Source organism: Sinohyriopsis cumingii, chromosome 18 (assembly GCF_028554795.1).
Source record: "Sinohyriopsis cumingii isolate HCF-2022 chromosome 18, ASM2855479v2, whole genome shotgun sequence".
Lineage (NCBI taxonomy): Eukaryota > Metazoa > Mollusca > Bivalvia > Unionida > Unionidae > Sinohyriopsis > Sinohyriopsis cumingii.
Window position 1 is genome coordinate 71,282,643 of NC_142978.1, and position 72,089 is coordinate 71,354,731.

At 35.5% G+C, this 72,089-nt stretch overlaps 1 protein-coding gene across 1 annotated transcript; it reads left to right on the plus strand.

The window, feature by feature from the left end:
• The first annotated feature begins 7,674 nt into the window (after window positions 1–7,674).
• Window positions 7,675–55,178, plus strand: LOC149776940 (uncharacterized). Its single transcript, XM_089942686.1, has 13 exons — window positions 7,675–7,785; window positions 10,125–10,353; window positions 16,674–16,730; window positions 18,734–18,816; window positions 26,181–26,332; window positions 26,963–27,085; window positions 32,194–32,353; window positions 33,643–34,227; window positions 35,960–36,066; window positions 39,655–39,773; window positions 42,891–42,964; window positions 48,981–49,142; window positions 54,947–55,178. Exons 2-13 carry the CDS (start codon window positions 10,168–10,170, stop codon window positions 55,143–55,145), a joined length of 2,007 nt encoding a protein of 668 aa, XP_089798812.1. The 5' UTR covers window positions 7,675–7,785; window positions 10,125–10,167; the 3' UTR covers window positions 55,146–55,178.
• The last annotated feature ends 16,911 nt before the right edge of the window (window positions 55,179–72,089 follow it).

Genomic DNA, 72,089 nt, shown 5'->3' on the forward strand with positions numbered 1-72,089 from the left:
AGGATAATTGCAGCTAATTTTTTGACTGATTGGCCTCTATGGCATTTCTAATCCCTATTCCATCAACAAATTATGTTGTACGGTTGTATGACTCTTTCTCTATACACTCCATTTCCATTTTAGTAATCTATCTCAGAATTAACCACTTTTTTTTGTTGCTGACAGATTCATGCAGATCATCCTCAGCTGTATTTTAATTTGTATGGTTATGCCTGTAACAGCCAGTTTTGTCTGAAAATAATGAAGTGTGGAGAACAAATTGTTGGCCTGTAATCAGGAGCAAGTGGTACACCTACAGCTGTGAATGTCTTTGTTACATGAATAAAAATCAAATGTAAGTCAAGCCAATACATATGATTAATTTTTTTGTAAAATCTGCTTGTAAGATATTGGTTGACACATTTGCATGTCAGCCATCCCATTATTTGCCAGCTCAGAAACTTTCTGTTTCTACAAATTTTAACATTCTAGCTATATCACTGTTTTACATTGTTTTTTAATATTGTTACATTGCCTTAACCTTCTACTTTAAAATTTGATCTAGTTACTTCAGCCGAAAATGAGAGAGGTACATGGGCATTCTTTATTTATGCAGATGTGGATACAATTTGACATAAAGAAACTTGTTTAGTGTCATTTGTAGTGAAGATGGAAACTGATTGTTAGCATGGATTTTTGAAGTACAGGAGAGCAAATCAAGTGTTTTGAATAATGCAGAGCTGTGTCATATTTCTGAAAGAAAACTTTTGAGACAAGATTCTTTAAGCTGGGGATCCTTCAGTTAAACATATTTTTGATTTGTTGACCCCAGTGATATACTTCAAATTTTATCCTACCGAGTAAATCCAGTAAATTCCCAGTAGGTAGATGGTATAACACAATATGGCCAACAAAGGTGTTCTTGATTTTTGCTATAAGCAATTAACTGTAACCAGCATTGTTTAAAGAAGCCCAAAGTTGTCAGCTAGATTGAGTTATCTGCTGTGCCAAGAGTCAAGAGAATTCAGTGTCCATTCTGTGGGTAAACAAAAACTATTGACCAGAGTCACAAACAATTAGTTGAAAATGCTCTATTTAGCTGATCAGTTAAAGTTCAGGGTCAGAGCTGGGGACAGTTTCAGGTGAAATATTCACCCTAGGTCCTGTTAATTCCCTCCAGTAAAATGAAAATTCCAGATCTGATTTAAAATATTACTGTGCTTAAAGTCTGCATCCACTCCTGTGTTTCAGTGTTACTCTGCCATAGGATTTTTCTGGTATACCCCTTATAACATCATAGTCACCCCTGTGCAGCTTAGAGACTGCAATTCATGAGCCACTATGCATTTCAGTGGAATGACATTTTTGTGCCTAGGTCCAGTTTGATGTCATCCCATGTAGCTCTATATCGTCAATATATAGAGATTAATTAGCGATAATTTTTAAGGGGCCCTTGGCAGCTGAGTCGTATAGAACACTCAGACATCTCACCTCTGTCCACCTGAGTTCAAGTCTTGGTTTGAACAACTTGGGAATATGAGAAAACTTGTCATTAGATTCCCATGGGTCAGTGGATCTACCCTGGTTCTTCCAAATATACAGGTTGACATGAATAGCCTAGTATGTGCTGACATATGTTATATGGCACAAAACCATACCAGTAATTAATCTTCATGGTGGACAGTTAGGCAAAGCTAAGGTCATGTGTGCAATTAGTATGTAAATATTAATCTGGAATGTTTGTTAGATAAATATCTTGTACTAAATTCATATTGGATTTAAGGAAGAGAAGAGTCAAGAATGAAGTTTTGACAGTGAGTTAATTTACGTCGTTCATGGAGTGTGCTTCTTTAAGAAAAGCATACCTTTTTTTGGTGAAAAATGTGCCGTTGCTGCAACTAGTATTTTTTTCATAAGAGATTTCTTTCCTCATTAAAATTTGTTTGCTAATACTGTCAAAATACTGAGGAAAAAGTTATCACTTTTTCAAATAAATAATAAGATAGTATGTACACTGGGTGAATGTTTGAAAAATTAAGGATTTTACATAAAGAAACTTATTTAACAAGTCCAGTTTCTTTATTAAGGAAGTCATTTTTTCATGAAGAAAGTTTTCAAAATTTAGAAAAGAATGCTTTGTCTAATATATTTGTGTATAATTTAACAATGTCAAGAGAATTCTCTGAATTTTTTAAAAAATTATTGCCTTTCAAAGAACACCAAAAAAAACATTTAATTATATTGCATTTACAAATTTTCTCTACCACTCCGATGGCCTAATGGTTAGAGCATCCGCCTCGGATGCAAGAGGTTATGGGTTCGATCCCCGGTTGAGTCATACCAAAGGCTTACAAAAATGGTACTAACAGCTGCTCTGCCTGGTGTCAGGATAATGTTACTGGGTGGGACATCATGCTACATGTCTGCGGCATGATGCCCCAGTGCTAGGCATCACTAGAAACTGTCACACTGCAGACATCGTAGCGATATGACTGAAAAATTGTTAAAGCTATGTTAAAAATCCAAATCACACACACACACACACACAAATTTTCTTGTGTTTCAGGTCTACTTAATACAGCAGTTTATTGATAAACATTGAATATAAATTAATATATATAAAGAGGTCTGCAAGTAATCAACCTAAATGTTCAACACATCCTCCCTAAACTGAATCAGATAAAGTTAATATTACAGCAAACTAGATCAGTTGATATTCTAGGTGAGTGTGATACCTTTCCTTATGATGATACTGATGATTTGGTTCTCCAGATACAGGGGTTAAACTTTGAAAGAAACAACATGGAATCCATTGGGGTGGGGTATTCTTCTCTATGTAGACAGTTCCATTAGTTATAACAGCGGTATTCATATAGAGACTATTGGGGTAGAGTGTATCTGGATTGAAGTAACCCTTGCCCAATCAAAGCCAATACTCTTATGTTCAGTTTACAGGCCACCTACTTCCACAGCTGATTGGATTGATAGATTTGAGGTGCATATTCAAAAAGCATTACTAAAGGAAGATTTAGAAACTATTATATTAGGTGATTTTAACATTGACTACATGAAAACTCCACCATTAACATGGATAAGTAACTTTGAAACTTACAACTTTACTGAATTTATTAACACCCCAACTAGAGTAATAGATAAAAGTGCTATTATCATTGATCATGTCTATACTAACAAACCTGAAAACATAAGTGAAATTAATGTGCCAGTATATGCACTGAGTGATCACTACCCAGTCTGTATAACTAGACATGTTCCTAAATCATCTAAAAATGGTCAACACATTGAAATACACTACAGGGACTTTAAACAGTTTGATGAGGAAATGTTCTTAATTGATTTAGTTTGCAAACCCTTCCAATCAGTCTGCAATATAACTGATGTCAACACTTAGAGAAATGATATCCAATGTTCAGTGCAGCCATAGACAAACATGCCCCAATTAAAACAAAAAGGGTTAAACACTAAATTACACCCAGGTGGATTACCCCTGAGATCAATAAGGCTAGGCACCTAAGAGATAATTTGCACAAGAAAAATGACATGAAAAGCTATAGCAAGTGGAGGAATAAAACAAAGCACCTGATAGATAAGGCAAAAGAGAACTACTATAAACAGGCTATTAATGAAAGTAAGAGTACCAAGACATTGTAGAAGCATCTAAAAGAGCTGAACCCACCAATGAACAGTTGTCTTTCCCCTAGACTTAAGCAAAATGATGATAGCAACATCTGTACAAGACATTGTGGAAATGTTCAACAATTTCTTCATAAGCATCTCCAGTAACAGTATTCAGAACCAGACTAACATCCCACTTGAACTTGATGTTGTTCTGTTATTTATAAGAGCTAAAATTCCTGATGATAATTATTTTTCAATAGCTAATGTTAGTGAAGCTGATGTTTTTGATATGCTAATTAAGGTGAATATTAATAAATCCTCTGGATTGGATGGGATTGGTCCATGAATTCTTAAAATTGCTGCACCAGTAATAAAGTCACTAATGCATATCATAAACTGAAGTATAATGAGTGGTAATTTTCCAGAAACACTGAAATGTGCAAAGGTTACACCTGTTTTTAAGAAAGGAGAAAAGGAGGATCCAGGGAATTACAGACCAATATCAATTCTACCTGTATTGTCAAAATTATTTGAAAATCATGTAGCCATTCAGGTCTACAAATTTGTTGAAACATGCCCTCTATTTCATAAAGTGCAATCAGGATTTAGAATGTATCACTCTTGCCAAACAACTTAACAAATTAATTGATCTTTGGCGGAAGGAAATGGATAATGGACATATAGCTGTGATTGTTTTCCTTGACTTCAAGAAAGCCTTTGATCTTGTTGATTATGAAATTCTGCTGCAAAAGTTGAACTGTTATAGGTTTGACAGTATTTCTTTAAACTGGTTTAGATCATACCTAAACCAAAGGTCTCAACAAGTAAGCATTGGCAATATTAGCTCTCAAATGCGCACTTTTTATTCAGGGGTTTCTCAAGGCTCAGTTTTGGGCCCTCTCCTCTTCCTTATCTATATCAATGATCTACCATTAAATAATGAATCCACAAATAAAGGTTTGTTTGCAGATAATGCAACCTTGTATACATCTAGTTCTGATACTGAAGTTATCCAAACGAGATTAAACTCAGACGTTATTAGAGTCCAAAACTGGGCACAATAAAATAGGATGGTAATTAATGCAGGTAAAACAAAATGTATGATTTTGGGGAAATCACAAAAGCTACAGAAGTCAGGGAACCCAGAACTATCTCTTGCAATAAAAAATCATCCATTAGAAAATGTCAAACATGAAAAACTTGTAGGTGTGGCTGTAGATAATAATTTATTATGGAGTGACCATATTGATAAGCTTTGTAAAACACTCATCCAAAAAAATTGCCCTACTCAGCAGAATCAAGAAATATTTACCTATGGAAACTCAAAATCTATACTACAAGTCACATATTCTTCCAACAATGGATTATTGTTCAAATGTATGGGGAAACTGTGCTTAACAATGGATTATTGTTCAAATGTATGGGGAAACTGTGCTTAACAATGGATTATTGTTCAAATGTATGGGGAAACTGCTTAACAATGGATTATTGTTCAAAATGTATGGGGAAACTGTGCTAAATCTGAGCTTGATAGGATTTATAAACTTCAGAATGGAGCAGCATGCATAATTTTAGATGCCTCTATTGATCATCCCTCAAAAGTATTATGTACAGAACTCAGATGGTTCACAATATATGACAGGATAGATTTTCACAAGGCAGTTCTTTTATATAAATGTCTTCATGGAATGGCACCAGAGTATTTTTCAGGACTTATTCAGGCCTTTTTCAACACGATACCAGTTGAGATCAATATCACATGGAAACCTTCTAGCACCAAAACCAAGAACAGAGCAATTTAAAAAGCTTCCAATACTCTGGTACAGTTCTGAGGAACAAGCTTCCACTACATGTAAAATCTGTTAAAACTATTAGAGTATTTAAGAAGAAATATCATGAGCATGTATGTGCTTCTAATAGACAATGGAATTTAGTATTTTAATACTAAACATGCTAGAATAAACAGTAATTATTGTTATCTTCATATAATGCGCAATGTTATACTCTTCTTAGGAGGGCCTCAAGGGAGAATAGTCCTTGACTAATGAGTTACCCTCTATAAATAAAGCATTAATATTATTATTATTATTATTATTATTATTATTATTATTTGAAGGACTTTTAAATGAAAATGGTATCATTACCATAGCAAGAAGGAAAAATAATTTAGAAAAGATAGCTTATCCAATTTTTTGTAATTTAATTTAAAATTACACCAAACTAAAAATTTCCATGTAAAATATTTACAAAATTACACCTTTTTCTGGTGGTTAAGACCTACTTTATCGATAAACACTGAATATAAATTAAGATTTTGACTTAATGAGATAGGTGTACAATTAATGAATCTGCTAATTTAGGATCATAACAAGTTACATAGGAAATGCCCTTGCTAGTCAGTCCTTCCATAGTATTGTCACATACATCATTACTTATTATTACTGTGTATGCTAGATTACAAGGTCTATTTACTGTATATGCTTGTATATAAATCCATTGTAACTGCAAGCAACATAGACCTAATCTGATATCACATATTGTGCCAGCAGATCAGGGTCCATGATGTTTGTTCTACTGATAAATCTTAACTCCATATACTCAGATCTGCAAGTGCATTATGGGATGACAGATCTGGGTTTGTGCATTTTACACATGGGCTTGACTTACAAGCAAGTACAGATGGTACTTTATTCATCATAAAACTTGTTAAGTTTCTCACCATTGCCAGCACAACATTGTACAGTTGGTTTATACTTCTTGCATAAAATTAGTGAGGTTTTAATTTGTGTGTACAGTATTCAACGGTTGCATTAGTGCCTGTCTTGGCAGAGCTGAGAATGTATGTATTGTATTTACCTTTAATAAATAGCTACATGGTACAAAGTAAAGGTAAATTTCTAAAAGTGTAACAATGAAGATATGAAGTATTATAAGAGTAAACATAAAAGGTAAAGATGTTAAAAATCCATAAGATGTATATAAAAATAAAATATAAGGAATAAATGTATACAATCCTGTAAGTATATGGTCAGAAATTAGGTGTTTCATGATCATAAAGTTACCTAATAGAATTCACAGAAAGAAAACATGGATGAATTTGATCCATTCAGTATGAATAGGTTCAATGTCAGTCGACATTGATATGGTATGCTCCCTTGGGTTTACTGTTCAGGTGGTATGTACAAGTCAGGTATATATATGTATATATATATGTATGTATGCATATATATATATATATATATATATATATATATATATATATATATATATATATATATATATATATATATATATATATATATATAGACATATATATATATATATATATATATATATATATATATATATATATATATATATATATATATATATATATATATATATATATATATATATATATATAGACATATACATATATATATGGCATGGTATGCAATCTGGGATTTACAGCTCAGTATGTACAAGTCGGTAGGTATGAACTGGGTGTATGTTATCCTATATGTGATCAATACAGTATTGCCACATCTTAGCAGCATGTTCTATTTAAGTGTTTCTAGTGACAGGCTTGATGTTATGAAGCCTTGCTTGTGGAGATTTCATTCAGCTTGCTTTGCAAGGTATTGTTATGTATAATTAATTTGTATTGTGTGCTTGACCTTTGTCCCTAATTGAGTGTAGGAGTTTGGGCCTACCTGACTAATTTCATTTTTTTCAAAATATGTTTACTTGTATTTGAATTCAGGACTTTGGTTTTTCCCTTGGAAATTCTTTTGTGTATCTGATTTTTGTCATGATGTTTACTTGAATTAAAGTTCAAGGCCTGATCTTAATTACCAGTTTGGTATTTTCTTGAAATGAATTTTATTTATGAATTTGATGGAAAAATGACCTTCATCCTGGCCATTTTGTGGTATCTTAGGGACTGTGTGAGCAATTATTTATTCCAATTTTAATATCAGTTTGAGGAATCACTTATAATTGTGTTCAGATATTAATTAAGAATTATTATTTATTTAAATTCATTGTAATTAAAAGTGCTCATTCATTTTTCAGACTAAAACACTGCTTTGGGATTATTGAGGACTTGTTCAGAAACATTCAGGATTACATCATTGTGATACATCGAGACCATAGGTACATCAGCACAGTCAAGATTCTTGGAATTTGTATGTAAGAGTCTGCACTTTTAGAGTTGTGATAGAACATAGAGGATTATTTGACCTTTAATTAACAATACTGTATGTTCCTTTTAAAGTTTCACTTTGTATTAAAGGGAAATAAATTGTTTGTTGAATTTTACAAAACTTGAGAGTAATTGTTATAAAAGCATTTTCTTCTAATGAAGTTATTTGTTTTTATGTAAAAATGACCATTATTTTCAAGATACCCAACCACTGAGAGATTATTTACATTATTCCAGCTGGTTTCAACAACCTTTTAGTAAAAAAAATTGATCCACAACTGACCCTGCATTTTAAGCAGGTTTGTGAGTTTTCAGGGCACAAGTTATTGAGAGAGTGGTATCTAGAACATAATGATTTATATATTTTTGAAGCCAGTCTATTGAATCATTCAGCCGGGTGATTGCAGGGCAGCTCTGGCTTCTTTGTCAGCCCTTTCACTACCCATAATACCAATGTGACTAGGCAGCCAGCAGAACAGAATCCTTTTTCTAGATTGTAGGAGCAAATCATGTTTCAGGTACATTTGGGATCTTAATGGAAGAGACTGTGTATGTATCCATTAAGCTTGTAAAATATGTGGTCAGCATGTAGTGTCAGCCACATTTTGACCGCTGAGGTTCAGTGCACATGCACTTGTAACAGGAGGTTGTCATGTACATTATTTTCAACATCTTCAGTTTCAGCAGCCAAAAGTGACCAGTTGATGTGTCCTTGTAAGTCTGCTGCCCAAAAAGGTTATTAAATATACATCTTTTGTTGTCAGCACTCAGTACTCTGAGTTTTGTTGATCTGTTTGAATGCAAGTGCCAGCAGATGGGATGGCACAAATAAATGTAATATTTTCAGACAGTTTGCTAAGATATGTTTAAATTGATGACTAACACCTTAGATTCATTTATACCCTTACCAGTTTCCACACAAGGATGACATGACGATGAGGACTAGGCAGGAAATAACATATAAGTCAACATTGTTTTCTTATTGTAAATCAGTTAATAGTCAGAAAGTAGTGGCTTTAGAGGTAGTGATAATTTGCAGTTTGAGCAGTGGGTGTATTATTTGGGTGTATAAATAAGGGAATGCAAATTTTGTAGGTTGCCTGGTGGTAGATTTATGTAGACCCTTTTGAAGAAGTCAGGTGTATAATACACTGGAATGCTGCAGGTACATGCTATCAGCCAATTTTAGGGGATGGCAGATATACTACACAGTATCAAATCCAGGTGATTTCTTTTTATCTTGCCTTGTGGTTTGTACTTAAGTAACTCAGCCATACCAAAACTATGTAAATTGATGCAGTTTTCATGCTTTAGTGACTTGTGAATGGGAATTTCCTAGGTTGTTTAATGGTAGATTTATGTACATCCTGGTGAAGAAGTTTGTATATGCTGGGATATCCATTAATGGAATTCTATATGTCCACTGTTATTTTTCTTGCACCATCAGTATTTTAGTATGGCTGAGTTACTTTAGTACAGACAAGAAGGCAAGATGAAAAGAAATCTCCTGGGTGTAATACCTTGGAGTATATATACTATTCCTTAAACTCTGCTGTATGTCCACTGTTCATTTCTTACACCATCTACATAGTGAACCCTGTTTCACCTGTACATATGAAAATTATTGTGGGTACATCATTACAAAAGCTATGTCAGTTTTGTCCAAATGTCAAGCTTGATGACTTGTATTTTTGGCATTTGGATGCATCAGCCATTCCAGAAGTAGACCACTTCCAGTTTGTGTATTATTCTCAGTACCAGTCTGTATATTGTCAGCTACTCCAAATCTGTTTTTGTTGATGAGATGATTTGTATTTACTTGTAAGCACCTTGTTTTTAACTGGGTCTATGATTTTGTACTTGTTTTTAGACAGAACGCACATTTGGTTGGGCACATGGCATCCAACACTTATCAAATTATGGTGGTGGGCTAAGTATAGTTCCTTTTGCCACAGTGGTGTTTTCATTGATTCTGGAGTATATATTTGAAAACTATATTTCATCATTATTCTTGAGCCATTAAATCATATCATGCCATTATCTCCCTTTGCAAAGGAATGTCCTTTTAACAGTTCATAAATACATGAAGGTTAACAATGTCATACAACTATCAAGTAAAATACAACAAAAACATTTTTTGTTTTGGTAATTGATTATGGAGAGAATGCAGGATAGTTGTAGGTTTTTATGTGCCTAATGATTGTGTTGCCTGCATGTATTAAATCACAACATTTTCAACATTAAATATATATATATATATATATATATATATATATATATATATATATATATATATATATATATATATATATATATATAATTGCAGAATTTTACTAAGTATTTCAAGATTCATTCTGCTTGGTGCAAATATGTCTGCAAAGGATGGGCCTGAAGAAAAAGCTGCTTCAGTTTGCTTGACAAGTGAAGATAATACCCCTGTTTCACCAAAGAGAAATACATCTGTATGGATGTACCTTAAAAATAAGTTCCGTCTGACCAATGAAGGTGCTACACCAGTCCAATGGAACCTCGTTGGATTGGTATTTATTTCTCTGGTATGTTTATTCAGATATTTCCTTCTGATGATCTTTTGCTTTTCTTTTAATTCTGTATTTTATTCCTTCAGTATCATAGCAGTGCTATGCATTCAGTTTCTTTTTTTAATTATAATGTCCAGCAGTTTGATACAGCAGTGCTACACGCACAGTTGTATTACGGTAAATGTCCTAAACAAGCCACTATTTAGACCACAAATTCAGCTGGTTTGGAGTGGATGATGTGTTAAAGAGGGGACCCTTTAGAGAGGTTTTGCTGTGTAAAGGTATTCATATTTGTATTAGATAGGGCAAGAAGTAAGCTTCAGATATCAGATGTCTATAAAATTTTGTTTTCATATTAACTAATCACGAGTACTTGAATTGAGGCCAAGTTTTCCTCATAATCTAATAATGACAGTAACAGGATTTATAGTTTGCTGCATTCGTATTAGAAAATATGAACAAGTTTTTCTGAGTAATACTGGATGACCTTGGGAGTGAATTATTAATCTGAAAAAATGAGTTGATATTTTCCCATACAAATGCAGTAACCTTTTTATTATATATTCATTTTTGTTTTCCTACATAAAGCTTAATATTAAAAGAATACACTACAAGAATCAAAGTAATTGAATTTATGTTGTATTCCATAATAAATACAGAACTGTATTAATGTGCACATAGCACCACCCAGCAACCTTTGAACTTCATTGCATGCTTGACATTAGTTTGAAAAAATGACATTTTGGTCTGCTTAAATTGTAAATTTAAAGTCATGAATGAATGCGTATTGAAACAACTTTTCCAGTTGGTATGGAATAGATGGAATTTGTTTTTCTGTCAATCCAACTCATTTCTACTTTTCTGCTTGTGAAAGACTGGATTTATTAGCTGAGTCAATTTTGTACTATGGCATGTGATTTAAGTAGTAGAGTGACCCGCCTGAAACAAGTGTACCTCTATTTCAGTTCTGCCATTGATTGTTTGGAATCATAATGTGGGGAAAATATGAATTTTTTAATTAAAATTATCAAAAAGATGATATGGAATGTCACATTCATTTCATTTTGAATGCAGAAACAAGAATGTAATTTCTGTTGAAAATGTTTGTCAGAAGGGCAGTACAGTTTTACAGTGTATATCAAGTTTTGGAAATTTTGCTATGGGTCATGTAATTCAGATTTGCAGAACTAAGAAAGTACAATTTTAGGAAATTCAAGATGCAAAAAATATATTTATTGTAGTTGTTCTTTATACCAGGTATAGAAAGCATATATTTATGCCCTGTCACTTGCATGTGCTTTGTTGAAGGGACCCCAGCTAAGTACCTAACCTGTATGGCTTCAATCGCTAGCCTACTATAGGTCTAAATCCAAAACATTGTCAAAACCATTAAATGGAGAAGATTGCAAAGTAAAACTGTTGTTTGACAATCAATTTAGCAAGTCGAAATAAGAATTCTTCATTGTCTTGGCTTACTGGCTCAGAGGCTCTAAGTTTTCTTTCTACCAAAACCATCAGTTGCATTTATTTTCTCAAATTTTGAGTTTTGACTCACTTGTAAAATGGTACTTCTCTGATAGAAATGCAATAACCCTTGGCCTCAGTCTGCTTTACTATGCTATTTATTTTAGACCATAGAGAACACTGGTCATAGTCTGGGTCATTCTATTTGTGAATAGTTATGATGAACATTTCTCCAAAATAGCCATTTTAAATGATCATTGAGAATGGTATTTTCAATATTGCTTGTCTCGTGTTTGTTGTGGACATTGCAGATACCATGTTCATTATTTTTTTGCTTGTTTGAAAAGTTTTTTGGGGACTTAGTAAATTCATCCACATTGTTAACTTTATCATTCTTTATTTTCAATTGGACGAAACAGATTGTTTAGTTCATACACAAACAAATCTAATAAAACAAAAGCTAAAGCGCCTGCTACATGAGCGTACATTGTTTACTTAAATCAGTCGTTTGTAATACACAATACTATTTTCTGACATGCAGTTTATGCAATATGAAGCTGTGCAGTATGGAAAAAGTTTCATTAGAGCCCTGTGTATTTTAAGACCAGTTTTCATTATGGTTCATTGCACATAAAAGATCAGTTTCATTAGGGCTTTGTGTATTTACAAGACTGGTTTCATTAGGGCCCTGTGTACTTTCCCTGGGCCCTGTGACCAGTTTCATCAGAGTCATCTGTACTTACCAGACCAGTTTCATTAGGGCCCTGTGTATTTAAAAGACCAATTTCATTAGGGCCCTGTACTCAGAAGACCAGTTTCATTAGAGCCCTCTATACTTACAAGATCAGTTTCATTAGGGCCCTGTGTATTTAAAAGACCACTTTCATTTGGGCCCAGTGTACTTACAAGACTGGTTTCATTAATGCTGTGTGTACTTACAAGACTGGTTTCATTAGGGCCATACAAAAATACCAGTTTCATTAGAGCCCTCTGTACTTCCAAGGCCAGTTTCATTAGAGCCCTTTTTATTTAAAAGACCAGTTTCATTAGGGCCCGGGGGCCCCGAGTGGCCGAGTGGTCTAAAGCGCTCACCGTTACGTATCACTGCCATCTCACCTCTGTCTGCGTGAGTTCGAGTCTCAGGCTCGGCTAACGTGGGTACGTGAGAAAGCCTGCCAGTAGCTTCTCGTGGGTCGGTGGTTCTTCCCGGGGTATTCCAGGGTTCTTCCTCCACCAATTATACTGGCCGCCATGTATAGCCTATCTTGTGCTGAAAAATGGCGTTAAACCCTACAACAACAACAACATCATTAGGGCCCTGTGTACTTAAAAGACCAGTTTCATTAGGGCCCTGTGTACTTACAAGACTGGTTTCATTAGGGCCTTGTGTGCTTAAAAGACCAGGTTCATTAGGGCTCTGTGTAAGATCAGTTTGATTAGGACCCTGTGTACTTAAAAGACCATTATAGCCCTGTGTATTTAAAATACCAGTTTCATTAGGCCCCTGTCTATTTAAAAGATGTTTCATTAGGGCCCTTTGTACTTGCAAGACTGGTTTCATTAGGACCTTGTGTGCTTAAAAGACCAGTTTCATTAGGGCTCTGTGTACATAAAAGATCAATTTGATTATGGCCCTGTGTACTTAAAAGACCATTAGAGCCCTGTGTATTTAAAAGATCAGTTTGATTAGGGCCCTTTGTACTTACAAGACTGGTTTCATTAGGGCCTTGTGTGCTTAAAACACCAGTTTCATTAGGGCTCTGTGTACATAAAAGATCAATTTGATTAGGGCCCTGTGTACTTAAAAGACCATTAGAGCATTGTGTATTTAAAAGACCAGTTTCATTAGGGCCCTTTGTATTTAAAAGAACAGTTTTTCATTAAGGCTTGGTGTATTTAAGGATCAGTTTCATTAGGGGCCCTGTGTAATTACAAGACTGGTTTCTTTAAGACCTTGTGTACTTAAAAGACCAGTTTTGTTTTGGCCCTGTGTACTTAAAAGATCAGTTTGATTAGGGCCTTGTGTACTTACAAGACCTGTTTTATTAGGGCCTTGTTTATTTTAAAGACCAGTTCCATTAGGGCTTGATGTACTTAAAAGATTAGTTTCATGAGACCCCTCTTTACTTACAAGACTAGTTTCATTAGGATCCTGTGTATTTAAAAGACCAGTTTCATTAGGGCCCTGTGTACTTAAAAGACCAATTTCATTAGAGCCATCTGTACTTACAAGACTGATTTCATTAGGGCCCTATGTATTTAAAAGACCAGTTTCATTAGGCCCTGTGTACTTACAAGACTGGTTTCATTAGGGTTCTGTGTATTCAAAGATCAGTTTCAGTAGGGTTTTGTGTACTTACTAGACTGGTTTCATTAGGGCCCTGTGTATTCAAAGATCAGTTTCAATAGGGCCCTGTGTACTTACAAGACTTGTTTCATTAGGGCCCTGTGTACTTAAAAAGACTAGTTTTATTAGGGCCCTGTGTACTTATTTCTTTAGGGCCCTGTGTACTTAGAAGACAAGTTTTATTATAGTTCTGCTCAGTGAAGTGGAGCTGTAGTAATGATGTTCATTTTTCTATCTACCTGTTGACAGTTTGGTTTCCTTAAGTGCATTGTTCAATGAATTTTTGAAATTTTAGCCAAATTTGATCTGCTTTATAATTATGAGACCTCAAAAGACCTCTGTTCCAAACTTTTCTGTCATCATTTCCAGGAATTATAGGCCCTTGATTGTCAGTCCCATTTAATTTTTATTTCTGCAGCCCAGCCTTCCCATAGATTGTTGGACTTTAGTCAGATTTTGCATTCACCTCTATATTGATGAAGTCTCTTGAGTAAGTTCATTTCCCATGATTAAAGTCTGCCCCTAATTGCCCATCCTCCCTACACAAAGTTCACAAAATGGCACTGGTCAGGTATAAAGATTATGCATTGTGCTAACAGATTGTACTTGCATCCCTAGTGGGGGAAATTATGGTGCCCTCTTGATTAATGGACACAATTAGTAACTACAATAAATACAAATATGTTTCAATGTTTTGAAAGTAATGAAACCAACATGTTACATTACATCAAAATGGATGTTTTGTCAAAGCAGTGTGTACAGGGTCAAAGAATACCAGTGCTTTTGTAAACATTCCCACTTCATGTGATATCAGTTGTGGCCCCACTATCCCAAAAAGCCCTAGGGTGAAGGCTATTTCTGCAGCATGACTTTGCTAAGCATTGTGGGATTTAAATCAGATTTATTAGACAATTTTATATTGAAAGAGTTGGATTTCCCATTCTCAAGACCTTGCTTTCCCAACACAAGTTCCTTGCCAGTAAATTATTGTGAACAGGACTTTTTCCAATGCAGCATTGCTAATAGCTCTAGTTTCTTTATTGCAAATAGATCTTGGTTTCAACAATTAACTTTATTTTATTTTAGTGACTTTGAAAGCTAGTTTGTTGGGTCCTAAATAGTGCAGCACTAATGTAGTCACCTTGTATATCTTGGGCCCTACGTTTGATTTTCAGTTCTGAAACTTGCAAGAGCAAGTGGTCACCCTACCAAGGTAGGTGGTTTTCTCCATTTCCTTCATTTTCTTCTCCTCCAAGCGTGCAACATGCCAGTATCTGAGCCATTGAGAGTACAGTCTTCCCTTGCTATTAAATCTACTTCACTATAACACATTTCTGGATATAATGCATTACCACTATGGACCCCCTGATAAAAAAAGTATATGATTGTATAACAATATGGATTGAAAGAAAACAATGTGAAACTTAAGTGTTAATCCATTTCCTTTTTAATACAATGTTTTTTAAAACATTTTGATAATTCCTTCTATGTCGCAGTTAGGTATTGAAACTGTTCTCAGTATATCATGGTTTTGTAAATAACACTGTTCTCACTATAACCTGATTCAGTATATAACGCAGTTGGTAGTTATGTACATCCCAACTACTGCATTATAATTAGTTGGAACTGTAATCAGCACAGATTGGCAGAACTAATTATGTTCTCAGTGCATGTATTAAACAATAGAATTTAATCTAAACATTGATAGTTGCTTCCTTTAAAGAAATTCCATGTCCTTATATATTGAAGCTAATCAGTAAATTTAACTGAAAGAAAAAAACAGATTTTGGTTTTCCAGATGATTTTTTATTTAAAAAAGGGAAATTTGTGACCAAAACACAATTTCAGTGTTTTAGGAAATTTAAAAAACTTTTGGTCCACCAAACTTCAAAGTTTGTTCACATACAATATAAAAATGGAGATTTGAGTCATTGTTTCAGTTCTTTGTCTTTTCTTTAATAACTTAATTTCATGTCAGGATTTGGTTACCAGTTTACTGAGTTTTAGTCTGAGTTGATTCTCGATATTACACAGTACTGCTGTGGACCCCATAACTGAAACTGCACTTAAATTGATGTTCTGTTGTATGGCAGTGGTTTGTAAAATAATATGAAATTTAGTACAATGACCCCTCTCTTGAATGCCACCCTGATTGGTAGATGTTTTTATCAAAATTGAAATAAGGGCTTTAATTGTCAAGATCTGGGACAATATTCAAAGGGAACAGGATCCCTGTATATTAAATGAGGTGATCTTTGTTTTGTTCTGATTGGCTGAGATTGCAGCCATTCTTGAAGCCATTTAGTTTATCTTAGGTTATATGCTTGCAGTACTACATAAACCTGCTTAGTGAAGTGGTCAACTGTCATGTTATGTAAAGCAGGTGAGTTATATCAGGCCCACCTGGGTCTCTTGTTTATCATTCTCATTATCCATGGTTTACTGCATAACACAATAACAGCTATGGCAGTTATCCTTATACACTGAGTTTTTTTTACATTATGTTATATTTATTTTTTTGCAGTTTTCCAGTTCATTCACGTTGACATTCATATTTCCATTTTTGCCAGAGATGATATTGGTAAGTAGAAGATTGATTGACATGAATCTGATTGCATCAGACTTCTAATGAGTTCTGAAACAAATTGGTTTTAGATCAAGTGTTTAAAATGTATAAAGTGATTTTTATCCTGCAAGTTGTGAGACTAACGTAACCATAATTTTTCTTGTTTGCTTTGGAAAAATCCTAATGCTCTTCCCCTCTCACAAGTGGAGAAGTGAATTCTTTAAATCTACAGTAGATGATTTCTGTATATATGTATTATCCAAAACATCCATTCACTAGTAAACACTTTGTAAATATGTGCCTGGTAGGGTCTAAGTACCTATTATTTGGAACTATTCAGATGTTTATCCTGTGGTAAATGTTTATTATTTACTTACTTTTGAGCTAAAAATATTCATGCCGTATTAATCATTGAGCCCTACATTCAGTGTCAAGGTCATATGGTACCTTTGAGTAGAAAATTTATTTTTATGTTATATAATTCTGTGATAAACCTTTACTTGTGAACTTGAAAAACTCAAATATATAAACAATGGTGATTACTCATCTTTTCTCTTTGAAGACTTAGTTAATTAGTTTTCTGAAGTAATTTGATAGTAAGGGCAGTAGTCAGGCAAATGGATCATAAGTCCTACCAAAATACACTCCTAACATTCATAAAGACACAAAACCATTCCCAACTACTCTCTTTTGACCTGTGTTGATATTTTTGTTATGTTCATGTCAGTCTGTCATTATGTTATTCATACAGTGTATCTCATCTATGAAATTACAGAATTATCCTGCCAAGTCCATGTACCACATTACTTGTTAGGTGTCCGATTCAGCTGCAGACTTGATAGACCTAGATCTGCTGTCACATAATGATCTGACAGATCAGTTAGGAGTGATCATTGGAACAGCAATTAATAGACACTGATTTACTTGTACATTATGTGATGGCAGATCAGGGTCTGTTTTGTTTGCAGTTGGACCTGACTTATAAGTGATTATGTATGGCAATTGGCTTACTGCTATCAACAATAAAATCAATGATTCATATATGAAAATTATATTTTTTTATCTTTAATGGGATGATAGCTTCATAGTAACAAAAAATGGGCAGACCACTTGCAAGTTAGCTTCAAGTTTGGTTTGTTGTAAAATAACTACCATATTTATATTTGCTTCTCACTGTGATCCAACTGCAACTGCACTAACCCACAAACCCAGATCTGCAAGTCACATAATGTGGCAGTAGAACTGGGTTAGTACAGATCTGCAAGTCACATAATGTGGCAGTAGAACTGGGTTAGTACAGATCTGCAAGTCACATAATGTGGCAGTAGAACTGGGTTAGTACAGATCTGCAAGTCACATAATGTGGCAGTAGAACTGGGTTAGTACAGATCTGCAAGTCACATAATGTGGCAGTGGAACTGGGTTAGTACAGATCTGCAAGTCACATAATGTGGCAGTAGAACTGGGTTAGTACAGATCTGCAAGTCACATAATGTGGCAGTAGAACTGGGTTAGTACAGATCTGCAAGTCACATAATGTGGCAGTAGAACTGGGTTAGTACAGTTTGCTTAGGACTAATCAGTAGAACAAACATCATTCACCCTGATGTGCTAAGTTATGTGATGGCAGCTCTGCGTCTATTTAAATTAAACATGAACTCCATTTCATTTGTGCCTGCCTCCCCAAAATGTGCACACATACTAAAGACATTGTCCCCTGCCCCAGGGCAAGTGGTATTTCCCCACTGCTATTCCAACATTTGCTACTTTATTTCTTATTGAATCTGCTGTTCTAGGTATGTAGTAAATAGGATTAATTGGCAATTGTGTTAAGCTCTAAAGCATTCATATAAGAGTTAGGTTAATCAATTATTTTAATAGATTCAATGTCAGATACAGTGTGTAACTCAGTGAATTAACACATCTTTATAATGTGTCAAAGACCAAATGGCTTGGTTTAGAAAGTGGTAAAGACCAGACGACTTGGCCTTTAAAACTGGATTGCTACTATTTTTCAGAGTTTTGGCTACAAGGAGGAAGACAAGGGGTACTATGCAGGCATTGTAGCATCAGCCATGTTTGCTGGTAGAGCTGTGGGAAGGTAAAATTGTGTTAAAACTTATCTTCTTATTCATCTTACCAGACATAGTGAAGCAAATACTGAAGTAATTACAGACATAGTGAAGCATGTTTTTTCAAAACAGTGTAGTTAACTAATTACAGACATAGTCAAGCATGTTATACAGAACATAGTATAGGTAGCTAATTACAGACATAGTCAAGCATGTTACACAGAACATAGTATAGCTAACTAATTACAGACATTGAAGCATGTTTTACAGAACATATAGTGTAATTAACTAATTACATAGTGAAGCATGTTTTACAGAACAGGTAGTGTAGTTAACTAATTACAGACATAGTGAAGCATGTTATACAGAACATAGTATAGGTAGCTAATTAGAGACATAGGGAAGCATATTTTACAAACCATACGTCACTCCCTCGATAACTTGCACCCTGATAACTCGTGAACCCGCTTATGACGCGGTGTCATTTTTTAAACCCGAAAATACCCCCCAAAAATTATCCCTATTTGTTGAACTTGAAGAAAATCACGATCAAAATTGGTAATGTAAACTTTGATGTATCGCTCGTTTTATCGTTGAAAATGGTAGATAAGACCTGGAAATTTTAATCAACACTATGAAATATCAAATTTAAAAATAACTCTTACAATTTTTTACATTTTCTTTCCAAACGACATTCCTAGTACACTGCAATTAACGATATGTGAGGAAATTTCAATCAATATAAATGTCACTTACACCGAGTGGAGGCAATACTTTAATAAATAAATACAAATTAAATAATTTTTGTATCAGTTGAAATTTGTGTTCTAGTTCCATCTCTTAGTTCCTTATAAGTGTAGTCGTCATAAGTGCAACGTGTCCTCTTGTAATTAAACGTAAAATGCGTCAATCTACCATAACAGCTATGTCCGCGAGTGTTTCTCTGAGAACCTAATTAAGTGCCGACTGTGTTTTGATGACTGACTTGCGGAAGTATTTGTTGTATTGTTGCTTTGAATCAAAAGCTGGCCTCCTTTATATTATCATGTTAATTATGTCTTTTGAGTGAAAAAAAGGAGGTGTTATAAAAGAAAATTTAAAAGGCACAAAAATCGAACTAACATAAACTCTAGCAGCCTCAGTCGTATGTCAGGTGGACTCACTTCATTTGATCAATCGAACACTGTAATAAACGTTATTGTGTATGTAACAGAAACTGACTTAAATTAACTGACTCTTTCATAACTGTGATCAAAGATAACAAGGCAGCAAAGCAAAAAGAATACTTCATAAAATAAAGAGCTTGATTTCACAGACAGGGACCATTGTGGGCAAGCGAGTTTCAGAGAATTCTTAAAATTACATTTAGAGATATCCTCAGGGATGATAAGAAATTTCATTATTACTTCCAATGAAATCACGACATTAACATTGTACTAATTGAAAAATAAAGAATTGAGTTTCGATGTAGACGGGTCATGAAATAAATGGCGCGTGTTTTTGAAGAAAGAAAAAGGAATCTTGTTTGGTGGTGTATCAACAGTTAGTCTAGTTCCCAAATTGTGAACTACCGATTTGGCAAGATACTATTACATACCACTACAGGAACCAGACTCATAAAGAAAACAAAAAGCAGTGACGTAATACACAGATTTTTCGCGTACACGTGATCATTGTTCAAACCAGTTGGAATGAGCTTTCATATGTTGGATATTTTGAAGAAAAAAAATGTTATTTAAACAGAATAACGAACAACTTCATTAGAAAAAATGCATTATTAAAAATTATTATTGACATGATTGTAAAATGAGGATTCAGTCATTAAACAGCCCAGTTCCCTAGTGCCTCCCCACCTTACGTTTTTTCCGATGTCAAAGTGATTTTTTTTTAATTTTTGGAGGTCCCTTGGTAACTCGCACCTTGCTTTAAAGTGCGGTCTATGTTTGTGGACCCCGTTGTACGCGAGTTATCGAGGGAGAGGTGTATAGTGTAGTTAACTAATTACAAACATAGTGAAGCATGTTTTACAGAAAATATAGTGTAGTTAACTAATTACAGACAATGAAGCATGTTACACAGAACAGTGTGGTTAACTAATTACAAACATAGTGAAGCATGTTTTACAGAACATAGTGTGGTTAACTAATTACAGACATAGTGAAGCATGTTTTACAGAACATAGTGTGGTTAACTAATTACAGACATAGTGAAGCATGTTTTACAGAACATAGTGTAGTTAACTAATTACAGACATAATGAAGCATGTTATACAAAACATAGTGTAGTTAACTAATTACAGACATAATGAAGCATGTTTTACAGAACATAGTGTAGTTAACTAATTACAGACATAGTGAAGCATGTTTTACAGAACATAGTGTAGTTAACTAATTACAGACATAGTGAAGCATGTTTTACAGAACATAGTGTAGTTAACTAATTACAGACATAGTGAAGCATGTTATACAAAACATAGTGTAGTTAACTAATTACAGACATAATGAAGCATGTTTTACAGAACATAGTGTAGTTAACTAATTACAGACAATGAAGCATGTTACACAGAACAGTGTGGTTAACTAATTACAAACATAGTGAAGCATGTTTTACAGAACATAGTGTGGTTAACTAATTACAGACATAATGAAGCATGTTTTACAGAACATAGTGTAGTTAACTAATTACAGACATAATGAAGCATGTTTTACAGAACATAGTGTAGTTAACTAATTACAGACATAGTGAAGCATGTTTTACAGAAAATATAGTGTAGTTAACTAATTACAGACATAGTGAAGCATGTTTTACAGAACATAGTGTAGTTAACTAATTACAGACATATTGAAGCATGTTTTACAGAACATAGTGTAGTTAACTAATTACAGACATAATGAAGCATGTTTTACAGAACATAGTGTAGTTAACTAATTACACACATAGTGAAGCATGTTTTACAGAACATAGTGTAGTTAACTAATTACAGACATAGTGAAGCATGTTATACAAAACATAGTGTAGTTAACTAATTACAGACATAGTGAAGCATGTTTTACAGAAAATATAGTGTAGTTAACTAATTACAGACATAGTGAAGCATGTTTTACAGAACATAGTGTAGTTAACTAATTACAGACATAGTGAAGCATGTTTTACAGAAAATATAGTGTAGTTAACTAATTACAGACAATGAAGCATGTTACACAGAACAGTGTGGTTAACTAATTACAAACATAGTGAAGCATGTTTTACAGAACATATGGTGTAGTTTAACTACACACATAGAGAAGCATGTTATACAGAACATAGTATAGCTAACTAATTACATACAGTGAAGAATGTTATACAGAACATAGTGTAGTTAACTAATTACAGGAATAGTGAAGCATGTTATACAAAACATAGAGTGTAGTTAACTAATTCCATACTGAAGCATGTTATGCAGAACATACTGTGTAGTTATCTAATTATGGACAAAATGAAGCATGTGATACAGAATATATAGGAATGATGTTGGTTTCAAGGACACTCTAATAAATCCCAATGAAATTTCATTAAATATTGTTGCACACAATGCATCAGTTACTCCTACAAGAGCTGTTATTAACGTATACAATATGTATGCAAGCCTTTGATACTACACCTAAGATTCCATGGCAAGGGACACTTTGTCAATCTTGCAGACACACATAATTTCCAATGGACTTTTTGTAGTAGTCGAACCCTTCAAATGTCTACTTTTCATCTGTCACCAGTTTTCTAATTGCACACTTCAGTTAAGATTAGAATTTGGTACACTTTGTAACAGTGACCTTTATAAATGTCACAGCCTTGACTAGAGCTAAAGTATGTTTTAAGCTAGAATTCGATTTTGTTTATTGGTTGGTCACTGATACAAATTTTTCTGAAAGAAATATTTACGTTTGGCTTCATTATAGTAATATTGAAGTTTTATTTCCAACGTTTTACAATCTTATATATAACCTATTTTATCTGCGTTGCACAACCATCTTCTTGGAATCGTACATTATTGAAATAGAAGTCATTTAGTCACTCAGATAGCATTTAATGAATTACACATAACACTCTAGGCTAATGTTTACTGATAAATTTGATTTTTGTACTTATGGCTATATTGATGAATTTCATATCTCAAACAAAGAACTAGATTTTAGCTCAACTGGTTATAGATCAGCTTATTGGAAGGTTGTTTTCTGTCTGTCCATTATTGGAAGGTTGTTATCTGTCTGTCCATTATTGGAAGGTTGTTTTCTGTCCTTCCATTAGCACAAGCATGCTTTTGGTACTTCTTCTAAACTACTTTGAAATTGCCATGAAGTTTTACACACACATTCATCTCATGATCTTGTTGGACCTAAGCGGAATTGGTGCCAATCTGACATCCAGTATGGTCACCATGGCATCCATTTTGATAATCTTGTTATTGTTAATCCTCCTGCAAATACAATTTGATTCACAGCTTGTGCTGATTACTCCAATAAACATCCAGCTTTGGAGATGGCCTTTCACCAGTAATACAATGCAGCATGGAAAAGGTTTCGATACTTGTTGGTGCATGTTTATATCCTTACTGCTATACATGTAGGTGAACAGCTTGGATTGGTTGGACTGTGGATGTATTTAAGCTATAAGCTTCTGTTTTTATTGTTAAACTTTCTAAACCACTGAAGCCATCATTGTAATTTCTTACAAAGAGAAGAGAAGATATAAATTGTGCAAAAGGCCCCCAGCTACCATTCTGTTTCATGATGATGAATAACTATGTTTTACCTACAAACCTACAGGTGCCAACACATATGTGTCTTATTGAAATGAGCATTATATGATAGACTTATCAAATAATAGAAAACAAATGAGAAAATATGATCATTGTGGACAAATCCAAATATTGGCTTGTCTAGGTTAGGTCCCTTTCCAGGTTTTCATATTAGATTTGGGTAAGCAAACTAACTTCATAGTCATACCTCAGACTCTTTGATATGACCACGCTTTTCAGCAAAACACCTGCATGATCAAGCTTTTGCTAAAAATGTAAAAAAAAAAAAAAATTGTAAAAAAAAATATTGATGGTGAAAGGAATAATCAGCCACATAACAAATTCAGACAATGAGCACAAAGTCATAAAATTAAGACTCTTAGTGGAAATTTAACAGGATATGAAACAATTTTGTTTATTTGATCTGTTATGAGAGACAGCCCCTTCTGCCACCAAAAATCAGTCTCTCAAGACAGGAGGTCTCTCATAACAGGTTTGTACAAAAAGGCCAGTTTCCAAGGTTCAGTTTCAGAACAATATAAAGATAAATAATCACAATCACTACACACATATTCTATTCTTTATTAATAGTTCTTGCTAAAATATTGTATGCATTCATCTGAAAACAAATAAATTATGTAGCAATAAAGATATACTTCTATCATTTAACTTGAAATTACATTTGCATTTGAAGATCACATGTACATGTATTAGCATTTGAAATTGCTTCTGATTTACTCCTTTTCCTTTATAACTGTTACACCCTAAATTTGTTTTTCCAATGGTTGAACCGCTATTTTGTGAGTTGTCTGCTCTTTTTCACTTCTTTCAGTTACAACAATTTTTTTCTCCAGTGTTAAAATTTGTCTTGTTTTAGTTGAATGTTCCTCCATTGTTATAAAGGTACTAGGTGTTAACATTATGTCTTGAGTGTTCAGTTGTAATATCGACTGTAAAGACAAATTTGACTAGGTTTTGGGAAAATATGACAAATCTTTACATGTGCATTTCATATCTAACAATTAATGAAATAAAAAGAATTTACAGTAATTTCATCCAGAAACAAAACTATTTACTTAGAGACAAAGGCCAAGTGCTTAATTCAAAGTAGACATACAGGGGTTAACTCTATAAACAAAGTGTGCAAACCGGTTGCACCAACTTGAATAGATGACAGCTTGGTGACTGGGATATAATCATGTTACCATCGGTGGGGGGGGTGGGCAACAAACATCACAAGCCTTTAATACTATCAATATATGCGACCACTACCTTAATTTCAGCACTACAATGGCAAATTCATGACATGTACATTAGCCTGGTGTATGGACTTTACCTTCGGTCACTATATACAAACCAGTAACCTTTGTTTTTCTTCTTTTCATGGATGTTTCTGATCAGAACAATCTTTACTATTCAAGCGACCGTTGTAACAAATGATTACATAAAGGTCAGTGGTGTGTGTTCTTGCAATATGATTGTTCATAGAGCTGGAGACTGGGTCCTGCTTGTATATATCAGTGGTAGCTACTATGGTCCCGCTACAATAAGGCTGAGAACCAGGCTGAGTGCTGGAATGGTCTACAGGTACTCTGGTTTAAAATAGAAAATATGATATACTATAAGTGTACCCAAGAAAATGTCAGGTACCGGTAGCCAGCCTTTTTTTTTTTTTACATAGAATGTATAAGTGGTCATTGGATTAAATAAAGGTCATTGGAGTTTATCCCCGTTTTGCAATGCAGTTGTTCGTAGCAGTGTTGAAATGTATATTTTGCCAAGACATCATGGTCATTGGTCACGTTCAGCAGGTGGTTCCTCACGGTAGAGCCTTTATATAATAAAATCGATCTGTGCATTATGATTATGGGTCGCTCGTAGCAGAGGTCGCTCATAACAGTTTTTGCTGGATGTTGATGTGACTCTTACTCTTTCTGGAAGAGATGATCACTGCCACCATGTGAAATTGAAAAATGTAAAAGCAAAAATAATATCAGGTTGAGAGCTCTAGCAAGAAAACATTAACCTACCTGGGCAATGGAACCACATTTTCTTAAACTGAGCTGGAATCCATTGTGGTGTCAGTGTACTTTACAAACATTTTTGTTGAACTTGATGTTGCTTTCATTACATCAGATCTCACTTATAAACTTTTCAAATGCATGTTTTCAAATTTAAAAAATAGGAGTACATATTTTGTTATACCTTGCTGACTTATAGAAAATTTTCAAATGCTGCACTGAGTATGTCTTGTTACAGTTGACAGATCTGAAGTTTGGTCCAAGCTTGGCATGTTGACTCATGATTCTGAGCAATATTTCTTTATTTATGGATCAGACAATGTCAGTTGACATTGCAACCAGTGAACTATGTTTATCATCACAATAAGCCATTGTCCTAAAATGGTTTCTTTTGGTTTACATCACACCAATGGTTTTTTGCATGTATTTCAGAAATATGAAGTAACTGAAAACTCTTTTCAAACTATGGTACTGTGACACTTTGAATTTCCAGAAGTTTCACACTGTGTTGGACAAAACCTAAATAATTAATTTAAAAATAATTTTTCATATCTTAAAATTGAAAATGGATAATAATATTATTGTTCTTTAATTTCAGTTACTTTTGGGGCTGGCTCTCTGATGTAAAGGGGAGGAAACTGGTAATACTGATCACTATAGCATTAAATGGGATCTGCACGCTGGCATTTGGATTCACAACAAACATTATAATGGCTTTCATCACAAGATTCCTAACTGGTGCTGCTAATGGTAAGGAAAATAATTCTTTTGAAAAAGATTACCTTAATTGTACAGTGGCTAGTTCATAGTTATTACCATTTATCATATGCAGTAACACCTGTCAAATTAGACACCTTTTACAGGCCAACAATTTTGAATCCATTTTCTGAATTTCATTATCATTTTAAACTCCACTACAAAGGAAACTGTCCATAAAGGACACATTGTGGACACTGAGGGTATCCTCATTGGATACTGTTCACTTTACATGCAGGTTATTTAGTGCCCAAGCAATCCCAGTAAAGGACACGCCACAATAGCTGACTCAGGCTGGTCCATTGGTAGGATTCAAACCTGCACTCATTCATTCAGAGTCTAGCATGCTAACCACTGAGACATCATGGCTCCCCTGACATCCAGTGGAATGAGTATGATAACTCAAATGCACCAAGTGGTCTCTAACTTTATCACCTTCTTCACGTTTCAAACATGATGGAACTTCAACACTAAGATGGCATCCATATCTGTGTTGGTGAGGATGTGTTTTTGACACAATGGGAGTTATTTGTCACTTTGCCTCTATTATTTACTTTAACATCATAAACAATATTATCTGTATATTACATTTACTATATATATCAGCTATGTACATATTTACAGGTACAGTTGGGACAGCCAAAACAGTTCTGTACGAGATCTCAGACAACTCCAACCAAGCTGTAGGAATGTCTATCATTGCAGTGGCATGGGGCAGTGGAATCATCCTTGGACCCACAGTTGGAGGTCAGTACCATGAAGTTACAGGTCAGAGCAAAAAAACAGTGATAGTTGTCAAGAACATAGTGATCTGATAGCATCTTTTGCACATTATGTTAAAGGTCTTTTTTCCAAATCTGTGTTAACGTGCATCATACAGAAATGTTCATTTACACCTGAGTGCTAAAATGCAGAATACATTTGATAATCTGAGCCCATACAGCCATAAGATGGGAGCTAACTTCCCTTCTAGAGCCATAGGAAGAAGTCAGCTATTTGCAATTCTGAGGCTTTTAAGGGAGTAAGGTGATGCTGCTTGCACCATTGAGAGAAAACTCTTCCTTTCGCCTCATGGGCTTTCATTGTGCAGGGCCATCTTCCTTGAACAATCCTATCGAATGACTGTACAGAGAACTATTTCTTTCCAAGGATTTATTTGATATGAGCAAGGTTTACATGTTCATCATTTCTGGTTTCAGATGGAAACTCTGAATTCATGGTTTTTCACCAGGCAAAGAGAGATGATAATCTTGTGAATCTTTGCATCTAGGTTCAAGAGGTGATTGAGGGGTGTAATCAGGATTGTTTGGCTCCTTGATTCCCTTGTTGTTTTTCTCAGGACTTTATGAATTGAAGAAGTTGTGGGGAATAGGCATATGCAATGAGACCATTCCATTTCAAGGAAAGCATGTTGACTGTCCATGTCTTTGGATAAGATGAAGGTTGGGAGGTTAACCTTCCACACAGTCATGAATAGGCTCACAACACATTGTACTGAAGATAGGATTGGGGGAAGGAACTATTGGAGTGAATTCGATGATTCCATTGTAACAGTAAGTCTTGCTAAGACATTGAGTTTGTCTGGAATATGGGGGACTTGAATGTGGAATTACTGACAATGATACCTCCTTAGAAAATTCAAAACCAGAACACCAAGACCTGGGTACATGGTTACCGCTTACCTTTTGATGTAATTAACAATATATGATTTGTCAGGTACAGTGAGAATGCCCTTTCCAGACAGCATCTCATGCCATGACTGAAGGCATTCACTAAGCCCTTTATCTCCAGGGGATTCATGTGTAACTGTACAACTGAAGGGGCTACACCCTAATGCCTTCTTGAAAGGACAGGTGGGGAGCTGCCAAGCCTCTTTTCTCTAGAGTTTGTTGAGATTGTGATTTCTAGCAGTTTATCCAGCAGTATGATACCTGTTGTATGCCAAACAAGGACCTTCTGCTTGGGAATTGGGACATCATGTAGTCTGAAACATAGAATGTTGATATAGAATGGCAAGGTTTCGACAGCCACTGGTACAGAAGAATCATCAGGAAGGATAGCATGAACATGTGGCCAAACACCAACAGATCAGTTGCCACATTGAGGACACCGAAGAAATGATGAAATTTCCTCCCTAATATTCAGTTGGTTTTGATGCAAGAGGCCAAGAAATACCCAAGTTGAAATTTAATTTTCAAAAAGAATTTTAGACACTATCAAGGTGACATTCCATGCATGTTTCTTTGGTAGAAAAACTTGGTTCAAGACAGTTTTGAATGCCATGTTCTGATGGATAAAATGCTGGAATGGAGTGGGATTTTATTCTTCTATTTTGAAAGGAATCCAAGTTGAAGTGAGAGTAAAAATAACTAATGTTATGTCTTGATACAAAAATTCGCTCATCTGTGTTTTTGTAGAATGTCATTGAGTTAGTTTTGATAACATGGGCATGGATGTGGTTCCAATGTAAAACCTGGATCTCTCCATGATTCGTGAAGACACAGAGACTGAACTTAACACCAAAAAAGGGTGCCCTGAATTAGTGCATGGTGTTTCTGTATGCAAACCTCAGGAATTTCAGGTGGAGATCTGTGGGAATATGAGGGAATGCATCATGTTGGTTCAGTCTGACTGAATCTCCCTCCTGCATTGAGACCCAGTCTCAGTGTCTCCATTTAGAAGTGTGGTGCCCAACTACACTGACTGGGAGAGCTTAGATCTGTAACCAAGTAGAACTTGCCATTGGCATTTCGGAAATTTGAGACTTTTAGAATAAAATCCTGATCTGTCTTATGACCTGTCTCAATTACCCTTTTCATCAGATTGTTGGTTTCTTGCTGCAGAATGTTGGCTTTGCGTGGGTGTCTTGAATGTCTGTAGCAAAGGAGTCCTCGGTAATGTGGGTGGGGCACTGAACATGATCAGGAATCTGTTCAAGATGATATGTGAAATCCATGGGTCATCAGAGCATGTGAAACCCATGGGTCATCAGAGCATGTGAAACCCATGGGTCATCAGAGCAGGGTCTCTCTTATCCTGTAGTAAGCTATTAAAATCTTCCCAAAATGGTATGATGGAAAAGGATATGTTGTGCATGGTGTCATTTCTGCAGAAAGATTGATGGTTGCACAGTTTAAAATGGGCCTTGCCTACTACTGTTTTTGTTGGTGGTGATTTTGGAAATGGGCCCTTCCCTGGGGAAATGGGTTGGGGAGATTGAAATTGGTGTGATAAGTCATGCCATGATGATATGCTCTGATTGTGGATGTGGAGTTGATCACAGGGCTGCAGCAGTGTGAGAAACCTGTGGTAGCCTAAAGGTTCTTTTCTCTGGATGATTTTACTGCATTTAATTTCAATGATTCAGACAAAGGCAATGGAGGGAGTGTTTTGGGAAGTATTGATGGTGTCTGCATCATTGTGTCTGCATTTCTTGGTTTTCTTGTTTGTGTGGGCCAAATTACCTGTTTGTGACAGTTGCTCATCTTTCCTTGAACCATTGTGAGTAGATGCTGTATGTATATTTCAGATTGTATCCCATACAGTTGATGCAGGTTGGGTAGTTACCTTCAGCAACCTTGAATGCTTTCACAATACACATAATCTTGCCAATTGCTTTGATACATGTAATTAGAGAAAGCAAAACGGCAATTATAGGTGAAATTAGTCAAGTAAATGCCAGTAAAACAATGGAGAAATAATCTTATTACTTAAAATAAATTATCATTTATTTTATATAACTTATAAAAATGATTAATAATAACTTGATTTATAATGTACTTAATACATTTGGCAGGCAGATTAGTTGGTTAGACATTTGGCAGGCAATTTAGTTGGTGCTGATTAACTTACCATACAAACAGTTAGACAAGTGAAGTTTAAAATATTGGTCTATGATGAAGACAGAGTGAGATTTAGATAGAAATATAGATGGAGTATATTTCACAAAGGTCAAAAAACTCCTAGGAGATATATAGTTGATGAAAAGACACAAAGTGGATAAATATCTGTTTGACCTTGATAAGACAAAGCATGAGTACAATAGGAACTGATGATTGATGGGATTTTGTCTAATCTGTCTATCCAGTGGAAGACCACTCAAGTCTTGACTAATGCCTCAGCAAGCAACATAACCTTTTAGCACTTTTGTTGTTAAATTAAGCCAAAAGATATGCCACCCATAAGGCATAGCATATTATAGTATGCCTGGTTTCCACATAGTAACTTCAACTGTCTACCATCTTCAGTTGTGAAACTTACAGTGGATGGCTTGCACTTGAGGTAAAGAAGAATTTTAGTTTTGCAGACCATTAGCACCACCAGCTTTTGCATCGCATAACTGAAAGTGACCTGGATCTAAATGTAGTGGCCATTTTAAACCGACGTCATGCCCCTGCATGTTATTATGTCATAATAGTTTTTTGACGTCACAACTACATGATGATGTGTAATAACTAAAAGCAATGTAAGCAACAGTCTGACATTACAATAACATGATGATGTGTTATCACTAGTAGCAATGTAAGCAACAGTCTGACATCACAATAACATGATGATGTGTTATCACTAGTAGCATTGTAAGCAATAGTCTGACATCACAATAAGATGATGATGTGTTATCACTAGTAGCATTCTAAGCAATAGTCTGACATCACAGTAACATGATGATGTGTTATCACTAGTAGCAATGTAAGCAACAGTCTGACATCACAATAACATGATGTGTTATCACTAGTAGCATTCTAAGCAATAGTCTGACATCACAGTAACATGATGATGTGTTATCACTAGTAACAATGTAAGCAACAGTCTGACATCACAATAACATGATGTGTTATCACTAGTAACAATGTAAGCAACAGTCTGACATCACAATAACATGATGATGTATTATCACTAGTAGCATTGTAAGCAACAGTCTGACATCACAATAAGATGATGATGTGTTATCACTAGTAGCAATGTAAGCAACAGTCTGACATCACAATAACATGATGTGTTATCACTAGTAGCATTCTAAGCAATAGTCTGACATCACAGTAACATGATGATGTGTTATCACTAGTAACAATGTAAGCAACAGTCTGACATCACAATAACATGATGTGTTATAACTAGTAACAATGTAAGCAACAGTCTAAAATCACAATAACATGATGATGTGTTATCACTAGTAACATTGTAAGCAACAGTCTGAAATCACAATAACATGATGATGTGTTATAACTAGTAGCAATGTAAGCAACAGTCTGACATCACAATAACATGATGATGTGTTATAACTAGTAGCATTGCAAGCAACAGTCTGACATTACAATAACATGATGATGTGTTATCACTAGTAACAATGTAAGCAATAGATAACACCACACTGACAGGATGATGTTTTGTCACTAGTAGTAATGTAAGCAATAGATGACACCACACTGACAGGATGATGTGTTATCATTAGTAGTAATGTAAGCAACAGATGACACCACACTGACAGGATGATGTATTCTAACTACATGTAATAGCAGTGTAAGCAATAGATGACACCACAGTGACAGGATGATGTGTTCTCACCAGTAGCAGTGTAAGCACCAGATGACAAAACAGTGACAGGATGATGTGTTATCACTAGTAGCAATGTAAGCAGCAGTTTGACATCGCAATGATAGGACAATGTAATACCACTAGTAGCAGTATAAGCAATATCTGACGCCAATGATGTAATGATTTTTTATCGCTAACTCAGTGTAAGCATTAGTTTGATGTTATTGAAACTTGATGGTTTGTTTTAAAAAAATTCCTTTAAAGGTTGACAATAAAATGTGCAGGTTTTTTATGCTTTTGTTTTAAACATTTTTCTTCAGGATACCTTGCTTCACCAACCATAAGATACCCTGATGTGTTTAGTTCAGATGGGTTTCTGAGAGACTTCCCATATATACTTCCCAGTCTTGTTGCCTTTATAGTGTGTGCCATGGCATTTACAGTTGATCTGTTTTTCTTGCCAGAGACTCTCAGTAGAAAGTAAGTTTGAAATTGATAAATCCTGCATAGACTTTTTTATAATAAAGTTTGCAAGGCAAGTGATACAAATTTACAAATTTATGCCTGTTGTTTTAGTTTAAAAATTTGGGGCAGTAAAATGCAGGTTGATTTCTCATAGTGCTATGACACCTGACACTATGCCATTATGACACCTTAAAACTAGACCATTATGACACTTTAGCACTCAATGTGACCTAAAGCTGTACATTATACAACACCAGATTATCAAATGTGTCAAAATAGAAAGTATAATCTTGTATTTTAGGACTTATAAAATGTGTCAGAATGGAAAGTTTAATCTTGTATTTTAGGACTAATCAAATGCGTCAGAATGGAAAGTTTAATCTTGTATTTTAGGACTTGTCAAATGTGTCAGAATGGAAATTATAATCCTGTATTTTAGGACTCATCATATGCCTCAGAATGGACATTATAATCTTGTATTTTAGGACTTATCAAATGTGTCAGAATGGAAAGTATAATCTTGAATTTTAGGACTAATCAAATGCATCAAAATGAACATTATAATCTTGTATTTTACGACTAATCAAATGCGTCAGAATGGACATTATAATCTTGTATTTTAGGACTTATCAAATGCATCAGAATGGAAAGTTTAATCTTGTATTTTAGGACTAATCAAATGTGTCAGAATGGAAAGTTTGATCTTGTATTTTAGGATTTGTCAAATGTGTCAGAATGGTCATTATAATCTTGTATTTCAGAATTTATCAAATGTGTCAGAATGGAAATTATAATCCTGTATTTTAGGACTTATCAAATGTGTCAGAATGGAAAATTTAATCTTGTATTTTAGAATTTATCAAATGTGTCAGAATGAACATTATAATCTTGTATTTTAGGATTTATCAAATGTGTCAGAATGGAAATTATAATCTTGTATTTTAGGATTTGTCAAATGTGTCAGAATGGAAATTGTAATCTTGTATTTTAGTACTTATCAAATGTGTCAGAATGGAAAGTTTAATCTTGTATTTTAGGATTTGTCAAATGTGTCAGAATGGAAATTATAATCCTGTATTTTAGGATTTATCAGATGTGTCAATTAAGTTGAGTGTTACAAGTTTTTAAATTCAGTGTTAAGCCAAATTAAAGGTGGGCTCAGCAGAAAAGGGCGTCTTGTGTGTCTAAATTGTTGGTTGTATGGATAATCCATTTTTTTCAATGTAAATTTAATTTTTGTGAGGTAATTGAATTCTGGATAATTAGCAGTCAACTGCATACGGTTATTCTTCTTTCTTTGGCAGAACACAGGAGATTGTGGTTGATGTAGAAGACATAGATCATGAAGAAAATGACATGAAAAAAGAAATTCTTTTGAACCACTCTGTGGTTAAAATTAGGAGTATTGAAAACTTAAGTAGACCACGACTTGCAATGTCAGACAAAAATTTAAATATGGAGACAGACGATGCCACCTATCACACTCATATGGACAATTTTCTGTATCAGCACAGCATTAGTTTAGGTAAAATAGATGGTGATGCTGATGGTCTGAGGCTGTATTCTAGCCAAGGAAATTTGTGTAGGTCTGATAGCAATATTAGGACCAGTCACCCAAGATCCTATGAAAATATTGCTGAGTGTAGGACATTGCTAAGCTCAGTAGAAAGGAGCAGTCAAATTAGCAGTGCACAAAAGAATGCTGAACCTGGCATAGATGTGCAGATTATTGTAGAAAACGGCCATGTCACAACAATGGAGGATGTTCATGTGGAAAAAATAAAAGGGAGAGCGGAAGGATTTGTGGACAGTAATTCTGACAACAAATCAAAAGACCATTCATCATGCTGTGAAAAACTGAAGAATACTTCTTTAATTTGGCTTTTAAGGTATGAGTTTATTTATTTATTTATTTATTTATACATACATATATGCTGTCATACAGATGTGGGTTATCTTTACCTCCCTGACTTGTGCTAAATGAAACATTCCGATCTTGTTTTAAATTAGTGTTCAAGATGCATCAGGCCATTTTCATATCAGTTTTGTCTTGTCCAGATATAGGCAGGTCCTTTTTGGCTTGTCCAGATCTGAGCATGTCCAAGTCCCTTATCTGTCAGCTAATTTTATGACAGCACATCAAGGTCAGTACTGTTTGTTGAGTATGCATTTTCCATTGGCTAAAAAAGTATATACACTGGTATACATTTTCCATTGGGTAAAAAAGTATATACATTGGTATGCATTTTCCATTGGGTAAATAAAGTATATACACTGGTATGCATTTTCCATTGGGTAAATAAAGTATATACACTGGTATGCATTTTATGTAATGTAAATCAATTATGTACAAAAGGTATGAATTCTACGTAAGGGTAAATAAAGCATATGTGCTGGCATATGGCTTGCAGAGGTGGATCATGGTAATTGCTATTGAAACAGATTTTAAGAACAATTATTTTTTTCTTTAAAAATACAACAAAATTATGTCTTTGTTGTTTATCAACTCATTATAATAGTACCTGTCTACTTTGATATAATTTAAATGAATGTTCTTTTTTAAAATGTTTTTTGGTTTTTTATGTCTTGTCAAAGTATATATGTATATGGTTTAAAAGGTGTCAGCATAATACTGGCTACTAGTACCAATTAAAAGTGACTACTTTAAATTTTAAAAAGATTGAAAATTAAAATATTAAGATATCAAAATTGCCAAAAGCTTTAGTTAGCAAGGGAGCCAATATTTTGTTGTTAAGATCAATTTTGTCTGAATTTAATTTCAGTCTAATGATTACTCTTTACAGTGCAGGCTTATAAAAGCTTTTTTGAGGTGAGCTGTGTAATAATTACACTCTGGTTCATCCTTATTTTCATCAAAATTGAGTTATGGCCCCTGTTTGACTTGAAAATGTGCACTTACATAATAAATTTTGTTTAATCTGTACAACTTTTGACAGACTGCATGAAAACAAGTTGTCTGGCCGTAATATTAAAAAGACATAGACCTCTCTGGTGGTCTAGTGGTTAGAGCATCTGCCTCAGATGCAGGATGTCACAGGTTTGAACCCCGGCCAAGTCATACCAAAAACTAATAAAAATGGTACAATCAGCTGCCTCGCTAGGCACTCAGCATTAAGAGGTTAGTTTTAGGACTGGTTGGCATGGTGTTAGGATAATGTGACTGGGTGGGACATCATACTACATGTCTGTGTAGCAGCAGGAAATTTCACTATGTCCTGATGCCCAAGTGCTAGACATAACTATAAACTGCCACGCTGCAGACATCATAGTGATATGACTGAAAAATTGTTAAAGCTACATTAAAAATCCAGCACACACACACACACACACTCAAAAAGACATAATTTAAGTTTGATTTAGCCCCTTTTCCATACAGTTTTAACCGATTTAGGGCACATTTTTTTACTCATATTTTTCTTTGTTTGATCACGGTCCCTACAATCAAAGCATTTTGTCAGCAATGGTATCCATGTAGTCTGCACACTTGCACATTTAAAGTTTTGTTTGTTTTCTTTTGACATTACTGGCAATTTCTTTACAGAGAGTATGATGTTATATTAGTTGTGTTCTATATTTTACATTACATTCTTTTCATTGTAGACAATATGATGTTATGTTAGCTGTAGGTGTGTACTCTATATTTTCATTTGGAGTGGTTGGATTTGAGGAACTTTTTACAGTATGGGTTGCCACAGAAGTTAGACTGGGTAAGTAAATAACACTATATAATGGCAAGTTAATAAATTGAACTACTTGACAGAGCTTTTAATCAGTCTTACTAGTTGGACAAACATAGTGAAATTTTCTGCTGTCATCAGCTCAGTGAACCAAATATGATCCATTTAGTTATGGCACTCAGAAGATGTTAGGTTGCTACTGTATTGTTAATTTTGGTTTCTTAATGCAATAAATTGTGAGACAAAACAACCAACATTTACATTAACCTTGTTGAATGATCAGCACTATGTTTTTGTTTTTCACTTTAAAGAATTCTTAGAGAGGGAGCATTTATTTACTTAATAATGTGTAGGGAGCAGTTATTTTTGTAACTGTTACAGCACTTGCCTTCTACTCACAGAATAGACAATACAAGTCCAGTATTTGTTATAAAAAATTGAGTCTTATTGTGCATGAGGTTGATAAATGGAGATAAATACATTACATTTCTTCTGCTTTCTTACACCCTGCAAATAAAATAAAAATACATTTACTACAACTATAAATAATACCATCATCAGTGCATTATTGTTCTGCATGTATGCATTGATTCTGTTTATATTCAATACAAATGACTTACTACCCCATATATTTATTATTTATCCATCTGAAGGGATAGTCGACCAAATAAACCCAAACACAACAATCAGTGTGTTGAGCAAAAGTAGAGAGCAGACAGACTGACAGACAAGTGTATGGACAAAATGATAGGCCCAGAAAAGAATATGCAGGTTGATAACCTATTAAAGGTACTAAAATACATCAACATACATTTCAGAGAAATATACAGAGTACATATAAACTGTTACATTAATCATATTATAAATCTATTTACATTATCATATGGGACAAAGGTCAAGTCACTTTTTTCTTGAAGCAAAAGAATCATCAAGCACTTTGGTGTGATCCATCTCAGACTTGCATCATAGAGGAGACCCCCTACTGCCTAAAGTTGCAGATGGTTTTTATTTGTTTATGTTTCCCCCATAATGTTTAAATGCTCTCCAACCCTTAGTACCACACCCATACAGTGAAAGGTCACTCTGATCAATATTTGACATTTTACTGGGTTAGGTTAAGATTTTGCTCTTAGCTCATAAAGACATTATTTTTTGCATTCTATGTACATATCTAGAATCAGGACACTCATTGGCAGGATGCAGCTTGATGGGCATTACTCGTTCATTTAGTAGGTCATTATGGCCTATTTGTACACTTCACAGACTTCGGTTAATTTTGTTTTTTCATATTCATTTCTAAGGCTCTCTTCATGTTATAGTCATAAAGTTGATGATAATAATGCAACACAGTTTGTACTTACATCATATTTAATCTTTTACCAGCTTTGGTTAAAGGTTTTTGCATTTACATGTACATACATAGAATTGTGAAACTTGATGAGGATATGCAGCTTGATAAATACCACAACCTTACTGCAAAAAGAGGTCTCTGTGACCTGTAGTTTGCATTTCAGTAACTCTGTTGCAACTTTGTATTTAAAATAAATCTGTTTGGTTCAGTTTATGTTTCAGTTATGAAACTTGATAATTGGATGCATCTGTTAATACTACACCATTACAACCAAATAAGTCACTCTGACCTTCATTTTATGCTTTACTGTCATGGGATAAGTATGTGTGTTTAAGTCATTACCACATAGATTCTTCCTTGCTGAATACATCCAGGTCTGTTCAGAAGGCCCTTTCTGAACAGTGCAGTTGGAATAAATATGTTTATTAAATGGTAAAAACTTCCTATGCTATCTAGTTGGTCCTGAGTGAAAATGGTGCTGCTCAGACATCCAATTTGACCACCACAGCACTCCTTGAAAATCTTGTTATCGCTACTTCCTGTGAAAGGAAAGTAAACATGGGTTTTAATGAGGAGACTTTTTGTGATGTCTAGTTGGTCTTAAATGAAAATGGTGCCAATATGTTTTCATTTAAGACTGCCACACAATGGTCATCTTGAAAAATCTTGTTTTATCACAGCTTGTGATGACCAAAATTTAATATTGCCATAGGGTATTAACCTGAAAACTATTCATTATGTCTAGCTGGTCCTAAATGAAAACGGTACTGCTTTTTGACTTAAGTATGGCCACCACAGCAGCCATCTCAAAAACCTTGTTATTGCTACTGCTCCTAAATGGATGGTCATGTGCTTTTACTGAATGATGTCTAGTTGGTCCTAACTGAAAATAGTGTTGTTCAGACATCCAGTAGAGGCACCACAATGGGATTTTCGCTGAAAGACTTCATATGATGTCTAGTTGGCCATAAATGAAAATGGCGCCGATCTGGCTTTTAATATGGTCAATACAATGGCCATTTTAAAAATCTTGTTATCATTATTGTGCTGGCACAAAAAACTTATTACAATGTCTATTTATGCCTAAATGGAAGTAGTGCCATTCTGATATCCAGTATGTCCACCAAGGCAGCCATCTTTATTTTTTTTCTCATTATTCCTTCAAAATGGAAAGACATGTCAACATAGAGCTTCCACCAGGAGACATCTTGTGATGTTTTTGTTGGTCCTAAAGGAAAATGGTACCAATCTGACAGAAAGATTCTTCACCAAACCAGCCACATGTAATTTGAAAATGGCTTCAGCATTCAGCAGTTAAAGGAAGAAATGGACTTATCTTGAATTCCTGGAAATTCTTTTCAGACAGTAAATTAACAGTCCCTTTGAGGTGCTTTTTTATAGTGTTAGGCTAAATTTTGAAGTTTTGTTATCACTGTAAAGTTCAAAAATTAAACAATCACAATAACACAAATTTCACTACATAGAAATTTATCCTCTTGTCATATTTTAAAAAGGATATGTGTACAAGTAAAAGCATCTAAGACTTTTTCAGTATAATTTTATTTTGGAAGCTGAAAAAAAACTGATTAATGCAGAAAATATGTACAGTTACTATTCAGCCACAGTAATGATGACACTGTTGAAGGGGGAGTGAACTTAGAGAGTTACCTTATGCATGCTGTTCACAATTATTTAGTTGTTCACTGAATAGATGGAGCACATAATCAATTAGAAAACATTATGTTAGCTCAAGACGTTTTCCTGTCACTAGCATCAAGGTTTGCAAGTGAGGAAATAAAAGCTATCAAATATGATCATGTAAAAGATGTATCCAACTGCATACAACATAGACCCTGATATGGAGCACGTTATGCAGTGGCAGATTAGGGTCTGTGCTGTTTGCAGTTGAACCTAACTTGTATGTATGTGAATATAATGGTAAATCTTAAATCTGAAACCTTATCAAATCTACACAAACCTGAATTGACAAGTTGTATATATTCTTTCACATGAACATTAAACGTGACATTATTTTATGGTTGAAAAGAATTGTAGCAGCGCATGATATTTTTAACTGGATTACATCAAAACTTTTATTTTAAGGAACTTCTTCTGTCCTCTACATTTCCTTTCATTTATCTGTGGTTCATTATATCTCAATTATGATGAATTTATCAGGCTTCATTGTAAAAATTCACTTTGCACCAAGTGTAAATTGTGCATTTATTTGTGTTTGTACTAATTATCTTGTATTTTTCACTGTACAGACGGATTGGGATTCAATCCCAAGGATACAGGCACTGCCATGGGGGTCTCATCTATTCCACTTCTCTGCATGCAGTTTCTCCTCTTTCCTAATATTGCCCGCAGATTGGGCATAAAAAAGGTAATCTTTGCCTCATTTTATTTGGAGAAAAAAAATGGAGAACCATGGATAGTGCACTAACTTTTCAGTTTTGCAGTCCTGGGTTAGTTCTTAGAAATGGCATGTGTTAGAACTAGTAGTATAACCAGGCTTAGTCATTTTTGCTGTTTTCCAATATGCAACTAGGGTTCTGCAGAACACTATATCTCACCTCTTTTGGCATTGGCCTTCTGTCATTCTGTAGTTTCATTAACGCAATTCCCATTTTCATGCCACGTAAATGTTTATACTTATAAGGTAGGGCTATGAATAGCTTCCAAAGTGAGATCTAGAGACCTATTGCTCAGAGGCCAATGCTGGTTGCATAAATAACTTGGCCCTAGTCGGAAACAGTGCATCTGATATCCAATATGGCCACCATGGCAGTCATCTTGAAAATCTTATCATTATTCCTCCAAAAGAGAAAGTCATATCAATATACAGAGAACGTGTATTATATATAATTATACATGTGTTGGGTGAACTGTTTCAACATCTCTATTAGAACCATATACTTTTGTAGGAATTTTCTATTAATTCCTTCCTTCATTTTATGGGAAGCAGGAAGTTGTGGGTTCGAACCCTGGCTGAGTCATACCAAAGACTTATAAAAATGGTACTAACAGCTGCCTCGCTAGGCGCTCAGCATTAAGAGGTTAGTGTTAAGACTGGTTGGCCTGGTGTCAGGATAATGTGACTGGGTGGGACATCATGCTTCATGTCTGTGGCACATGATGCCCCAGTGCTAGACATCACTATAAACTGCCACACTGCAGACATCGTAGTGATATGACTGAAAAATTGTTAAAGCCTAGTTAAAAATCTTAATCACACACTCCTTCATTGTATAGTTGGTCTTTGCACATATATAGGAAAATGCAAAATCTGATGGGGATAGCATTGCTTGATGGAGCTATTTTTGGAACACTTTAGTATGACAGAATTGTCAGGGACTTGGATGTCGGACCGGAACTTGGCTTCTTATAACCAGCATTATAGTATTGTCTAATAATGTAGATCATGGCATTAGTAATGATACGTGATTCAAATATAAATTGAATGGATCAGTAATCAAAGGTAATGACTGAAGAGTTTGTTTTAGGTAATTTTGCTTGAATGTGCTATGCATATATCAAGTGACGTCACAAATAAAACATGCAAATGGGTATACACTGCATATTATACAACATTCCAAATTGAAATAGAGGTAATGTCAATGAATTTTTCTTTAACTACATTCTTTACTTTTGAAAAACATGTCAACATTTCATGAAGAAAATTACTTCAAAGGAACAGTGTTCCAACTTTGAAAGTTGCTACGCAGATCTTTAGTCTTTGTGGAACATAGAAAAGCAGTACACCCAGTTATGTGCTGGTCACAGACAAAACCAAATAAATATGAAAACTTTCATTGACATTTAGAAACCATAAATAGAGATAAAACATTTGATAATCATTTTATGTTATTGTGCATTTAAGAATAGTGAAATATGGACATGATGGTGATTTGTTTGATTACTTATTTGGTAAAGTTCATGCAGATCTGGGTCTATGGAGTTTTTAGGACTAATCATTTGAACAAAGAAGATAGACCCTGATCTGCTGATTATACAATGGCAGATAAGGTTCTATGCTTTTTTTGCAGTTTGACTTATGAGTAAGTATAGATGGTAATTTGATGTAGCCATACATGATACATACAACAAAATGATCTTAATTATTCTTTAAATAAATTGGAAATGCTCTGTTGCAGGTGTTACATGTCACACTGGAATTATGATAGTATGGTGATAGGAAAAATTGAATTGTTTTTTTATTGTACTGAAAAGGACAAGTTTATGGATGACAAGAAACAAAATTGTTTTTTTTTGTCCTATTAAGATAAAAGTCATGTATGTTGTAATTATGTAGTTATTAAAAAATGTTGCACCTCAAAAATGATAATGGTCAAATCTGTGAAAGCTGAAATAACCTCCTGAAAAAGAAGCCTTGTTAAATTTAAAAACAGGCTTGGCATGTTTCTGGTGACTAGTCTAGGTCAGGTGCTTGGCATGACCCTGGTGACTAGTCCAGGTCAGATGCTTGGCATGACCCTGGTGACTGGTCCAGGTCAGGTGCTTGGCATGACACTGGTGACTAGTCCAGGTCAGGTGCTTGGCATGACCCTGGTGACTAGTCCAGGTCAGATGCTTGGCATGATCTTGGTGACTAGTCCAGGTCAGGTGCTTGGCATGACCCTGGTGACTAGTCCAGGTCAGATGCTTGGCATGATCTTGGTGACTAGTCCAGGTCAGGTGCTTGGCATGTTTCTGGTGAAGGCATTTTAATTATACTGTCTTGACACTAAATAGTTCATATGTGCTGATGTGCCATTTTACGTCATTCAGTCAACCAATGAACCACACAAGGTTAAATTTTTGTACAGACTTATTATGAGAAATATTTCTTATGGGCTACATTTAACATTGCTTTCACACCTGAGTGTGTGTGTAATTTGGATTTTTAATGTAGCTTTAACAAATTTTCAGTCATATTCTATGATGTCTGCAGTGTAGTAGTTTTCACTGATTTCTAGCACTGGGATATGGAGCATAATGCCCTACCCAGTTGCATTATCCTAACACCAGGCTAACCAATCCTAACACTAACCCCTTAATGCTGAATGCCAAGCAAGGCAGCTGTTAGTACCATTTTTAAATTTTTTTGTATTTGGTATGACTCATCTGGAGTTTGAACCTGCGATCTCCCACCTCCGAGGCAGACACTCTAACCACTAGGCCACCGGATTGGTCCTTTCACAGCTGAGACGGTCCTTTATGTTTCACTTGTGGATCGTGAGCCATAGGTAATGCATTTAATGTTGCGATGGCAAGCAAGGTGGGATCATCAACAATATAAGCTTGTCTGGTATTTTATTTAAAAGTTCTATATCATCTACATAAGTTGTTGTATTGAATTTGAAACAAATAATACAAATTAAATTATTGCAGAAGCTAAGAGGGCCTTTATGTAGATTACCATTCATTTGTTAACTCATTGCCAGAGTAAACCTTGTGAATAAAAGTTTTATTGATCCTTTTAATTATTTTTCTCTTGCAGACATATTTGATTTTCTCAATGTCAGTGACAATTAGTTGTGCAGTGATGCCAATGATTCATCTTCTTGTTGATAGGTATGTAAGTCTTTTCAGTAACTTCAAACATGTTGCTTCAGTGCCAAAAATAGCCTAATTAATATATGCATGATTGCATCCAGATGAATCGGACAGAACTTTTAAGAATTTTCATAACTCTCCTACAGGCCATTGGACACGGTAATATAGTTTTCAAGAAAAGAGTTAAAAGCCCACTAGGCTACCAGGGAAAGAACCCGGTAGCCCAGCTTAAATTCTGTGACCCTGGGAAAGCACTTTAACATGAAAATGTTATTTTTAAGATTTCTAGTTTTCATTTTTATTACTCATTCATAAATGTTCTTTTTTAAATATCGTTATGTCAGTCATGACAGTTGTAGGACATATCATGTTACTATTGTCTATCCATTTGTCTTCAGGTCCTTTCTTCCATCACTTTTTGTTTACATTTTTTGTTTAGGGCAGTTCTCAGGCAATTTAGAAGGGTAGCCATATTACATGAACACATTTCTAGTTATATACGTTTTGAGAAAATGTAGAAAAAGTCATGGAATAAAAAATAACCAAGTGGGCTACCTGAACTTAATATTCATTAGCCCCAACCCAGAATTCTGGTAGCCTGTGGGATTTGAGTATGAGGTTTGTTAATATCCATTCTAATATATGATTTCAGTGCACACATCCGTCAACATGGATTCTTATGCTGAGTGTCTGTGTTCTTTATATTGTATTTTTAGTAATTTTTTTTGTAATATTGGGATGCACACTAAATTTGATGGAATGATCACTTCTGACTCATTTGCTTGGTTTCAGTGCCACTCTGATATCTTTCATTTCTGTGTGGACATCCAAAATAGTGATCTACCATACCGCTTTTCACCTTTTCCATAACACAGTGATAACTTTACTTTCTAAACAATGTTTCCTTTTCAAATGTATTTTTATTGCTTTTCAAATGCATTTTTTTGGTGATGGTTGGTTCCAGAAACAAACGATTGATGTCTCTATTAGTATTAATTTCATACTGATTTTGGTCATCTACATGGGAGTGTAAATAACTCTAGCTATATATGTGTTGATTTTTACTGATTTTGGTCACCTTACATGGGAGTGCAAATAACACTAGCTACATATGTGTTGATTTGTACTGATTTTGGCCATCTTACATGGGAGTGTAAATAACTCTAGCTACATACATGTTGATTTGTACTGATTTTGGTCACCTTACATGGGAGTGTATATAACACTAGCTACATATGTGTTGATTTGTACTGATTTTGGCCATCTTACATGGGAGTGTAAATAACTCACTAGCTACATATGTGTTGATTTGTACTGATTTTGGCCATCTTACATGGGAGTGTAAATAACTCACTAGCTACATATGTGTTGATTTGTACTGATTTTGGTCACCTTACATGGAGTGTAGATAACTCAGTAGCTGCATACGTGTTGATTTGTACTGATTTTGGTCATCTTACATGGAGTGTAAATAACTCAGTAGCTACCTACGTGTTGATTTGTACTGATTTTGGTCATCTTACGTGGAGTGTAAATAACTCAGTAGCTACATACGTGTTTATTTGTAGTGATTTTGGTCATCTTACATGGGAGTGTAAATAACTCTAGCTACATACGTGTTGATTTGTACTGATTTTGGTCATCTTACATGGGAGTGTAAATAACTCTAGCTACATGCGTGTTGATTTTTACTGATTTTGGCCATCTTACATGGTGGGAGTGTAAATAACTCTCTGTACAGATGGTCATTCTTAATCATGGTATGCCATTTCCCAAAGGCATCATCTCATTGTATATTTGACAAACATCAAAAATTAATTTTTCCCAGTATTGAAGAGATTTTAGATGTTTTTGTATGTAATCTGGGATATTTGTTGCAGATGTAGACATACAAATTATGGAAATTGCTTCTTTCTTAAAGCTGGTGTCAGGATAATGCAACTGGGTGGGACATCATGCTACGTGTCTGCGGCATGATACCCCTGTGCTAGACATCACTATAAACTGTCACACTGCAGACATCATAGCGATATGACTGAAAAATTGTTAAAGCTACGTTAAAAATCCTAATCACACACACACACACTCTTTCTTAAAGGTGTATTACATCACAATGATTCATACAACACTTCACTTCCAGTTGTGTTAGATTATAATGACTCATACAGCACCTTGTAGGTCCCAGGTGGCTGTATGGTATGTTACATTACAATGAATCATACAGCACCTTGTAGGCCCCCAGGTGGCTGTTTTGTGTTAGGTTACAATGAATCATACAGCACCTTGTAGGCCCTAGGTGGCTGTATGGTATGTTACATTACAATGAGTCATACAGCACCTTGTGGGCCCCAGGTGGCTGTATTTTGTTAGATTACAATGAATCATACAGCACCTTGTAGGCCCTAGGTGGCAGTATTGTGTATTTCATTACAATGAATCATACAGCACCTTGTGGGCCCCAGGTGGCTGTATTGTGTTAGGTTACATCACAATGATTCATACATTTTGTTAGATTACAATGAATCATACATCACCTTGTATGCCCCAGGTGGCTGTATTGTGTGTTACATTACAATGAATCATACAGCAACTTGTGGGCCCCAGTTGGCTGTACTGTGTATTTCATTACAATGAATCATACAGCAATTTGTAGGCCCCAGGTGGCTGTATTGTGTATTACATTGCACTGAATCATACAGCACCTTGTAGGCTCCATGTGGCTGTATTGTGTGTTACATTACAATGAATCATACAGCACCTTGTGGGGCTCATGTGGCTATATTGTGTATTACATTACAATGAATCATACATCACGTTGTGGGCCTCATGTGGCTGTATTGTGTATTACATTACAATGAATCATACAGCACCTTGTAGGCCCCAGGTGGCTGTATTGTGTATTACATTACAATGAATCATACAGCACCTTGTAGGCCCCCAGGTGGCTGTTTTGTGTTAGGTTACAATGAATCATATAGTACCTTGTGGGTCCTAGGTGGCTGTATTGTGTATTACATTACAATGAATCATACAGCAACTAGTGGGCCCCATGGTGGCTGTATTGTGTATTACATTACAATGAATCCTACAGCAACTTGTGGGCCCCATGTGGCTGTATTGTGTATTACATTACAATGAATCATACAGCACCTTGTAGGCCCCAGGTGGCTATATTGTGTATTACATTACAATGAATCATACATCACCTTGTAGGCCCCTGGTGGCTGTATTGTGAATTACATTACAATGAATCATATAGCACCTTTTGGGCCCATGGTGGCTGTATTGTGTATTAAATTACAATGAATTATACAGCACCTTGTGGGCCCATGGTGGCTGTATTGTGTATTACATTACAATGAATTATACAGCACCTTGTGGGCCCCAGGTGGCTGTATTGTGTATTACATTACAATAAATCATACAGCACCTTGTGGGCCCCAGGTGGCTGTATTGTGTATTACATTACAATAAATCATACAGCACGTTGTGGGCCCCATGTGGCTGTATTGTGTATTACATTACAATAAATCATACAGCACCTGGTGGGCCCCAGGTGGCTGCATGGTCTAAGAGGGGCACCTTGACAGATCACGTATCTTATTTCTGTCTGCATAGATAATGTTAGTCTCAGACTTGGCTAGCGTGGGTATGTGAGAAAACCTCTCAATTGCTTCCTATGCATCAGTGGTTCTTCCCAGGATTTTGTTTACAGGTTCTTCCTCCACCCGATATTCTGGACACCATGTATAATGTGCTGAAAATGATATTAAACTCAAAACAACAATAACTATGTCACCTCATTTCTAAGTGTATTACACTTCAACCAGTATTTGCATCAAGATAAAGAAATATTGTGATACTTAAGTACATCAGTGAATCATGACAACTCTGTTTAGCACTGAACTGTATGTGTACCAGTGGCATTTAAGTAATTAGCATTGATCAAGATGTTTACCAATAACATGTAATTAATTAGCATTGGTCAAAAAGTCTACCAGTATGGCATCTTCCCAAATGTTTAAAAATTAATGATATTAAAAATAATAGATACCAAATAGAAAACATTTGCAGAATTTATGTTTCCTATTTAGATCAGACAAGAAAAAGGAACCCTTATTTTCATTGGTTGTAAAAGATATCAAAAGTTTCTCATTCACCTAAGTAATTTTCAGACAGATTTTCCCCACATACTGACGTCAATGACAATTACATATAAAAATGGAACGCTGCTTCAGATTCTCCTCTAGAAGGCAAAGAAAGAAAGACAAAAATGTGTCTTTCTATCTGACTCTGATTATATGTAAGATAAAGACAGAGATTTTGGTCTGCATATTCTTTATAGAACTTCAACCAAAATTTAAATAGCAGTGTATTTGAATTTCTATATTGTTAATTTTGGTGTGGTCATGCTTAAAGTCATTTCCTTGATTTCAGTAGCACATAATGCCTCATCTTGTTTTTGTTATTGTTGTTGTTGTGGGGTTTAACGCCATTTTTCAGCACACAATTGGCTATACATGGCGGCCAGTATTAATGGTGGAGGAAGAACCCGGGGAAAACCCTGGAAAGAACCACCGACCCACGAGAAGCTACCAGCAAGCTTTCTCACATACCCACACTGGCTGAATCCAAGACTCAAACCGGCGCAGACAGAGGTGATATGGCAGTGATCCGTAACCAAGAGCACTTTTGACCACTCGACCACTCGGGGCCCCTCCTCAGCTTGAAACACTTGACAGGCTTCCAAACAATGCATGATGTGGCTATTTGTAGGAAAGGTGCTCCTTAAATAATGCCACTTTGTAGGATTGCTTGAATAATCAAACTTGCTTTTGCTGATTAATAAAACACAAGTTTAGAGGTCAAGGTCATAGTGTGATTTTTATTTCAGGGTAAACAGTAAGTCAGTGAGACAATAAATTTCTACCATATGTACTTGCTTACATGTCAAGTCAAACTGCGAACATTATAGACCGTTGCCTATTGTGTTGGCAGATCAGGGTTTATGTTGTTTGTTTTACTGATTACTCTGAACAAAATGAAAGATCCAGATCTCCCAGCACATTATACAATGGCAGATGTGGGTCTGCACAGTATGCAGTCTGACTTGACTTGTGAATATATGCAGTAAAACCAAGACATGTGACAGTAGCATTTTGTTTTTGTTCTTTAAAAAGGTTTCTGCCAGGTAAGATTATTCTGTATTTCCTTCTGGATGCAGTGTTGGATGAATTCCCCCAAATTTAATGAATCCCCTCCTGCAATTGGATATATTTCACTGAATTTAATGAATCCACCCTTGCTATTTGAAAAATTCTGCTAACTTTAATGAATCCTCCCTTGCTATTGGAAGAATTCTGCTAACTTTAATGAATCCTCCCTTGCTTCTGGAACAATTCCACTAAATTTAATGAATTCTCCTTTGTGATTGGATGACTTCTCCAAAATTTAGTTAATCCTTCCTAAATGTTTGAGTGGATTAAAGCAAAAATCATGCATGTTGATTTGCTGTGAGCTGAATAGTAGTAACATTAAAATAATTCAATCTGATCATGTAAGTGCTTGTCTTCTAGTTCAATCAGATGCTTCCTAAAGTTACTTTTGCAATTGAGAAGTGAGATATTTTCATAGATTAAGCACCTACACTTGATGAGGTTGTACACTAGTGCACTTGATGAGGTTGTACACTAGTGCACTTGATGAGGTTGTACACTAGCTGATACACAGTTTTCAGCAATTATTGATAATGTTTCTATTGTATGATAGAGTTCTGATGCATATAACATAATTGTGTCATTGTTATAACACATGGTAAGGATGATAACTGTGAGTTTTGTCTCTTTATTCATTAAAAGTTATCATACTTGTTTGTTGAATCATAGTATAACAGTTCTGTTCCTATAGATTTTCATATACAAACTGTCCCCTACCTTGAAATTTAAAGTGCCCCTGATGAAAATGCCTGAAGAAAAATTGCCACTCAGTATGAAAATCCTGGAGAAATATTGTGCTATTATTCTTTTTCCTACAGACCAACCTTGATGTGGAGCATGCTTTTGTTAGTGAACACTCCTCAGAAACTCTTCATCAGTTGTGTGTTTTCCTGTACTGGGATCTTTGTCAATAACTCTGTCACACCTGAGCATGCAGGGTCAGTCAATGGGATGGCCATGACTGTAACAGCCATTTCAAGGTCAGATTTTCCCCACCAACCTTTCTTATACTTTAATAAGTAGCAGGTTCTTCTTTCAGGTAATTTATGTTTTGCGAGTGAAGCATAGATGTGACATAGGTATCATTATTCTGTCATTTTTGCATTTATCTCCAGCTTCAGACTCACAGTTCTGAAACTTTATAAAAGAATTTATTTTCAGGAGCATTTCTCAGCGCTAGCACAGAGAGTTCATTTTAACTGCCATTTCACAGTTCACTGATTATGTCAAGTTTTGCATTTTGACCCAAGTTTACCACATTCATATGAAACTTGATGGATATATTCATCTTCTGGAGACTATTTGCCACTTGCAAATTTATGTCACTGTGACCTGCTTGTTATGTTGAAATTATTCAATTCATTTTTCTGACTTAAGCTCCATTTATCTGACACAGTTTATGAAATCTTCTTTAAATACATCACCCAGTCAGAATACCTTAGGAAAACCACTGCTACCATGCAAATCCAGCCCTTCCAGATAACACTGTCAGCCTAGAAATCTAAAAGTTTTCTGCCCACTTAGGTGGCAGTTGGTCAGAGTGATCTCCCCTTTGCTCAAGGCTTGGTGGCACACCCTCAAATATCTCAGCTACTGTTACCACTCATGCCAAGATGCATGCACTCATCAAGAGAGACCTTGCAAAATCCGAACGTTTTTGGAAGTTTTACACTGTTACAAGTTGTTTACTGCTCTGGTGGCCTGAGTAGTTAGAGGTCCCACCTTGGATGCAGGAGGTCATGGGTTTGAATCCTGGATGAGTCATACCAGAGACTTATAAAATTGGTACTTCAGGCTGCCTCACATGGCACCCAGCATTAAGAGGTTAGTGTTAGGACTGGTCGGCCTGGTGTCAGGATAATTTGACTATGTGGGACATGATGCTACATGTCTGTGGCATGATGCCCAAGTGCTAGACATCACTATAAACTGCCACACTGCAGACATCTTAGTGATACAACTAAAATTTTTAAAGCTACATTAAAAATATAAATCACAAACACAATTACAAGTTGGAGAAGTATTCAGTTTAAAAGGAAATTAATACTCCATGTTTGTTTCAACTTTTATTTCTTCCTATGACAGTTCTGTCATTGCAATTTTATAACATTTTGCTGTCATCACACACTTAACAGTAATTTACATAATTGTACAGGTAGCCTATGCAACTTCACAATAGTTATGACTATAGTTATACATTGTATGTGCGTGCAAGTTTCTAGTGGATATAGGAAACTCTTAAGATATAAATAATTCTGCTATGACCACGTACATACAGGTAAGCTATCAATACTAATGCAATCTTAGCATCCCTGCACCAAGCCTACTAAATTTACCTATACAGGCTGTCATTGAGCCTTCCTACAGGTAGTATTGTAATTGATATTATATACAGATGCTTCATTACTTTCATTGGGCTGTCTGCACTGATTTCCAGGTAAACATTACAAGGTATATATCTGCACTGACATTGGGTTTGAAAAACAGGTGCACGGCTACACATGTTTACACTTTCTGATATATTTGTCATACAGATTAGACCACGGGCAAGGCTGGCTGCATACTTTACCACAAGTCCCAGTAGGAGGAAGTCTCCAGTTCTTTGCTGCCAAATTGGGACAAGATTTGCCAAGATGATCAGTGGATTTGACAAGTGGTTTCCACACTTCACAGCAAGAAACAAACAACCTTCTCCAGAAAAGGACAGTAGAATCATTCAGATGATAAATTACTGCCTTTTTATTCAAGACTATTTTTGGTCCCAAAGGCAGATTGTACTCTGTGCCCTGTAATTGACCTAAGAGCTCTCATTCATTCCATTGCATTTCTTGGTTCATGATGGAAACGCCATGGCGAAGTTTGAATGCCATCCATGAGGGAGACTTTGCCATCAGTATGGACTTATAAGACACACATCTTCACATGGAATCCAGGAAGTTCTTGCAAGTCACCTACAAAGACACTGTATATCAAATCAGAGTGCTCCCATTTGAACTCAACATTAGTCTTCACCCATCTGACAAACTGAGTAATGGCTTATGTCCAGACCATCTCTAGGGTGGCAACGTCAAGCTACCTAGATGACATTCTGCAAAAACATAGGTGAGTTGTATCTTAGAACACAACATGATAACCCTTGTTATGCTGCTTGTCAAAAAAGACAAATCCAACCCAATACCATCCCAACAATTTGTCCATCTAGGTATGGAGTTCGACACACAGGTAAACAAAGTATGTCACCCTCAGGAACAGACACTGAAAATCAGTACCATGGTGGATTCTTTACTTTGAGCAAATCTATCTGCTCAAGAATTCCTTTGTCTGCTAAGCCTGCTGAACATGGCAGCAGATCTCATCATCCTAGGTTACCTTTATATGCACCCATTTGCAAATTATTCTTTTATCACAATTGTTCCAAAAGTTTGCCCACTGGACCAACCTTTGGCTATCTGCACAAATATGAATTACCATCTCTGGGAATGGAACAACTTAACTTGGCTCACATCAGGCATACTGCTGCAAGTACAACTGCCAGAAATCACTGTATGGATGCAAGTACAGAGGGCTGGGGGGGGCACACTTGCTAGTCTTTTTGGAAAGCCAGTGGAGTGTGGTCTCCCCAGGAATGGTATCTACATATCAGTATTCTAAAGATGACAGCCATTTTGAAAGCCTTTCATTGGTGGCAGGAATATTTAAATGGAAAGGAAGTGCTCATTCTATCGAACAACTCTACAGTGGTGATTTATCTCTAATGACAAGGTGAAACCAAGTCCCTAAACCTTTGCATCCTGGTGTTGGACTTTTTAAAGTTGTTTCTTCAACAACAAATCTATGTCCAAGATTGATGAGGTCACTGTTCCATGAATTCTCCCACCTGAGTGGTGCAATCAGGATGATGCAACAATCCGATTATCTTGCTTTCTGTATCACCTTTGGATTAAGAAGTGTTAGAGGGTAAGCTGTTCCAGTCTATGGATAATGAATTGACTGCTCGGGCTTTTGGATTCCAGACTGGTGAGATAAAGGTTGTGAGCTTGGTATTCCACCTTGTTGTAAATATGTTCACCATTGGTAGGTCCCATCAGGCATGGTGGTACCCACTTTCATTGCCAAGAACAGGCTTCCATCCATGGGTAACCAGATTTCAGCACAGATAATTTTGCCCTGGATAAAATGGGTTATTCACTCTGCATATTGAGAAGAAAAAAAACAGTGCAAATGAATTTGTTACTCATTTTGGCTCATGAGGTTAGAGCAGTTGCCACAAGCGTAGCATTTTAGTGGAACTGTTCTCTGACATTATCCATTCTGTGGGATGGAGATCAGTAATCCACATTCTCTATTATCTAAGAGGTTTTTCATCCCAAAGGGCTTAACTCAGTCTGGTGGTATCTAGAGCCATGGCACAACAAGTCACCTTTCCATGTCATTAAACAACTTCATAAAATGTGGCTTTGTGACCTCCCTGGATTAGTGTTAGGGAAATTTTTCCCTATTTAAAGCCAGTCCCTGACAGATGGAGACTTTTCCAGTCAGGTTATCTAGAAACTGTCTCATTTACCTTAGTGAACTGGAGATGGCCTCTCCAGGGTAAAGGGATGTATCTCCCTCCACCTCTTACATATTCTCTTAAGTATTATGATTGGGTAATGTATTTTAAGAAGAAACCAATTTTTTCTAGTAAAATATGTTTCTTCAATATTACTTACAATCATAATATACATACATCCTCCCAGCATCCCACCGTTACATCCATATAGAGAGCATGCCTTATGCTCCAAATCTAACTGAGACAATCATGGGATTTGCCACCAATCCTTGTCCCAAGGGGAGATCACTCTGACTGACTGACACCTAGATGGGCAGATAACTTGTAGCCTTTTTAGCTAAAAGTGTTATGTGGGAGGGTTGGATTTTCGATTTTTGAGGTAGTAGTAGCTCTAAGGTATTATGATTGGGTAAGTATTGACAAAGAAAAATTGGTATATACACACACACACAGTCAAACCAGTCAATAGCAGTTATTCACTGGATAAATCAAAACTGCACTCTGTACACAGGTGATTTTTGAAGAAATACAATGCACTGAATATTATTATTATTATTACATTGTCAAGATTGCTTTATGTGCACTGTACAATAAAGTCATAATTACAGGTATATGTTGTTCTGCCCCAGATTTATGTTCCACACAAAGTTTGCTGTTTCCTGCTCATTTTATTCTATCCCAGAAATGAAATCATCACTTCCATAGAAATATACACAGATTTTAGTTTGGCCATGCTACAAAAACAATATCTGGATTAGTTGCTGAACTTACCAAGATCAAAAGACAGTCAGCTTAAGTGAGATACCTTTAATCAGCAGAAAATCAAAAGACACGCTATATGGCTATTTGTTGTGACCAATAGACCTAAACTTAACATGCTTTCATAGACACAATTTGAATATTTGATAACCCATGACCTAATGCAAAGGATGCAACACACACAGGCAAATTGATGAATATATCCAACTATACCTGTCACACTGGCACAAAAGGTGACTTCCTTTCTGCTGTGATAACACAACTACTTTTCCCACCATCCTGCAAATGAATCGTTTTGGTCCTTTCCTGTTAGGATAAAAACTGCCTGGCTTTCAAAGCTAACATGTTGACACCATTGAGTTTGACAGACAGACTATGAGTTGAGTATGGTAAGTACAGTAGTTGAGTATGGTAAGTACAGTCGAAATATGAAATGCTTAAACATATATTCACATGATATCCCTTGCTCATTAAACAAAACAAAAAGTTTAATTTGCATATGTGGAGTTGTCACTGCTGATATGCTTCAGTGACCTCTTAAGACCAGGTGAAACCACTGTTTGGTTTTGAACACTTGCTACTGACTGCAGAATGCAGGTGACTGTTAAATACGGGCATTTATGTAGGAACTTTTGCAGGTGGGGGGGATTAGAACAGCCATTGTGTCTAGGTTACCACTGAACACAGGTGACCATTAGGACAGTTTTGGCTGTAGTATATAGTGTTACCCTTGACCATCCATCCAACCAGATTTCATACCTTGGTCAAGTTTTCCATTTAGGTTCTTGGAAATTGAGCTCAAGAGCAGTGTAGTTTTATTTGTTGATTTGTCTTGATGAGTATAACACCTTTTTACCAGCAATAGATCACTGTTATCCTGATTATAAGCACTGTGATCCAAATACAGACACTGTCAGCCTCAATGTGATGCAGCTTTTATATAGATGCATCATGGTGAGTACATGATATGAAACTATTCAACTAAAAATATTGTTCACTGTGATGGAAATTTCATGCTTCAGTTACTTCAAGTAAGTTTTGAATTTTAATTCAAAGATGTCCATAGTGTACATATGTTGCCATTAACATGAATACACATTTTTCTTACACTTTGACAATGCAGTTGTAGCCATTAATGTGATCACAAATTTTGGTGATTTATTGGCAATACACATATCCTCAAGATGAACACAAATTTTAGTGACTCATGGGCAATACATATATTGCCATTAACATGAACACACATTTGGCAAATATCCATGCACTTGTTGGGCTAAATTTGTAAATATTTAAGCTCAGAAAATATTTGCAATTTACAGTAATGATGTTGCATTCTGTTTAAAAGCATGATGTGCCCCTGATACTGAGTTTGAAATTATATGTATCTGATTGCTTACATAGTAATGAAGTCAGTATGAAAAAAGTCTGATAAAACTGTTAAAAACCTAACCTGAATTTTACATTTTTTTGCAGGACTTTGGCTCCTTTATTTGGTGGTTCAGTATTTGCCTGGACAGTTGGATATGCAGCTGAAAACATAGGAGCTCCCTTTGACATAAATTTCCCATTCTTTTTGTTTAATCTTGTCTTCTTCATCAACTGCTTGTTGGGAGTCATAATTCCAGAGCAACTCAATGAACAGAAGAAGCCAGATGGAACCAAAAAGGAATAAACAGATAAACAAATGTGTATATACTGTTGTCTGGATCTGTTTGTACACAATATTTCTTCTTCAGATACATTACCCTATCATAATACATTAGGAGAATTACTACTACCTCACAAATCCAGACCTTCCAGGCTAAAAACATTTAGCTGAAAGCTAAAAGTTATCTGCCCACCTAGGTGGCAGTCAGGCAGAGTGATCTCCCCATATCATAGGGATTGTCACTAAATCCCATGAAATTGTCAGTTACTACTTCTGCTCATGCATGTTCTGTACCACAGATAGACCTCGCAAAATCAACACAAGCAGTTTGAAGGCTTGTTTATATTACTGTATAGTTACCATTCTGGTCAGATAAGTACAGGTACATTTTCTATACATGTTTTACTCAGTAGCATCCAGCTCATGCGTGTTATTACAAGTGATGCTTCAGTGATTTTGTCTGTGTAGGCAATCAGTAATTGTCCTTCCTATGGGTAACCTGTTGCTAGAATTGATTATTTGCCTTCCAGTTCATACATGTAATTACTACAAGCGATGCTCCAGTGATTCACCTGTATAGACAGTCATTTCACCTGCCTACAGGCTATTTGTGACTAGAATTGATTAATATTTAGCATCCACTTTCTAAATATTAATACTGATGCTCTAATTCTCTACCTGGACAGGTCAGGTGCACCCTGCTACAAATATTTATCATAGTGAATAGCTCTGCACAGATACTTACAAGTTAAAAAAGCAGGACACTCAATACACTAAGTGTGTATAGGTCTGCTCTATTTTCTCTTAGAGTTATAGACCATGGGCAAGGCCAGTCTAACAACCACTCGGCAAGTGTAACTTTTTTTCTGGTTGTCATTCATTGACTTGCATATTATGGACAGAAGTCAATCATAGCTTGAGGGATGAAAACGTTTGCTTGCACACAATAACCATATTATTTCTAGGCATTTAGATGGAGAGCAGTTACAGTCTTGCATATCAGAATTATGGACCAGATTATGTGGATCAATATCCTGTATTCCATTCCAATCTCAAGAATGGACAGCATAATGCCAGCCAAGGTAGCCATGTTCCTTCACAACTAGATACATCCATATAACTCTGATTGCAATGGAGCATGACTACAGTTGTTCATAAAAGTATCAGCCACCAGGAAATGAAATTGTTCAGTTCTGTTACTAGCATATTGCTGCCAAGCTCTTCCTGCATGTGATGCCCAGTTTTTAGTGCTTGAATAACCAATAATCAATTTTATGAAACCAGTTTATACAGGCACTCAGTCTACTACATAATGCTGCTAGGCACTTCCTGCAGTTCATATAGACACCCTCTTGGATCACTCTTGCACACATAGTTCCTCAAAAGACTTCCCGTGAATGATGTCCATTTTTAAACGTCGGTTTGCAAGAGTCATCTCTTCACTACCCTCAAGCCTCTGACACCCAAAAGAGTCTACTTAGCAACACATTAGAAGTAACAGAATCTGACTCATAAGAGCTGCAAATGTAGTGAGCCACCATCATCAACATTCTTCTCCAACTACTTCTCAGGTAGTGCAGGAGATATCGACTTTACTACATTATAAATAAATGACGGAACTGCCATTCAAGTTCCCTAATTGTTATTAGATCTTACTTGGAGTGAAACTCTGCCTTGCAGGCTTTGACTGAAGTTTCCCACCCAATCCCATTGGACTTCTCTCCTCATTTCTCATATCACCTGCCAGGTCTACATTTCTGACATTAGGTGAAAATTATCTACAGAAGATTTTACTTTCAATTGCTTCCACAATCTAACAAGTTACTGACACTTTGAGACTGAGTATATTGCCAGTTACAACTTCCAAGCATCTATGGATGTATGTTAGCACAAATGCCTTCTCTGTTTTCCATTTGGATTTCCATGATTTGATTCACACCACTGTGACCATCGGATCAACCTTGCGTATAATATTTATGATGATCCTCAACAGGTGGAACACAGGCTACATTCTCTCACCCCATATCTCACAATAAGTGGAGCATTTTCATAGGATGGTCAACTTCATAACATAGAGGTACAACATACTATAGCCATATTGCAGCTGTGAACTTACAGCTGGTGGAAAAAGATGCAGTGCTCTCTACCTCCACCTTATAGGCCAATCATGGCCCAAGATACACTCACAACCTTCAATATCTATTCTCCTCTTTAATCATGAGGCTGATGGAGTTCGTAACAAACCACCATCCATCTCAATCTCAGCCACAGCAGAGGGATTTGAAAGGCAACCAACAAGATTGCAGGGTTGTCCCTATAGAGCGTGCCATATGGGAACAGTCCAACCACTCCCAAACTAAGTGGAAGAGTCAAAGAGAGGTAAATCATTTTCACCAGCATTCAAAGAGACCATCCCTATCTCACATGATATAAATATAGGCCCCCCCCAATCCCACCCTTATCACAGATCCCAGTATGGAGAAGGCTCCAGTCTTTCTTGGCTGAATGTGGAAGATTTACCTTGATGATATGGGGATCCAACAGTAGTTTCCTGGGGACATGGTATCAAGTTCAGCACACCTACTAAGCCTTTGGCCAGAGTTCTTTGAGCTACAATGCAGCACTTATCAGTTGGTCCTCAGCCAAAGTGTATCCAGTCAACTCTGTTGTGCTCTTCGGTTTGCAATGGAAGGCAACAATAAATCCTAATGCCATCCTTTATGGAGCCTACGATCAGCATGGACTTGCAAGTGATGTGATTTCATGTCCCCACTCAAATAGCATTAAGAAGTTCTGTGATTTGCCTACAACAGGCTACAAGCAGCAGACTAGGTGTATCTGTAAGAAAGACATGAGTTCATGTTTTACTTTCCTTTCATTCTCAGTTTCCTTGTCAACAAAAACATCTTTGACCATGTACCCTTTCAAGATTCTCTTAACTAGGTTTGGAATCAGTGTTGAAGTAAAAAGAATGTGTCCCCCCAGGAATGAGAATTGAATTCACGCAGTGGTAGGCTCCATGCCTATTTCGAGCAATCCATCTGCTTGTGTATTCCTTTGCTGGTTGCATTTTGCTCAATGAGGCAATGGACATCTTGGTACAAAGTCATTTTAATGGGCTCCCATAACAATGATTAAGTGGTTCAAGTGGAGGCCGAAGCAGTGATCATTGGGCCAACTCTCACAATCTACAGTAATGCAAGGTTGGATCTCAAAGGCAGGGAAACCAGTTTGGACTTGTGTTAGCCATACCTCTGAAAGCACAGACTCTGGTAATCATTATCGATACGGGCGTGAACATAGATGTCTTGGGAAACAAGCACTTCAGACTACCATAGGAACCTGGCCCCCTCAGAATCATTATTTACATGTCAATATCATAGAAATGAAATGGAAACTGTTTTAGAGCTTTTCATTGGTGGCTGAAGAACATATGTGAGAATGGCATTCACTTTCCATTAATTTAGCCATGGTGACTCATCGCAAACAGCAAAGTGGAACAACTACTCGGACCATTGTATTATTGCTTGGAATTTTCTACAGTGGTGTCCTCAGTGGCAGTCTATGTTTCAGTTCAGCATTTCCTAGGCTGGTTATTTATTAGCAGACTCATTGTCCTGTAAGAAGGAATTTATACAGATCGAATAGTCTCTTCATCCCTCAGTTTTCTCTCGATGGCTGCTTGATGGGATGAAGCTATTGCTGACATGGTGGAATGCCGAAAACCTCAACCTTTGTGTCACTAGTCCTAGACCCAAAAGGCCTGAATAATCAATGCTTTTCCTGTTCATTGGAATGGCCAAATGTATACACTTTTCCAGCACATCAAGTCCCGAAAGTGATACAGGAATCAACATAATCTGAGTATCTCCTCATCCTGATTACTCCACTCAGGTGAGAAGGTGGACAAAGTTCATCAATCTCGCAAAATAAATTGTCAGAATTGAGATCTTCCCTCATGTAAGTTAAGCATCCATGATGGCAGATGTTCACCCCAACCCAAAGTTACTGAACCTGCACATCGGGATCTTTTTAAATTTGCCCTTAAGAACACAGTTCTCACAGCAAGAGGTGAAGAATCCTCAAGTGAGATGGTCATCCAAGAGGCATCTGAAGGCAATGGAGTATAATCTCATTGGAACACATAAGAGCACTTTCTACCAATGTATAAACAAGTTGTACATACAAGTTTAAACAGCCAACAATGTTACAAAAAATGGCCAGATGGTATATTTTGTTGCCAATAAGGAAAATAAATCACAATTTCCAATATTGGCAGAGCCCACTGTGATCCCTAAATGAACTTTTAAGAAGATATTTTTTTTCTGTATGAGGAAAATACATGTACATGAAATTGCAGGAGCCAGGCCACAATAATCTTATATTGAAATTCATGCATAATCTCTTCCTCAAAATGATAATAAACTTTGTACACGTTACTTTTTATACTTTTAAGAATTTGTTTTTAGTGTATGAGAAAAATACAAGTCTATAAAATTTCAGACACAATGCCACAATTGTGTTATATCCAAATTCATGTTATAATGGTGTCACACTGTATTATGGTTGGATAATGTATTTGAAGAAGAATTCAATTATATCTAGCAAAATGTTTCTTCAATAATACTTATCCAATCATAATATAAATACACTTTTCCAACCTCACTGCAGTTACATCCATATAGAGGGCATGCCTTCCACTCCAGAAGTAATTGACAACTTCACTGGATTTGGTACTAAATTCCTGTGCCAAGGGGAGATCACTCTGCCTGTTGGTAGATAACATTTATCTTTAAGCTGAAAGTTTTTTGCCTGTGAGGGCTGGATTTGTGAGGTAGTAGTAATTCTCCTAAGGTATTATGATTAGTAAAGTATTATCAAAGAAATATATTTTACTATTAAAAAAAATGGTTTCTTATGCACTCATTCTTGCTTACAAGCAAGTTATTTTTTCAACTGTAATTTTTCTTAAGAAACTTTTTGTCTCAGAGATTCCACTGAGAGTAGTATCTAATATTTTACCTTTATTTTATGCCTTATTCACACTATAAAATATTAATGGAGGCAACACTATATACCATTGATGATATTTTTTGGAAGAAACTTGTTTCTTTTTTTGGGCATGTATTTTCAGTCATTGGGAGTTTATTTTGTTTCGTGACAAAAATATAGCATAATCATAGTAATTAGAGTTTTTGCTTTCAGGCAACTGAATAAACTTATCCATGATCTGTAAGTGTGAAATTTATAGCAGTTCAATAGTACAAGTCAAAGAGAGTGCTGATTAAAATTTAACAGCGTTATTCGCTAAACAATAGTTAATTCTTTCACAGAAAATGGAAGAATGTTACGAGTAATGCAGAATCAGCATTATGCCTTTTTGGCTGCAAATAACCAATATTTTCATTTTTGTTTCACTTTTGTAACATTTTGAAATCAATTCATCACCTTGTACATCACTATGAACATCAAGTTTATATATATATATATATATATATATATATATATATATATATATATATACATACACACACACACACACACAATTTTTCACAGGGCCCCAAGTGTCCAAGTGGTCTAAAGCGCTCTCCATTATGGATTACTGCCATCTCACCTCTGTCTGCGCCGGTTCAAATCTCGGATTCAGCCAATGTGGGTATGTGAGAAAGCTTGCCAGTAGCTTCTTGTGGGTCGGTGGTTCTTTCTGGGGTTCTCCCGGGTTCTTCCTCCACCATTTATACTGGCCGCCATGTATAGCCTATCGTGTGCTGAAAAATGGCGTTAAACCCAACAACGACAACAATTTTTCACATGGATGAACTCCGGTAAATGACATTTGTGATGAAAAGTATTTGAAAAATTAGTATTGAGTTCCATATTTACATGTGAATAATGTGTATCTAAAAGTAAAGAAGTGAATAAATGTGTATCTAATTTTAAACAAGTGAATAGTGTGTATCTAATTTTAAACAAGTGAATAATGTGTATCTAATTGTAAGCAAGTGAATAGTGTGTATCTAATTGTAAGCATGTGAATTATGTGTATCTAATTGTAAGCATGTGAATTATGTGTATCTAATTGTAAGCAAGTGAATAATGTGTATCTAATTTTAAACAAGTGAATAGTGTGTATCTAATTTTAAACAAGTGAATAGTGTGTATCTAATTGTAAGCAAGTGAATAGTGTGTATCTAATTGTAAGCATGTGAATTATGTGTATCTAATTGTAAGCATGTGAATTATGTGTATCTAATTGTAAGCAAGTGAATAATGTGTATCTAATTTTAAACAAGTGAATAATGTGTATCTAATTGTAAGCAAGTGAATAGTGTGTATCTAATTGTAAGCAAGTGAATAGTGTGTATCTAACTAAGCAAGTGAATAGTGTGTATCTAATTGTAAGCAAGTGAAGAATGAGTATCTAATTGTAAGCAAGTGAATAATGTGTAACTAATTGTATACAAGTGAATAATGTGTATCTAATTGTAAACAAGTGAATAATGTGTATCTAATTGTAAACAAGTGAATAATGTGTATCTAATTGTAAGCAAGTGAATAATGTGTATCTAATTGTAAACAAGTGAATAATGTGTATCTAATTGTAAACAAGTGAATAATGTGTAACTAATTGTATACAAGTGAATAATGTGTATCTAATTGTATTGTTGTTGTTGTTGTGGGGTTTAACGCCATTTTGCAGCACATAATAGGCTATACATGGCGGCCAGTATTAATGGTGGAGGAAGAACCAGAGAAAACCCCGGAAAGAACCACCGACCCACGAGAAGCTACTGGCAATCTAATTGTAAGCAAGTGAATAATGTGTATCTAATTGTAAACAAGTGAATAATGTGTATCTAATTGTAAGCAAGTGAATAATGTGTATCTAATTGTAAGCATGTGAATTATGTGTATCTAATTGTAAGCAAGTGAAGAATGAGTATCTAATTGTAAGTAAGTGAATAATGTGTAACTAATTGTATACAAGTGAATAATGTGTATCTAATTGTAAGCAAATGAATAATGTGTATCTAATTGTAAGCATGTGAATTATGTGTATCTAATTGAATACAAGTGAATAATGTGTATCTAATTGTAAGCAAGTGAATAATGTGTATCTAATTGTAAGCAAGTGAAGAATGAGTATCTAACTGTAAGCAAGTGAATAATGTGTAACTAAATGTAAGCAAGTGAATAATGTGTGACAATGTTGAGGTTCCATGTTCAAGTTTAGCGTTTTAAGCTTAAAGCAGCTAATATCCATCCAGGCTTATGGCATTATGTACATTCAGTTTTCCTTAGAAGCTCTTAAAATCAAATTCCTGCCATCATTATTTGACATTCATCCAGTAAGAAATGTATAGGTAGAAATGACTTTGACATATGCAAAAATATACAAGGTGATTCCATGCAGTAACTTGGTTTTATATTACCATTTAAACTGAATAATAATGTATTGTCATGTCTACCTATATATGTACTATGTCTTTCAGTCTGTTGGTCTTTATATATGAACTATGGTAAATTGTACCTTTTTGTAAGCCTAATGTGAACTGCTTATTTATTGAGCCCATATTAATGGGGAGTATGACATAGCAGTTAAGTTAATGATGATGATAATGGCAATGGTTTGTTAAGGTATTTGAAGTTATCCACTTGCATTATGAGGTAAAAGACACTTCATAGGTTTGCATCACAAGGTCACAGTTATAGGAAAAAAACTTATTGTTTCATTTGCTAATATTTCCTTAACCCCTTGATAGATTATTACCATTCTTGGCATGAAACATTATGAAGCTAAGACAGTTCATTATATGACACTTGCTCACCCTTTTGACCTTGTGTCAAGGTCAGTAATATAATATTTTTGTTAAGATTTTGGATAAAACAATTTGTTTATATTTTTTAAATACTCTTGATGGATTTTCCCCATACTTTGAATGAATCATTATGAAGCTAAATTCACTCATTCTGCAACAAGCTTTCTCATCTGTTTTAACTTGGGTTCAAGGTCACATGTTTTACAGCAGTGCTTTTATCCTGGGTATGGCATGTAATCTCTGGTCTTCTTGTAGCAATAACTGTATTCACAAGGTTGGTTTGGAGAACGCAAGGTGTAAGTTACTTTTATCTTAAAATACACTAGAAATGATAATTATGTTATTTCATTGTAGTGCTTTGTTATGTATCTCGGGTGCCAATCATTTCATTCAAGAACAAGTTTAATGCTTTTACCCACTTGATTGTTTTAATAATTTCAGGCAAATACCCACGTTTAATAAAGAATGTGCACTAAGCATCCTATAATCTTGAAATTGTTATTTATTTTTTAAAGAATTTTTTTTTCTAAAGAAAAGAAATGTAGAAAGTCTACAAGTTACTTGGTTGTTTGCATCTAAGCTGTTACTATGTGGCAATACACACATAAAGGTACATTTGAAACAATTTTCATAATTATTATTGAATGTGCTATCAATGATTTACATATATGAAGCATATGTTTCTCACGTGTTTGTATAATGATATGTATTTTAATTGTTCTTTTCGATCATGTATAGGTATTTTCTGTTTTGCATTTTATCTTTTAATGTGCAGGTATTTTGCTCACAGAACTTTTTAACTAGGTATTTTGTTACAGCAATTTTTGTACATTGTTAAAGTTAGCACAGTATAGATGGGTTATGTCCTACTGCCTTAAATTTTTGCCCCAAAAAGGTACAAGATGATATGAAGTTGCTCACATTTTTTTTTTATGAGTGAGGGTTCTAATAATGCTGGATAGTTGCATGACGTGTAAATTTGTGTTTATTTGTATGGGCAAGCTAGATATGTAAAGATCAGTACCATATTAATTAGATTTTTACCAGTATACATGTATTTCTACCATTTTCACATTGTGATATGATAGAAGCTGAGGAAAACTAAACCCTGTAAAAAAATATAGCCAAAGTGTCAAAACAAGACAGTTTGTTTGGTCTCAGATTTATGACTCTGTATATTGCTTGAGAGAATATATAGACTGCATGCGATAATGGGCCAGAATCTGTGTTCACATTCAGGGCTGGTTTTGAGGAGTTCCACTGTACATTACATCTACTGAATTAGCTGAAATGATATTCAAGAAAACAGACAGTATATATAATTTAAAGCATTAATAAACTGAAAGCATATTAAAAATGGTGGTAACCTATGAATGAGAAATTTGATCATTATTTTGTCTGCTGACTTAAATTGGATATAATACTAACATTATAAATGTACGTAATCAAAGCGAGTATATGCAGTTATTGCAGAAAACTATATAATCAGAAAAGATAGGAACCATCTGTTTGTAGCAAAAGTGTTTTGATAAGGAAGGTACTATAAAACCTCCAATAAGTATTCATTTCATCATTGTAAATGGAATTTACAAATAATAATGTCTTAATTGTAAGTTAATGTAATAATGTAAAAATAACATGTTGCTTAGAGTTTATTTTTTGACATTTTAATCAGATTTTTTTTATCATATGTGAGTTTTTAAGTTCATAAACTTGGTTATATGTTGTATTTTATAAATATATACATAATCATGTTGTCACAAATTGTTGAAGTTAGTGTTGTCATGGAAACACATAGTTGGTTTGATATTCAACGCAGCAACCAATTGGAATCTTCAGGTTTCTTGATGCAGTATATAATGAAATAAAATATGGTCCACTACCAGCCACCATTGAATTAAACCTAAAAGTTGTTTGCTTCTTTGGAAAATTGGAGAGGAAAATTGTTCCAGATCCACCCACCTCCCACCTCATGATAGATAATATTTTTAAAATTTTATATCCTCATCCTTTATTTAGCAGAATTGGGGATATTTTGTCATCTTCTCTCCATCTTTTTATTTTTATATCACACCTCATCATGCTTCAGTGGGCAGTATTGCAATGCAACTTTGTGATAAGATAAAAGGGTTATTTTATTAGCAAAGTCTCAAGGCCCTAGAGTGGAATAAAAAGGTAAAATTGATAAATTCCTAAATTACTGAGATAGGGGTGACTAGTTTTTGACAGTATACATGCAGAAGTGAGAGATTTAGGGAGGGATTCCCAAGGGTCATGAGGGTAAAGGATTATTCCCATGTTTGTGATGTTAGGGGACATTCTCAAGGGTCATGAGGTTAGAGGGGGATTCGCAAGGTCAGGAAGTTAGAGGGGATTGGGTCAGGATGTTAGAGGGAGAATCCCAAGGGTCATGAGATTAGAGGGGCATGAGGTTAGAGGAAAAGAAGCATGATTTTTATCAAGCCCACCTGTATTGCATCTCATATACAAGGTAGGTATCAATAATATTGTAAAATACAATCTGAAATGCATGTAGAATGCAATGCTGCACAGTCCACTTTATTTTTGTTACCATTATGATTGGTAATGCTTTCAAACATTATTTTCTCCACCAAATATTATTCCTGAAAGAACTAGCTTTCTTGGTTCATGAATGTGAAATATATATGCAAATTTAATTGCTGTTTTTACTTGTGTTTAAAATGCACCTAACTGGGAATGGTGTAAACCCAGATCTGATGTCGTATATTGTACTGGCAGGTCAGAGTATGTGCTTTTCTATTGAAATCGAAGATAAAATGAACTGCATGCACACGGATTTCCCAGTTCATTATGTATGGTTTATCTGAAATTATTTTTTTATGATGTGCATCTAATTACACACAGAGTAAACCAAGATCTACCATTACATGATGTACCATAAGACGAGGATCTATTCTGTTCACTGGAAATCATTGATCGAATGAGCACTTTATACCGTAGTTTGCTTGTGCATTGTACAACAGCAGGACTGGGTCCATGTTGTTCATAGTTAGGAGTGTGGTATCAGGTGGGAAATACAAATAGTGATTTTGTTGTTTTAATTTAGGCTAGTACTAATTTCAATGACATTATATTACAAAACTAGACCTTTGTGACACTTACTGCCAATGGCATAATTTTTACAAAACGACCTTTGTGACACTTACTGCCAGTGGCATTATATTACAAAACTAGACCTTTGTGACACTTGCCTCCAGTAGCACAATATTTATGCGACTAGTCTTTTGTGACACATTCATCCAATGGCATAATAGTTATGCAATGGACCTTTGTGACACTTACTGCCAGTGTCATCATTTTTACACAACTTGACCTTTGTGACACCTACCTCTAATAGCATCATATTTAAACAAATAAACCTTTGTGACACTTACATCCAATAGCATTATACTGACACAAAAAGAAAAACAGATGCTAGAATGTCAACTAGTACTCTTTATTTGTAACAAAAAACAACATTATCATATATGTTTTCATATATGCAAGCAAGGATGTAATGCTAGCATACTTCAGACAGTAACTGAATGTACAAGATGTGTAAGAACACAATATGGATGTAAATGTTCTGGACATGAAATGGGGGGTGGGGGTGGAGTTGATCATTTTCATTGGCACATTGTTTATGCAACCAGTGAAAAAAGTAATTATTCTTTAATGTCTGGTTATTGGAATTAATGATGGAACAGTGATTTATTGCTTGTAGTTAGGAGTGTGGTATAAGCTATTATCTAGCCTAGTATATATAAATAATTGATTTAGCTTTTTAAAAAGAACTTTATCAGACATTCAGGTTTATCTAGCTGCAACAACATTCATTACCACTAGAGACTTAGTTTCAGCTCGATACAATATGTCAGCCAATCAGAAGGGACTTTAATTTTGTATTGCCAGTTTTGATTGGCTGAGAGTGAAAATTCAGCCACAAACTCAGGGTCAGAGCTAAATGATCTCCAGCTCAGATGAATAATGTGAAACTGTACATCAGAATTTGTCATAACATTTTTTGTCATTTCAAATGTCAAGGTCACTTGGAGGCAACATTTGTAATATGTTTTACATTTATTTTGAATTTTCATAGTGGGGGGGTTGGTGTTGTTTTTATAGTGGCTGTGATTGATCAATTACTTTAAGTAGAAACAATGGTATAAAGCTCAGCTTTGAAACTAAAAAAATTGTTGTAGTTAAGGTATTACCATTTTTTCAAGTGGAAAATATACCTTGTTATTTCAAATGGGCTCTTGTACTCCTCAAGTCATGTGACTGTTCTTCATCTATGTACATTGTCTTATATGTATGAATCAAATTGCACTTTTTTGTTTTGATAGTAACTGTAACCTGTTGATGTTTATTTAGTAGATATATCGGAATCTGGCATTGATTTTTAGATGCTATGTCATGGATATGGTAATGAAATTTCAACACATCAGCTGTTTAAATGTTTTCCCCAACACGAATGTGGATTGGGCAATACAGACTTTGAAATGCAAATGCAGTTATAAACAAACAGAAGATGAATGTTGAGTAAATGCAGGATTAAGAGGAATAAACTGTGAATGGAATATGCTAAATTAATTTTTAAAAACCATTGCTTGCCACAAGCATCAAACATTGAACAGTAAATAATAAATAGTGCTGGATAACTAATTAACTATAATCGATGAAGGAAATAGACTCTTGGATACAGCTTTTGTTTATGTAGTATGAAATCAGTTGTGTTTTTAAAATCATAAAGGAATCAAAATTAATATATAAAACTTCACTCTTGCTTTTGAGCCGTCCCTTTGAAAATGTATTTGCCTGTGTTATTGAAGTTTTAATAAATTGGCAAATGCTTGATCTCCATGTTCTGTTTTTAGATGTCTTTGTAATACCATTTGAATTTTAAATATGAAAGTCTCTTGAACAGAACTATAAATATCTTTTTTGACAATGAAAATGTTTATACCATCCACGATTTTTACTGATGTAAACATTTATTCTTGGAATTGCAATATATAATAAAGCAAACTACAAAAAGATCAAATCAAAAATATAGAGTGAACAACTTGTCCCTAATTAAAAATGTTATGAAAATTTTACATTTTTTCTATTATCCCTGCTTAAGAAGTAATCTTTTGCCTCAGCTTGGTTCAAATTGGCACGAATTAAATGACAAATTATGATTCTGCTGGAGTTACTTCCAAAATGTGTATTCTCAGAAACATTTAAAAAATGCATTCTTAATGGTATGTTAATGAAACATCAATGACTTAAGATAAATGGTAAATGATGAGGTGATGAACAGTAAATTATGAGATGACGAAAGGTAAATGATGAACAAAAAATGATGAGATAGCAGGTGGAAATGCTGATGCAATTGAAATTACATTTAGTGGTACTTTATTATTTCCAAATTTTTATATTAGTATTAATCTTGTAGTTATGTATTTTCTAATCACAATGGCATTTATTTTCTTATAGTTGTATTAGTTTCGTGTCCTTGTGTGACATTAGTTGCTTGATCTGACCTCATCTTTTAACTAAATTTTGCAAAGATGCACACAGTCAACATGATGCATAATAAAAAATACCGAAGATGTGTTCATACACTTTAATAAGGAGATCTCATTTTTTATATTAATTGTTACAACAGTGATTGGGATTTACAGTAATTTTATGTAAGTTATCTTAAATGTTTATTGTTGAATTGCCAACCAGAATCTGTTTATCACCATATATCATTAAAATAGTGTTTAAAATTCAAAATTCCAATCAACTGCTAACCGATCTCATCAAAAAATTGGTGTGAATTATTGTTTAACTGGTGCAGCCTGGCTTGCTGATAGTTACATACCAAGGTAGTTTTCACCATGTAATATATACAGATGAAAAACTTTACTTTCATAACATTTGTATGTAAATTTCACTATCAGTTGAATATTTTTCGATAATAGTTCATTAATAATTTAAATAAAAACTCTAAGGAATTGATTAGGAGTCGTCAACATGGCTTTGGCAATTCATTAGTTACAATCGAACATCAGTAATATATTTTAATACATCAACAGAATGTGTTTCTTACTGTCACTGGTGTAATTACTGAATCAATAAATTTTTAAAAAATGACATTTAGTACTCTTTGTTTAGGCCCAATGTGCCCTCCTAAAGAGACCACTCTGGTGGCCTAGTGGTTAGAGCGTCTGAACCGGGTGCGGGAGGTCGTGGGTTCAAACACCGGCCGAGTCATACCAAAGACTTCTAAAAATGGTACTAACAGCTACCTCTATAGGTGCTCAGTATTAAGAGGTTAGTGTTGGGACTGGTTGGCCTGGTTTCAGGATAAAGTGACTGGGTGGGACAATATGCTACATGTCTGCAGCATGATGCCCCAGTGCTAGACATCACTTTAAACTGCCACACTGCAGACATAATAGCAATATGACTGGAAAATTGTTAAAGCCACATTAAAAATCTAAATTATACACACACACACACACACACACACACACACACACACTCCTAAAGATTTTAAGAATAAGCCTGATGCACTCTTCCACAAATTGTAAGAACAGACCCGATGCACCATTCCACAGATTATAAGAACAGGCCCAATGTGCCTTCTACTGATTGTAAGAATAGACCTGATGCACCCATCAACAGATTGTAAGAATAGGCCCAATGCACCATTCCACAGATTATAAGAACAGGCCCAATGTGCATTCCACTGATTGTAAGAATAGACCTGATGCACCCATCAACAGATTGTAAGAATAGGCCCAATGCACCATTCCACAGATTATAAGAACAGGCCCAATGTGCATTCCACTGATTGTAAGAATAGACCTGATGCACCCATCAACAGATTGTAAGAATAGGCCCAATGCACCATTCCACAGATTATAAGAACAGGCCCAATGTGCATTCCACTGATTGTAAGAATAGACCTGATGCACCCATCAACAGATTGTAAGAATAGGCCCAATGCACCATTCCACAGATTATAAGAACAGGCCCAATGTGCATTCCACTGATTGTAAGAATAGACCTGATGCACCCATCAACAGATTGTAAGAATAGGCCCAATGCACCATTCCACAGATTATAAGAACAGGCCCAATGTGCATTCCACTGATTGTAAGAATAGGCCTGATCCACAGATTATAAGAACATCTCAGATGTGCCTTCCACTAATTGTAAGAATAGGCCTGATGCACCCATCCAGAGATTGTAAGAATAGGCCCAATGCACCCTCCCACAGATTGTAAGAATAGACCCAATGCACCCTCCCACAGATTGTAAGAATAGGTCTGATGCACTCTTCCACAAATTGTAAAATTAGACCTGATGCACCATTTCAGAGATTATCAGAACAGGCCAGATGTGCCTTCCAATGATTGTAAGAATAGGTCTGATACACCCATCCACAGATTGTAAGAATAGGCCCAATGCACCCTCCCTCAGATTGTAAGAATAGGTCTGATGCACCCTCCCACAGATTGTAAGAATAGGTCTGATGCACTCTTCCACAAATTGTAAAATTAGACCTGATGCACCATTCCAGAGATTATCAGAACAGGCCTGATGTGCCCTTCCACTGATTGTAAAATTAGGCCTGATGCACCATCCCATAGATTGTCAGAAAAGGCCTGATGTGCTCTCCCACAAATTATAAGAATAGGACCAATTCACCATCCCACAGATTGTAAAATTTGGTCCAATGCTCCTACTCAGAGATTGTAAGAATAGTCCCAATGCACCCTTCAACACATTGTGAGAATAGGCTCAGTGTGTCCTCCCATAGATTGCAAGAATAGGTCCAATGTGCCTCCCACAGACTGTAAGAATAGGCTCTATGCACCCTCACTATGACTGTTAGAATAGACTTGAATAGGCTTGATGTGCCCTCTAATGAGTTGTGAGAATAGATCCCATGTTACCTCACACATATTGTAAGAACAGGCTCAATGCACCCTCCCACAGATTGTATGAATAGGCTCGATGTGCCCTCCCATGGGTTGTAAGAATAGGCCTGATGTGCCCTTGCACATATTGTATGAATAGGCACGATGTGCCCTTCCACATACTGTAAGAATAGGCCCAATGCATTCTCCCACAGATTTAAAGAATATGCCAAGTGTACCCTCCCACAGACTGTGAGAATAGACCTGATATGCAGTCCCACAGATTGTAAGAATAGACTTGATGTGTGCTCACACAGATTGTAATAATAAACCTGATGTGCCCTCCAACAGATAATAGACCCTATGTGCCTTCCCACAGATTGTAAGAATAGGCCCGATGCAACATTTTAGGAATAGACCCAATGCACCCTCCCACAGATTGTAAGAATAGGCCAGTTGCACCCTCCAACATTGTAAGAATAGGCCCAGTGCACCCTCCCACAGATTATATGAATAGACCCTATGTGCCTCCCACAGATTGTAAAAATAGGCCAGATGCACCCTCTAATAGATCGTAAGAATAAGCCAGACACGCCCTCCACACAGATTATAATAGCCCCTATATGCCCTCCCACAGATTGCAAGGATAGAACCGATGTGTCCTTCCACAGATTGTAAGAATATGTTGGATGTGCCCTCAAGCAGATTGTAAGGATAAGTGTAATGACCCCTCCCACAGATTGAAAGAGTACCCCTTATATGCCCTCCCACAGATTGAAAGGATAGACCTGATGCGTCCTCCCACATATTGTAAGAATAGGTCTGATGCACCCTCAAACAGATTGTAAGAATAAGCCTAATGCCCCCTCCCACAGATTGTAAGAATATGCCCTATATACCCTACCATAAATTGTAAGAATAAGCTAAATGCATCATCCCACATTGTAAGAATAGGTCCCATCTGGCCTCCCATATATTGTAAGAATAGGCCTGATGTGCCCTTCAACAGAATGTAAGAATAGGCTTGATCTGGCCTCCAGCAGATTGTAAAAAGCAACTAATATGGTAGCTCAGTGGTTTCATTGCCATAACTGGATGTGTCCCCATGACTTTTTTTCACTTTAAGCTATGTATAATGCAGGTTTTAATTATATGAGCCAAAAATGGACACAATAGCTGAGAATCGAGACGTTTGTACGTCGACATCGAATCCCTCACAGTGGATG

Bases quoted from the DNA above. Each gene is read 5' to 3' on its own strand.
- LOC149776940 (XM_089942686.1), top strand. From the start codon at position 10,168: ATGTCTGCAAAGGATGGGCCTGAAGAAAAAGCTGCTTCAGTTTGCTTG. The intron at 36,067-39,654 runs GTAAGTAAATAA...TTCACTGTACAG, and splicing joins TGCCACAGAAGTTAGACTGG to ACGGATTGGGATTCAATCCC. The intron at 49,143-54,946 runs GTCAGATTTTCC...ATTTTTTTGCAG, and splicing joins ACTGTAACAGCCATTTCAAG to GACTTTGGCTCCTTTATTTG.